At 31.3% G+C, this 68,765-nt stretch overlaps 1 protein-coding gene across 1 annotated transcript; it reads right to left on the bottom strand.

Annotated features, from left to right (window-relative positions):
- Positions 1 to 13,317: 13,317 nt before the first annotated feature.
- LOC117180256 (alpha-tocopherol transfer protein-like) lies at positions 13,318 to 36,689 on the bottom strand. The gene is made up of 8 exons (XM_033372654.1): positions 36,618 to 36,689; positions 34,108 to 34,241; positions 30,695 to 30,860; positions 22,606 to 22,719; positions 17,123 to 17,267; positions 15,995 to 16,105; positions 13,691 to 13,793; positions 13,318 to 13,605 (listed from the first exon to the last, which is right to left on the bottom strand). The coding sequence occupies exons 2-8, from the start codon at positions 34,235 to 34,237 to the stop codon at positions 13,454 to 13,456; spliced, it is 921 nt and encodes a 306-aa protein (XP_033228545.1). The 5' UTR covers positions 34,238 to 34,241; positions 36,618 to 36,689; the 3' UTR covers positions 13,318 to 13,453.
- Positions 36,690 to 68,765: the final 32,076 nt, after the last annotated feature.

Here is a 68,765-nt window from a genome sequence, read left to right as displayed (position 1 = left end):
TCACTTATTATTTCCATTGACGATGGTATGCTTGCCATTTCTTTTGTGAAAGGTCTCGAGAGCGGATAGTAATTCTATTGGTAAGCTTAGGGAAAAAATTCCTATCTGTTCCCTTCTGCATTAATTGTGTTGTATTTCTTATTCACTTTTTGTGTTTAGTTTCTTGTGTTTATTTGTTTCATGTTGTTGCTTCTGAAATTTTCTTTCGTTTTATTAATACATTCATCTGTCTTTCAAGACCATAAGAAGACCGAAGATCACCACTTGAAGTCGCCGATTAGAGTAGCTTATGCCTCAATTGCAATCAATCGATTCGCAATGAGATAGAGGAGCTCCAGCGTGACCCAGGCTGTCTAAGACTGAATGTTCTTACACAAACAGGCAGGCAAACGTGCATGTTTTGTAATGCTGATGTTAATACTCCAAGGCTTTTAATTGAATGTAGAGTTAACGCTTTTATTGTCATGAACATTTTAATTCCAGAAGAAACAAGAGCATGCTTAAATCATTTGGATGAACATGGTTTCATCTTAGGCCCAGTTCTTCCTGGACTACAAGCGATTAATAGACCGCATAGGATTCCGGGACAGCAGTTACTTCTGTTTTTGCAGCAACTTCGTAACGAAGCAAATGTTCATGCGGCTGCGGCGTTTAATAATGAGGATAGTTTCACTGATGAAGAGTTTGAAGCTATTGCTCATGTAACAAAGGAACAATTTAGAGAATTGATTGCATTTTGTGATCCTCTTCCGCAGTTACATGGACATGGTGCCAGATACGTGACGAAAAAATATCTGCTGACTTTCCTTTGCAAAATGCGTCAAGGTTTTTCTGATGAATTTCTGAAAGTGATTTTTCATTATTCGAGTCGGCAAGCTACAAGCACGGACATTTCTACTGTAAGAGAGTCTTTAGTGCAGCGATTTGTGCCTGGTAACACTGGATTTTATGCGATAAGCAGAGAGGAAGTCATTGAAAGACACGTGACATCATTCGCCAGTGAACTTTATAATCCACAACCAGAAATTCCCAGAGTTATTGCTATCAACGATGGAACTTATACTGACATGCAGAAGAGCAGTAACTTTCGCGTACTTCGACAGTCATTCTGCAAAAATAAAGGACGTCACTTGGTAAAACCTGCTCTCATTGTTGCTCCAGATGGATACATACTTGAAATACAAGGATGATATTTTTCTGACTCGCGAAACAGTGACGCACAAATGCTCATTAACGAATTTGAAAGAGATGTGGAAGGTATGAGAGAATTTTTCGACATTGGTGATATATTTATAGAGGACTGTGGATTTACAGATGCCCAACCACTTTTAGAACGCTTGGGAATTGTGTCCAAGATACCACCATTTCTCCAGCAAGGACAGAGTCAATTGGTAACGGAAGAAGCAAGCGAAGTTCGGATAATAACGAAATCTAGATAGATAGTGGAATACAGAAATGGCCACGTAAAGTCCATTTTCAAGTTCTTCGAGAAAACCATTCCTATGGCTCATGTACACAATCTAAGGGACTTCTTTCGTATTGCTGGTACCATAATTAATCGATACTATTCTGCTATCGAGATGCAAGGCGCTACAGCAGAGCTTGCAAGAGAATATATAGCGAGAGCTCGTGAGCCCAATATTGTGCAAGCGCGCGTAGAAGTAGACAATATGCACTACGTAAATGCAAATTGGAATCGCCTGAATGAACTTCAAATACCACAATTTCCTCGCCTTACATTGGAAGAAATACGCGACATAACAATTGGCGTGTATCAAGTAGAACTTGCCCTATCTTACGTTCAAGACAAGCTGCAACGAGAAGAAGATGAGGAGTTTCAATAGATACGCGACTTAATGAACCTGGTTTGATCAGAGTACGAGCATTTTCTCGTTTCCGAAATGCGACAAGGTATCAGCTGTGGATAGCGTTCAATGAGATCCATGACACAGGACCAGACAATAACGAAACGCTTCTCGGTTATTACTGCACATGTAAGCCAGGGGCCAGAACTCTTGGCACTTGCGCACATATTGCAGGCGTTTTATGGTTCCTGGGTTATGCACGTCACCAGCAACACATAAAGTATCCTCAAACTTCCTTGCTACAAAGGATTCTAGACGCTGCTAATAGAGGTGAACAAGCTAACCCGAATCAAAAGCCAGAAATAGTTTAATATTTTGCAAAAGCTAATGGGATGGGTTCTATTCGCTGATCATGGGTGCTTAGCGTTCGGCACTCTTGAGAACAGTACAATGTAATTATCGGAATGTACACACTAGTTACTAATGTTACTTTGGGTACCATGTCTGCCTTTAAACAAGTGATGAATTAGTCAGGTTAAAATCTTGTGCGCTTAGCGTTTGATCGTTTTGAGAAGCGCGCTATATGAGTTAACGTTGTAGGCGAAAATATGACAGACCACGATCTGAACCGTGATTTCTATGTTGACATCACTTTTGTAAAAAAATCAATTGTAATTCGTTTTATTCACTGATCTTGAGTGCGCAGCGCCGCATAGCTCTAAAGCTGTCCATTTTCTTGGATTTTTTTTACTGATATTTCATCCGGCACTTATAATCTTAAAAATTACAAAGTTTGAGCTAAATCCAGCGAAAGCCATTTTCCCATACATTTAGTGCGGGGTCCTTTATAACAAAAGTAGACCTATTTTCAACATGAACTGAAAAAGTTACATTTTCAGTATAAAAAAATTAGCTTTGTACAAAAAAAAGCAAATTTTTATCTAAATAGTAAAATTTATAACCAGACTTGAACTTGCAACAACAACAAAAAAATAAAGTTTTCATAAAGTGGTTCAACTTCAAACCGAGAAATTAGATTTTCTGTAGAAAATATAAATTTCCAAGGAATTTTCATAGTTATTTATTTCAACCAAAAAAACTTAAAACTTAAATAAGAAACCGTTGAATTCAACAAAAATAGATGATTCTTTTTTAAAATAGTTAAATAATTTAATTTCTAACCAAAAATCTTCAACAACAAAGAAGATTCTTTTTCTATTCTAAAAGATAATTTTTCAAATAAAAAGGTTCAATTCCAAACGAAAAATGAAAAAGTTACATTTTGAATTGAAAAAATTAGTTCAAAATTAAAAAAAGTGAGCTTTCAACAAAATAGTAAAATTTTTAGCCAAAATCATGACTTCTTATGAAAATTTTCAAAGTGTAAAAATTATGAAATTTTAACTATAAATCTAATCTTCAAAAGCAGGCCACCGAAAAAAAGAAATATAAATGAAAAATACCAGAAAAATAAATTACTAACAAAAATATGATGTCAGGGTGGCCGCAAACTTCATTTTCAAAATTCCATAACTTTTCCCTGATCAATTTTTCATTTTTCCTAATCATCAATAATCAAAAATAAGAATTTTGATATTGTATCAGTTTTAATATGGAATCTTTTATAAACGGAATAAGAGAATTTTTAATTATAAAGAATAGTATTTCGCAATCTACGACTAAGTTATTGATGAAGAAGTTTATTCAGCAGTAATTTCAACCAAATAGGATTAAAGTTGTTAAACTAAAAAATTGTAACTATCTATACTTTTAATTACTTGAATATATAGTTAAATTTTCTGTGTCCTCTTCAGTATAATATTTCGTTTTTTATGTGACTCATGTCCTATAAAAATATGAAGATTTTTTCAGTTACTGTAATTTTTAAAATAAAATACGTTTCCAATAGGATTGTCATTTTCAATAATTTCTTTTTTTCATTGAAAACTGCAATCAACTTATCCTTTGCTAAAATTGTCATACATTTTTTCAATCATCCTCAATACAATTTTTGATACAATTAAAAAAAACCTTTGTTTTAAAATGATAAATGCACAAAATTGTAAAGAAAAATTTAGAACTGGAAAATGGTAAAGAATAGGAAACGTAAAATTGATAAAGGGAAGAAATATCGAGGTTCACCCCAAAATCGCATTGCTGCTTTTCTGGACGATCCATGCTTGATCCATTATTTATCAGCTTATATGTCCGTTTTTTCAGATTTTTATGGAGGGTGAATACCATGGGTATTTCGATTATTAAAATTTGGGAATTGCTGTACAATGAATCCTGTGAAAAGAAATGTTTTCTCTTGAAAGAGAATTAAAAAGAAAAAAATTGGTTTTCCTTCTATCTTCAAAGACTTTTTACGAAACTCTACAAACCTTTTAAAAATTTGCATATTGAAATAAAAATGTTCACAATTTTATAAACTCTTTCATTTTTTAAATGAAACTTTTATTATTTGTCATTTGTGCACTTAAAAAAATAGCTTTTTCGAAAATCGAACGTTTTCGACATTTTACACTTAGTTAAGTGAAAAATTAATGTTCTGCCATTTTTAACCTAAAATTGATTATTTACGTGTATGCAATTATTGTAAAGTTTTAAATAATTTGAAACTAAATTACGGTGGTGTGCTAAAATATTTAGCTTTTTTAAGAATTCTATGGTTTTTATCATTTTTACATTTTGTTCGATGGTTATTAGAGGATTTTAAAAAGTATTTAACAATTTGGAGATGCTATTACCAAAATTTAAAAAAGTTGCTCCAGTTCCATAATTTGTCCTATTTCTGTTAAATAGTAATGCGAGTTTCTCCTTTTCCTTTTTTTACAAGGTTTTGTTAATTTTTCAAATTCATGAAATGTGAAAAATTAACGAAATGTGAAAAATGTATGTAAAGGTTAATATTACGACTCAAAACAATCATTATTTAAAATAAAAAAACAATTGAATTTATGCAAAGAAGAAAAAAATAAAAAAATATGTATTTTTGAGTGAATTTTCGACCAAAAAGATATGCTCTTCACAAAATTGTAATAGCCGATTTTTTAACCAAATAGATTTTCATTCTAAATTGAAAAGTTGAGCTTAATTGAAAAGACAAATTTTTGGAAAACAGTTACATTTTCAATCATAAAAAATTTTCCAATTAAAAAAATAACTTTTAATAGATTCTTGAATTTTTAACCAAGCAGTTCCATTGTTACCCCAAAAAATTAAATTTCTACCAAATGAGATTCATTTTTAGCCAAGAAAGATTTCTCTATAAAAAGAGAAAAAAAATTCAACGTCACTGATTAATTTTCAATCCAAAAAAGCAAATTTTCACCCCAAAAATATGAAGGTTTAACAAAAAGTTATTTTATGAACAAATAGTGGAATTTTCAAACAAGAAAGATTTTTAAGTTAAAAATCAAAGAAAATATCAATCATGTCATACACTTTTAGATTTTGGACTACATACTTATAAACCTTGAATAGACAAAGTGTTAAAAAACATTTGAGAAATCGAAAATAATATTTTTCACGTTTCGCTCCAAGAGTTAATAACTAATTGGATTTAACAAACACAATTGTTAAAACAAGGTATTATTTTTTGTATCTATCTTTTCTTAGATAATTGCTAGAAAGCCGTTATTTTTCTAAAAAATTTTACTTTGGTCCAGTTTTTTAATTATGGACAAATAGTATATAAATATTAGAGAAAATAATTTTTTGAATATACATTTTTATGAAATAAAACAGGTAATTAAAATACTATTTAAATGATCTATGCGGATAATGTTAGATGTAAATTTTCTTTGAAATGATTACTGACAGGCGTATTGTTAATTATTGATATTTATTATTTGTTCCTAAATAAAGATTCAACGAAAAGCATAATTTAAAAAAACCCGCAACTTTCTAGTATTACTCTAATAGAAGATGGACATAAAGAAAAAGAAAAATTTTTTTTTTAACAATTCTGTTTGTTAACATCCATAAATTATTATCTCACTGAATAAAAATTGGACATAAAATAGAAAATAACAGAGAAAACTGCAACTGGACAGCAATAATAAAGAAAAATATAGTTATAAACAATAATAATCAATCTGAAGAATATAAAAATAATATTTTTTTTGAAGAATTCATTTGAAAATCTAGTAAAAATAGAAAAAATACTTTATGTATTACAATTTTTTATGAACAAACTACAAAAATTATAATTAGCGTTAAAAAATCGCAAATCTCAATTATTCACTCACGAGTTTTTTATGAATCTATATAGCATACTTATGGAGGCAAGTTGAATCTTTTAAAAATAATCATTAATTTGTATTTTATGGCTAATTATGAAGATAAATGTTGGTTATCAACTACATTCACTTAATATTTACGATTTTGAGTAAAAGTGACAAAAACGTCTTTTTTGTTCTGAAAAATATGTGTTCAACCGAAAATACACTAACTAAACGCCGAAGCAGCATTTTTATCAGTAGAAAGTATTAACTTGTTCAATAGATTTTTTACCCTTTTTTTGTAAAAATACACTTGACCACAAAAAATCTAACTTCTGAATCGCTGTGATCCCAGTTTTTATGTTTAAGATCTGTGATTTCAAGTTTGGCGTTTGGACGTAAGAATATCTTAAAAAATATTCTAATCTCAGTCTAAAGGGTATGAACCAGTATAATAAAATTTTATGAAGCGTTGTAGGAAAAGGGTTGATCATTGCATAACTTATCCTCTCGGCGGGATTTACGTAGATAGCATAAAACAAAGTGCCTTGAGTGCCACCTCAGGCTAAAGGTCCTAGGCAATTTATATCTAGAGTTAACCCAGCATCAGAAAGCAGAACAAGGAAGGTGGAATGGATTAGACAGTAGGATTAAAACTTTGAATTAGAGACAAGGAATTCGAATCGAATTCCGGATTCTGGTGCAATAAGCGTTACTAGGTTGTACAAGACGCCATACTTTCTTAAGAATACCTCAGTCTCAATGTTCATCAACCTTGTAGCAAGACTGAACTGAAGATGAGAGAACTTTACTACAACGAATTTCCATTTTAGAGAGTATTCCGGAGACCTCACATAAGCGATGGTAGCCCTCAAGGATTGTCGAAAGGGTGAAAGTTATGAACTCAATTTAGAATAAAATTTTTTTTATTTATATTTTCACTGGGAAATGGGTTATTTATATTTTACATTTTGATAAATTTATTGTTAGTGAAGCAGTTTCATCGTCATTTTTAAAAAGACTCTTTGGAGTATTAGATCAAAAGCTTTGGAAGCTATCAACAAGGACTTCGGCTTTTACCACTTTGGGGTCAGAAAAAGGCTGATCGTATAAGTTTCAATTAGTGTCTGTCGCCCAAAACCTTGCGTCCGCAGCCGTGCTGATGTCAGGGTAGCGTACCCAGACATTCGAGCGCGCTACTATGACATCAGCATGGCTGCGGACGCAAGGTCTCGGGTGACAGAGACTAATTCGACCAGCCTTGTTCTGACCCCAAAGTCCTCAAAACCAAAGACTTTATTGATAGCTTCTGAAGCTTTTGATCTGATACTCCAAATAGTCTTTGAAAAATGAAAATTAAACTGCTTCGTCAATAATGAATCTATGAAAATTAAAAATATAAATGACCCTTCAGTTTTAACGACTTTGGAGTTAGAACAAGAATGATCCCATAAGTCTGAATTTGTGTCCGTCCCCCAAGACCTTGCATCCGCAATCTTATGCGATTAGCCTTTTTCTGACCACAAGGTCATTAAAACCAAAGGGTCATTTATATTTTGCATTTTGATAAATTCATTGTTGATGATGCAGTCTGCTGTGTATTTTTTAAATATTCTTTGGAGTATTAGATCAAAAACTGTAGAAGCTATCAACAAGCCTTTGCTTTTTACGATTTCTGTATAAGAAAAATGCTGATCGTATGAGTTTGCATCAGTGTCTAACGCCCGAGACCTTGCATTCGCAGCCGTGCTGATGTCATGGTAGCGGGTCTTTTGTACCAGGCTCTCGTGATCTTTTTCTGTGACAAAGTTCAACGCGTCATATTGTTTAAAGTAATAATAATTTAGCTCGAGCTCCAACCCTTGCTTTTGGTAAGTTTTTGGCTCTCACAGCCTTTTGGTTTGTACTGAAGCTAGGGAAATATATGGTAAAGTAAATAATAATGTCTTGTGCTAATTTTTCGGAACAGAATTTTTTTTGGTATTTCTTATTCATTTACGTTTAAATAACCGACCAAGGCGAATCGTAGACGCTATAGGTATGTGTCGAATTTTTATGTAGAAGTTTAATCTTTTTGATTAAAAATGCATCTATTTGATTGAAGATTAATGTTCCAGCTTTGGGCTTTTTTATTTAAATATCAACTATTTAATCGGAAATTGATGTTTTTAATATTTAGATTATGAAATGTATGTATTTGATACTCTCAGTAATTAACATTTTTTCAGTTTCAAGTGCAGCTTAGATTCTCTTCATTTCCAACGTTCCGTAGAAGAAAATTATTTTATTTTTGATATTTCTAATTTGAGATTACTTAATTCTGAAAGTTTTCAAGGAATAGTTTTGTTTAAAAGGTTTTTTTTTAATTTCAATTTTGAAGGGTTAAATGACGATGAATTTATTATTTGGCAGTAGAAAAATTTATCTGACTAATACTAATGTTAAATTATAATTTTTTTCTGCAATAAGAAAGTGAACTCTTAGAAATCCGGATCCTTTGAGTGAAATATTTGATTTAGTTTTGAATTGAATTTCATATCGTCAATTTTAACCGGTTTGAATTAGGACTTATTGAAAATTAAAAGGTTTCAATTTGCAACGCTCTTAGTTAGAAGTAATACCATTTCAATGGCTTTGAACTCTAAATGAGCGAATTCTCAAATATCAAATATAAAATTATTCAATTTGAAATCTTTCCAAATTCTCCTGTGTACGGCATTTTAGACTAAGATAATACAGTTTCAAGATTTCTCAATTTACAGTAAAATTCTTTAGTTTTGAATGCTTTCACTTATAAATTATATAGTTTTAACTTTTTTCTAATAAAATTGTCCAATTTATAAACTTCGTATGAAATGTGTCAATTTTGAGTGCTTTCAACTTAAAATTTTCAAATAGTTTGTGTCATCATTTCAAAAGATTTTATTGAGGGATCATAAAAGTTAAGTTGCTGTACATATAATTCGAAATATTGTACGTTTTTCAACAATTTTACTAAAATAAAAGTTTTTGAATTCAAACGCTTTCAATTCGAAATTGTTCAGTACATGTTCAAAAAATGTCAAATGCTTTCAATTCACAATTATTATTGGGATAAAGAAATTGAAGGGTGAGAATAAATTGAGATGTCGGGAAACTAGGAGAGAAAGAAACAGGACACAGGGAAATAGGAAATAATAAGAAAAAACAAGAGACGGTACAAGAAAGTAGGTAAGAAGGAAAGAAGGAAAGAAGAAAAGAAGAAAAGAAGAAAAGAAGAAAAGAAGAAAAGAAGGGAAGAAGGAGAGAAGGAGAGAAGGAGGGAAGGAAAGAAGGAAAGGAAATAAAGAAAGAAGGAAGGGAGGGAATAAGAAAAGAAGGAAGAAAAGAAAAAAGGAAAGGATGAATGAATGGAAGAGGGCAAGAAGGAAAAAATGAGAGAATAGAGGATATGCCACTAAAATGTAGCAGGCTTCGAAAAAAAGGATAGGTAAGTTATGAGAAATTTGGAAAAATGGAATGTAATACTAATGATGGAAACGTAGCTAGATTGAAAGGGATGGTAAAGAGGAAAAGTAGGGTTACCAAGAAGTTCCAAATTGCCGGCTCAAAATTTAAAGAAGGAGAATAAAAAGGCAGAGTAGTTGGAGGACTAGTGATAACGTAATGGCACGAATGAAAAGAGAGAAGGACAAGAGAGAGAAGAAAGAACGAAAAGAAGGTTTAATAGCAGAAGAGGTGGAGGAATAGGGAGGAGAGTGAGGAAAAAATTCATAGACAAGGTACAGAACGGGGAGAAAGAGAAATGATTCTAGAGCTTGAAGAGATGAGATGTTTATTTCAACAAAAATAGAGATGAAATAAGGAATATAAATATATACACTTAGAAATAGAAAACGTAAAAATAACTGATTATGTGATAGTGGACGACAATGTAAGAGAGAAGATTTTAAGAAATTAGAGGTAGGGAATTATTAAGATTCGCATCACCTTCCAATATTAGAGACCATTCGTTACTTATTTAGAGTGGGACGATGGTCGTTGGGGCTAAAGCGTAGACTTTGGACCTACTCCGTCAGGGCAGTCGCGTCGTGGGACCGGTACCTCTAGAGAAGACGGTTTTCTCTAAGTAGATAGATAAACGTTTATTTTTAGGCCTGCTGGCCTTAAAAAATTGATTTTCTTATACTTCCATTTTTTTACAGATTTTTCTCACAGCTATCCTTCACAAATTACCATCCATCCACAGCTTTTAACTAATCCGCTCACTCTTATACCCTAACCTTCCTCTCTGCGCCTCGCCTCGCCTCACACGCGTGTCTCTCTTTCCTCACTATGCCTCGAATTTCTAGTCGCTGCTTCTGCAACTAACGCCTGATACCTAACTACTCTGTACAATATTTACAGTTTTCTTACATCTACTTCCTCCCCTGTTTACAATCCTTTCTTCTCTGTTCCTCTTCCTCATTCCTTCTCTTCTTCTCCATCTTACCCAGCCTTCACCCATGCTACAGCCCTTTTGTTTCCCCTTTCATGCAACAATAACTCTATGCTTATTTCACTCCTTTCCGCCTCCTTAAATTCCTCCAACCAGTGCTCAACTTTTGCATCCCCCTTTCGGCACAATTCACACTTTCTCTTCTCTCTAGAAAGCCTGAACCTATTATAATACTCCATTCATCTCATTCCCGCTATAAGTTCCTGACTTCCTTGCTCTCCCTTATTTCCCCAAAGATTTCGCTCTCGTCATTGGCATAATCCACACACAGTCATTTTTAAACGTTTACTCTCTTATTCTCTCCTCTCCTTCTGCCTTATCTTTCTCCATGGCATTTTTTTTAACCAACTCATATACCTTCCTTCCTCGTGCATCCTTATCACTTCATCTATCTGCAATCCATTCATTCTAAAATACGTTTCCATTTCTACCTCCATCTTTACACCACTATGTCTGTTCTCCTTCTCCCACCAACACTCCCTAAGCAGCTTACTTCCCCCCCCCCTTCCAAAAAATTCTCCTCATATATATACGCTCGACACCCTGTCATAATCCCTAAACTCGTTCTCCCTGACTCCCTTCTGACAATATAGTTCGGCGTATTCCTTGACAACACCAGTATCTACTTCACATACCTCTCCTGTATCCTATTTACCTCATAACTTATCTACCAACCCTACATCTTCACTCCGTAAAATAAGACACTCATCACTAGCGAATGAAACAATTTCATTCTCCTTACAAAATCATCTAAGAGCAACCTCTTGCCTAGTCCCCACACCTGCTTTATCACCACATTTGCCACATTTATCCACACCCCTTCCTTATTTCTCCCACCTCGTTTCCTGAACACCATAACTGGTTTTCTCTAATTACTTAGAAGCTGTTACTCTTGGTGTTTCGGAACTCACCTTAAACTGTATATCCCCCTCCCACCACCAAGTAAGTGTGTGTGGGGTGTGTTAAGGAATAGGAAACAAGGTGCAAGAAAAATGTAATCCCTTAGGGGGCACATTAGAAGCTGGCATTCCATCTATTATTTATTTCAACAAATTTTATAAACAAAATCATAAATTCGTGTTGTTCAAATAGATTTGTTTTTTTTTAACAGAAAGGACAAATATTATCTGGCTTATAGCTTTCTTGTTCGATTATTTGATTCGAGAACAATTAGTGTTATTTGTTTAAGCAAAATTAATTAACAAACGCATAATATTGTCATTTTTTAGTAAAAGAAATAAGTTTTTTTTAATCAACTTCAGATATGTTGAAAATACCTCTTAGTATGATATTTGGTTATAAAAAAACGTAAGTTCTATTTGCTTAAACAAATTAAATAAACGAATTCATTGTTTTTGCTATTTTTCAACCAATTGATTTCGTTTTTTTTTTAGAGAAATAAATTCCTAATGTTTTACCAGTAAATCTATAGTATTATTTTTTATTAATACTAAGCGATTAGTAATAGAAAGACCATTTTGTTTTTTATGAAATCGATTACAATTTTTAGATAAGGACTACCTGTTTTGATACAGTATTAATCTGGAGGACACGTTTATTATTTTCACAATTATTTATAAAAATCAGTCGAAAACGAAACAAATTTATGCCAAGGGAAAAAAAGCAATAACTTGCCACTAGATGAAAGTTTTTATGTTTTTCTTTTTTCGTCTAATTAGTCATGAAATAAAGACTGATATTCAATAATAAAAAATAGAAGATTAGATAGAGAAGTTATATTCATTTCCATTTGTTTAAATGAATTGTTTATATTTTCAACAAATTATGGTTATTGTGAAAAGAAAAAATCTGTATCCAAAGAGAGTCCAGTTTGCAAATACCATTTAAAAAGTCAACAAAATATATGAAACGAATCAATTGCAAATGAATAATTAACAAATTCATGCAGAAGATCATTATTAACAATAACTTCTGTGAAACTTCGAATTTCACTAAACCACTCAAATCGTATTGTTCATTTATACTTGGGAACCGAATAATAAATTGCAAAAAAATGATTTAAATCACACTGATTCAACTAAAAAAACTGTTTTTGTCCATATATTTATTCAAATTTAGTGCAAATCAAGTGACAAGTCGTTTTATTGTTGTGAATTTTAGCATTCGAAGTATTTAGGAAAGGGAAATGGAAAGAAGATGGGCGATAATAGCAAGATTTAGATTTAGAAATGAGGCGAGGCAAAGGATGTGTTGGGAAAGGATGTGCTTGGAAAGGATGTGCTGGGAAAGGATGTGTTGGGAAAGGATATGCTGAGAAAGGATGTGTTGGGAAAGAATGTGTTTTGAAAGTATGTGTTTGGAAACGATCTACTTGGAAAGGATGTGCTAAGAAAGGCTATGTTGGGAAAGGATGTGCTATGCAAGGATATGCTGAGAAAGAATGTGTTAGTAAAGGATGTGTCTGTAAAAGATGTATTTGGAAAGGATGTGTTGGCAAAGAATGTATTTGGAAAGGATCTACTGGGAAAGGATGTTCTGAGAAAGGATTTGTTGGGGAAGGATGTGCTAAGAAAGGATGTGGTGAGAAAAGATGTGTTGGGAAAGGATGTGTTTGGAAAGGATGTATTGGGTAATAATGTGCTGCGAAATGATTTGTTTGGAAAGGATGTGCTGGAAAAGGATGTGTTCGTAAATGACGGTTTGGAAAAGGACGTGTTTGGAAACGATGTGTTGGGAAAGGATTTGCTTGTAATGAATGTGCTGGGAAAGATGTGCTGTGAAAGGTTGTGCCAACAAAGAACGTGTTAGGAAAGCAATAATAGAAGTGAAGATATCGATATAAGAATTACTATCATATTATTTAATGTAAGGATTGAAAATAATTTGTAAATCGCCAACTCTTAACATTAGTCTATCTTCCTGCTATCTTGAAATCGATTGATTTAGTTAGTCCCTAATGTTTATTTTTTACAAATTACAAGAGCTTAATCGACGTCTAACTGTCTGAAAGAACCATAAGTTCCAAAAAGGTTGTCTGGGTTGACTGATGGTCCAGGTCGAAGAGATTCATTCGGGACAAGAGCTTCTTCTTTCTTAAACCAATCTGTCCATTCTATCATACTCTTGTGCCACTTCTCTAAAAAGTAAATAAAATTACAGATATTAGGTGAAGGTTATTAATGGGGAGAAATTACGCTTTCTTAATTTATTGTTATACTCACTTTGAATTTCAGCCATGGAAATTTCGTCACCATCATAATCCGCAGGTAGTATGGATTTTGGTACGTAGTTGTAAAAAGACTCAAGAGATGAATGAACTTTAATCTAAGAAAGAAAAAAATTTAATTATTATTCTATGTTAATTAAATTGACCACAATATAAGTGTGAATAGAATTAAAAGACTTAGTGATATTTTGTATAAGGTTTGTTGCCATAAAATGTATCTGAATTATATTTTTTTGATTGAACTTGGACATTTTCGAAAATTTGGAATCAGATCTTCCTCTGTAATTCAAATTTGATTGTGCTGATTAAATTTACTAACATTTAAATGCAGAGTTGCTATGTTTCAAGGAATTACAGAAAGTTCGTCGTTTTGGCAGGAAAATCAAGATTTTTGATAGAATTTTTTTTGTTAACTCAAAAACCTTTTTTGGCTGAAAATTGAACTCTTCTCTTGAAGATTAATCTTTAAAGATAAAAAATTAATGTAATTATATAAAAATTATTATTTATGAATTAATTATAATTATTTGTTGATTTATTATTATAAAAAGTAAATCGATCAAAGGTATAATTTTATATTTTTTTAGTTTAAAATTCAGTTTGTGGTTTAAAGTTGTATTCTATTATTAAAAAATGATCAATTTATTAACTGAAACACCTTTTTTGGTTGAGAATTGAACTCTTCTCTTTAACGTAATTCTTTAATGATAAAAAAGTAATGTTATTATATGAAACTGTATCCTTTTATTTAAAAACTTATCTTTTTATATAAGAATGTATATACTTTATTGAAAATGTGCATTTTCGGGTATAAAATTCCAATATTTTAGTAGTAAATTTAACTTCTGTAGAAAATTCATCTTATTGGCAATAAAATTACAAATTTTGGATTTTTTTTTCTTTTATTGAATAGAAAATCTGTGTCGATTGAAAAAAATTCATTTTCTGGTCAAACATTCATCATTATAGTTAAAAATTAATTTATTTGGTTGAAAATTATTTTTTTCTAAATAAATTTTAAAAATTTAAATATAATTGATCCATTTTTTCTTCAAAATGTATCGTTTTAGTTCGAAATTTATTTAATTGGATGAAAAATTCTTCCTTAGTGTTAAAAATTTAATAATTTTGGTATAAAATTAATTTTTCGCCCTTAAAATTCGAAAATTCTGGTTCGAGTATTCAACTGTTTTGTAGAAAATTCGTCTTTTTGGCATGAAAGTAGAATATTTTAGATACATATTTTTCTTATTTGAAAGTTTAACTTGTTTCTTACAAATGACTTGTATTTTGTTTACAGAACCTCATATATTCTGCCTAAAAATTCAACTTTATGGTTAAAAGTTAGTATCTTTTGGTGGACATTTTATCTTCTCAATCGAAAATTCGTTTATTTGGTTTAGAATTAAATTTCTAGAATTAAATTTTAGAATTAAAATTCTAGAATTAAATTAAATTTTGTTGAAAATTCGTTACTTTATCTTTAATTTCAATTAATTCTGCTGAAAATTATCTTTTCATTTCAAAATCATATTTTCAGTCTGTAAATTAAACTGTCCTGTAGACATTTTTTTGAAAGGAAGCTCAATATTTTCGATAAACGTTTTTTTTCTTTATTGACTGTAAAACATTTCTTGGTGAAAAATTCAACACTTTTGGTATAAAATTAGTCGCTTTTGGTAGAAAAGTAATATATTTAAATTAAATCGCTATTCGTCGTTTCGTTTTGCGTATTTTGATCAAAATGCGCCTTCTTTGATAAAAAAGTAAAATAATTAGATAAATCTTTATTTTTTGTTTGTTTAAAATTAATTTCTTGCGTTGAAAATTTAATTATTCCGCTTTTATAGAAAATGTTTTTCCCTAGTTGATAATTCAATTTTTATGTTGACGGTTTATAATTTTGGTTCACAATTAATTTCTTAGATTGAAAATTTAACTATTTATATCGTGCCTTTGTTTTTTAAACAAACTATTTTTGTTTTAATTGAAAAATGTAACCATAACTTGAAAATTTATCTTTTCAAGTTGAAAATTCATTTGATTTGATTAAAATTGTTCTTTTTCGTTGAAAATGTATCCTTTTCGTTAGACTGTTTTGGATTTATTTTTTCTCATTTTTGGAAAAAAATATTCCTTCATATATTTTGTTTAAAATTGTTTGGATTTTCAGGTTACGACAGCTGTACATGTAAATGGGGAAGGTATAAACTTGTGATGCAAAAAATCATTCTTATAGTCAAATTTTAAATCTAAAAGATAAAGATGACAAATTTAGATTGATAAAAAAATTGTATACCCTTTCAAAAATTTTTGCTTTTACTGTAGCCTTGAGCACATTGATGAAAAAGTCCATAGAGCTAGGAGCATTGATGAAATGAATTCCTGCTATTTTTGCACCATAGCCTTTCTGAAAAAATGTGTTATAAAAATATAAAATAGGTGCACTTAATATAAGATGTTTGAAAAAATACGTAAATTTTCATTTAGCGTTACAAACTAAAATAGATGTAACCTTAAGGAACTAAAATTTTAAATAATCTCAATTTGAAGCGTTTCAAATTAACATTTTTTAAATATGTAATCTTTAAGAATTAACAATTTCAATTAATGAGTTTTTAATTTCAATTTTTTCTAAAAAAGATCTTCAACTGGGTTACCGGACGGGTGCTTTTCCCTTAAGCTGCTGGACAGATCGAAAGAAGAACCCTTTTTCAGAACTTTATTCATTATTTTGCTGCCATTACAAATTAAAATTTTTCAAAGAATCTGTATTACCATCAAAAAATAACATAAATATTTAACCTCATTTCATACAAGACAGAAATATGAATTAAACATTCTTTAGTTAAATTTTTTCTGAAAAAATCTTCTCCTTCGCTCCGCTGGGAATCGAACAACAGAACTTCCGATTACCAGACGAGTGCTTTCCTCTGAAGTTACTAGAGAGATCGAAAGAAGAAACTTTTTCAGAACTTTATTCATTATTTTGCTGCCGTTACAAATTTAAATTTTTCAAGGAATCTGCATTATCATCAGAGAATAACAGAAATTCTAAACGTTTTTTAAACTAGATGGAGCTATGAATTGAAAAATGTTCAATTAAATTTTGTTTAAAAAAATTCTTCTTTTCTCTACTGAGAAGCGAAATACGGAACTTCCGATTGTCGGTCGGTGCTTTATCCATAAGCTGCTGAAAATTTGATTACGTGGCAGCTGGCAGAATAATGCATGTATTTCTGAAAAAGGATACTTCTGTCGATCTGAATTAAAACAATGTTTAATTGATAGCACTATCTAGTCCGAAAAGACATCAAGAATTTACGTTATTCTCTTATGATAATACAGATTTCTTGTTTAATCTATAAATGAAGAGTGTCAAATTAGATTAATTTGATTTGAAGTAACTAAATTTTATAAAATTTACCGTGACAATCATTTCACTCTTCTTCAGTACGGATGGCGTAAAAGAGAGGAAATGGTTCATTCGCGCTCCTGCAAGGTCAAAAGCGTAAATATCTCCCATACACACATCTACCGTATTTCGCATATCAACCATCATATAAATGTACCTGAAATGAGAAAATACAGATATTACACAATTTAAGCGTTATTTATATGTATACTACCGTCGGAACTTATGCACGCGGTTAGCGCTAGCGACAATAAAAATCACTGCAGTCTTTGTAGCATAATTTATAGGAAAAAAAAGTGACAAACTTTTTTAAAAACTTTTGTCGAGCTTATAAAATTTCGTATCGAATGACCCCTAATTGAAATTTATTGGACCAGCAATACATCTCCTGAGACATCTTTATTTTTCGAGGATATACCTTGCTCATGACCAGTTCTCCTCCCCACAAAAATGGCGAATGGGAGTTGTGATGACGGGAAATATGTGATGGTGATCACTCGAGCCGCCACTCCACTGATAGCGATATTCGTTTTGTATGAGGATTCTCGAAGGTTACGAGCTTTGCTGTATCTCTGTGGTAAAATTATATTAGCCCCGACCAGTCTTGCTAGAAAACTTCGAACCAATCAACACAGAGCTGCTATCGTTATCAGTGGAATGGCGGGCGGCTGAATGGACCACGCTCGAGCCTGCACTCACTTCCAAATTCACCCAGCCGACGATTCTCCTTTGTGTCCGTTGAAGTTTGTTCTGTCCAGAAATTCAACCTCGCTACACCAGCCGGATTTAGAAATGAGAAAGTAATGTACAAATGGAAAGGACTGAATCTCGTCGACCCAAGTTTTGGTCGTTCTCGAGCTGTCGATCTTCTACTCGGAGCCGATGTTTATCATTTGTTTTTGCGACCCGAGCTGCTTTGGCGAAACGAGATGATGTCGCAAATGACAAGTACATGGGATGACAAGATAATTTCCTTGATACAAAGGTTTTTGAATGTGGAGGAAGTGCGTCAAGTCTAACGCCAGACTTCGTTGTATGAAAAGTTCGCAGTCATCTTTGTTTGTCACCAACGAATTTTCGAAGGACGATATTTATTCATGACCGAATACGCTCGACTTAGTCACTACCCGCTACATACCACATCGTGGAATTTGGCAATGGGGAGATCATCAGCGCCGCCTTAGAGTGGTCTTTAATACCTCTAGACATACTTCCACTGGCTATAGTCTTGATAACACGCTTCAAACTGTGCTCAAGCTGCACGGCCATATAGGCTACGTGTTGATTCAGCAGACACGTCAAAGAATTGGTCTTGACGCCGCTGTCTACACGATGTGTCGGAAATGTCTGGTGAATGAACAAGGCATCGACTTGCAACGTATCGTGTGGAGGGCCAGTGAGAATAAACTAGTCGTCCACTACCAACTGTTGACAGTAATTTATGATTAGTCATTCTCGTCTTATCTAGTCCTGAGAACTTTGCAACAATTCCGCACAGATCATGGTTCAGCCTGGCCAGTGGCCGTAACTATTATCTTGCAAGTTGTAGTGGACTGCTCCTGACTGACTTACTTCCTTCGATGACCTTTCGCCTTCCGTCAATGAGCCGGCTCCTGTTGAATCCTTCATCTATTTTTAGACTACAAAGGTTTGTTGCGCGATCAAGATCTTCAAAACTAAACTCTTGGGTCAATGCTCGGATCTTGGAAGCCTCCTCCGCGCCATTGTGATAAGTTCCCCCCACCTATTCTTCACGCCTATTCCGGCTTATCGTATGGAGAGAGAAGCCCACCAGTTTTTTATGGCTGTTGTTCGCATGCAAGCCTCATCATCAGTTGGGCGCCCCACGGTTTACTACGTGGAAGTTTTGAAGTCACATACGCTTACGGGCTACATTATGCTTGGATTCTTGAAGGAAAAAGGAAACTGCGCTCTGACTTTGCGAAATGTGTTATTTTTATTCGCTCTATACCTTTGCCGTCCAACCAAGTCATAACTTCTCGCCCAGCAGCGCGTGTCATTCATAGTCGGCCCTTTTTAAAGACCGGATTGGATTATGCGGGTCCCTTCCAAATACTATCCGCTGAGGGTAGAGGCATTCGTTCAACCAAAGGCTACATGGTCGTGTTAGTGAAATTTGCTACAAAATTTCTGCATCTGGAACTAGTTACTGACATAACAACCGAAAGCTTATTAAGAGCTTTGGCGAGATTCTTCAGTCGTAGATACAAGCCCTTTGAGATGTGGAGTGATAAAGGAACTTATTTCCATCATGGTGATTTCGAGTTATGGAAGGCTTTTAAATCTTCCTAGCTGGATTGGACAGTAAATTATGGATCGCTCGCGACATAGGGAGTAGCATTGCACTTCATCACACCCGGAGCGGCTTACTTTCGAGACCTCTGAAAAGCTCGGGCCAAGTTGGTGAGGACACATCTCAAACGCATTTTGAGAAACCGCATACTCACCTATGAAGAGTTTCCTACATATGAACAGTCGCCTACTTACTGAATTGATGGACGATCCTGACTAACTCGATACCTTGACTCCATGTCACTTTGCCATTGGAGTATAAATTTGAGTACAAAAAATATTGGAGTACAAAGCTCTCCGCGATCAATTTTGGGAGCTTTGGTGTCTCGAGTACCTAGATACACTTCAGCAGAGTACTAAATGGTTTGAGCCTCGAAGGAAGCTCAATGTTGAAGATATGATTGTGGTTGTCGACCCCAGTCTCTTGTCAGTCAGAAAGCGATGTCCTCTTGCTCGAATTCTCAAGACCCATCCAGGCAAGGATGGTCTTGTCCCAGTTGCCACCATCCGAACCTCTACTTGCTGCTACGTTGCCTATGGACGCTTTGCTAAAGCGACCACTTGAAGCTATTTCAGGCAAGTTGGACTCTGAAAATTCGACTTCAATGGCGGGAAGCTAGTTCGTCGTCTACACGTCAGTTCTCTCAGTTACTTTTTATGCTCCGACCAGAACGAACGTACATTGTTCCTTTATGAGTGTAAATTAGGTTTATGTATTGTGAATAAAGTGTGACAAGTGTAATCAAGAGTAATTAAGTGTGATCAAGTGTCATTAAGTGTAAGCATTGTGTTACAGTTCCTGAAAATAAATTATGTTATCTCAAAAGTGCACGGTCGATTGTGTCTTCGATCTCCCGACACACAATATTTTTTAGTTGAAAATTCTCCTTTAAATTATCGCACGGATTAAATACTATAGAATTCTAATCTATATCTATTTCTGAATTTTCTTGAATTATTTTGAAGTATTTTATGTTATTTTGAAAGATTCTAAGAAATTGTCAATACATTTCTGTAATTTAAAAAGATTTTGAAGTATTTCGGGCATTTTTTAAAATTTCATTAAATTTTTAAGAGCTTTCGAAAGTTACAAGAGATTTCAAAATATTCCAAAGGTTTTGAAATATCTCAGGGTATTTATAAAACTTTCGAGGATTCTTTTTTTTAATTTTAATAATGTGAAGGGATTCCCAAAAATTTTCACGATTTAAACATATATTTTTTTAATACCAAGGAATTTTGAAGAGGCTGGCAGAATTTTAAGGGATTTCAAAAGTTTTGAAAGATTTAAGTGTTTTTTTTTAAATTCCAAGATAGTCAAAGGTACTTAAACAATTTTCGGGAAAATTCATAAAACTTGTAAAGAATATGAAATATTTCCACGTATATTTATTAGATTTTAACAATTTGACGCGATTTTGAAAGACTTGAAGGGTTTTATTTAATTTTATTTTTATCCGACCAATGTCCAAAAGCTTGATCAAGTTTCAAGGGGAAAAGATGATTTCAAAGAATTTGAAATAATTTAAAGTATTTTTAATTATACTAAAAAACTGTTAAGAGCTTTAAACACTTGTCCAAGGATTTCAAAATATTTGAAAGTATTTGAAATATTTTAAGGCTTTAAAAAGATGTTTAAGATTTTAAAATAAATTGCAGAAATATATTGGGATTTGGAATATTTGAAATATTTGCGAATATTTCCAAAAAATTCCAACACATGTTAAAGAAATTAAAATTCTCTGAAGGGATGAAATAAATTTTTTAAGGATTCGAAACATTTTAAAATTTCTAAAGGATTTTAAAAAATGTAGGTTATTTTGAAAACATTCAAGAAATGTTTAAGCGCTAAGAAAGTTTTAAGGAATTCCAATATTTTTCAGGATTTTATAAAAAATCATAAAATTTTAGACTTGCTTCAAAAGAATGCAGGAATTTTGTAGAATTTCAAAGATTTCCAAATTGCAAAGTGTAAACAAAGATTTTTAATGTTTTCAAAAATTTTAAGATACTTGAAAATATTCCGAGGTATTTTAAATAATTTCAATAATTTTCAGTGCTTTCAAATTCATGTAAACATTTCAGTGTTTAACACAATTTTTTATGGTAATTTCAAAAGCGTAAACAAATTTCCAAGCATTTTGAATGATCGCTAATTAATTAGAATATCTTAAAGTATTTTAATCAGATTTTAATCAATTGAAGCAATTTTAAATGATTTGACGGATTTCAGGGTATTCTAAAAATTCCAAGGAATTTTTAAAATCATAAAAATCGTCGAAGGATCTCAAGTGATTTTAAAAGAATCTAAATAAAGCTATTCTTAAGAGTAGCAAACATTTTTTAAGAGCTTTACAAAATTTAAAGAAATTTAAGAATATTTTAAAAGAATTTTAATATTTTAGAATAATAAAAAGATTTTGCAGTATTTTCAATTAATTTTAGTAATTGAAAGGAAATTGAAAAGAGTTTGAATATTTTAGGGTATTTTCAAATATTTGAAAAAGTGCACAAGAAATTTGTAATGCTTAAATTGATTTTAAAGGTTATCAAATCATTTGAAACATTTTAGGCATTTAGCAAAATTGTTATGCAGCTGTAAGAACTTTTAGAAGATATTGAACGTTTCCACATAACCTATAAGATGACACTGATGAAGACACTGATAAATTGATTATGGGTTCAAAAATTTGTAGAGATTATACAATACTTTTATGATATCATTTAAAATAATTTTGAATTCATCTAGAATTTGTATTAGTTTACTCTGAATTTCTCTAAACTCATTCGAAAATTACTAAATTCACTTAAATTTTTTATATCCTTTTATTGTTTACAATCAACTTGAACTTTTGTTAACCCTTTTGAATCACTTTTGGTCACTTTTCAGTTCGTATAGGTCACGTTTTTCAAGCAAATTAGCCATTGATATCTCTAAAAGTAATACATAAAAAATTTGTCAATTTGAATTTTAAATTGGTGTGTTTTATTTATAAATAATTCTGTAATAAAAATGATGCAAGATTAGCTTTTTGATTTGATAATACTAATCGTCAGGAAAAATACAAAATTAGTGAGGGGAAAGTAAGGCATTTTTAAATTAAATTTTTGCGGTCCTTCCTCTAATTTATCAAAAATCATAATATTAACGATACTTCTTAATAAAAATTTCTGTAACTTACTTATGATAATCCCAAACATTTATTTCGAAGTCCTCTTTGCTGTCTTGAATCCTGACTTGTGTTATGAAGACTCTATATTTCTCTGGTGTTAATTTTGGCAGGATAGCAAAAGACCTGGTCATTATTATGATTAATCACAAAAGTTAATTATCATTTTAGTTTTTGATTTAACATAGGTAAATCAATTATCTAAAGTGCTTTAATAATTAATATGAACAGCTAATAAATTGAAGCATGAGCTCAAAATGAAATACAGTGAAAACTTTCAATAGCCCTCCCTTCTATAGCCCTTCCGAAAATCAAAGCCGCACCGCAGGTAGTTGTAAAAAGAACTGCGCGGAGTGCGCGGGGTTCGCGGTTGTCACTCAGGCGAGCACTCAGGCGTGATCAAACAGAAGCGGACGGGATATAATGAGTTAGTTCCCACTCACCGTCAGCTCCAAAATCGACGCTATTGTAGAGTTTCACCGTACTATTTTATGCAAGAATATTTCATAAGCAAGTGAACAAAAGTATTTTGCATTTTGCCACTTGACGATGTTATTGTCTCTCGCTCTGGGCGTTTGGCCTTTGTATTTTTCGCATATTCTTGGAAAAACCTTTTCAAACTAAGACTTGAAACATCCACCACTGTAATTTGGTAAATGTGAATTCTGTTTTGATAAAAGAGCTTGTTTAGAGAGTTTAGGCGCACCTAGGTCAACGGATCGACAACTGTACTTTTGTGATCGTGAAATCTCTTTTGTTGAAGCTCTTTCGGCTTTAACGAACATATTCTAATCACGTGTCTCGTGCTTCTAACTTTTTGAATTTTTATCAAAAATTGGCTGGTTACCGAACTTGAACTTCCTTTTTTTTCCCTCAAACTGTGTGTCAAAGTGACAGGGGGTGAGAAGTTTTTACCAAGTTTGTGTGGAAGGTGTGAGTGGAGTGTGAGGGTGGAAGTCCAGGAGGTGAGTACGGCTGTGAGGGGTTCATTGGGAAGATAAAAATTAATTTACATTGTAGTTTGGGGGGGGGGTATGGCTAAATAGGGAAAGTAAGGTAAGGTTTGGAAGGTAGCGGGGTAGTTTTGTGTTCAGAATTTTGGGGCAAGAGTCGTTCTTGTACTGGCAGTGCTAGTAGTGAAGTAGACGGGGAGGAAATATCCAGAATGACACGACGGCCAGTTGTGCGTGGCCCGGTGTCAAGTAGCGCGTCAGGGAGGGGGAAGAATCGGAGCGAAAAAAGAGATCAGGCAGGGGAGAGAGCGTCCAGTGCAAGTGAGCGGGAGGATTTCTTGAAGAGGAAAAGGGAAAGCAAAGAGAGTCCGGAGAAAAGCGCGCCAGAGAATCCCTTTAAAAAAAGCCTACGAATACGTAGGTCACTCTCCTTAGAAATGGAGGGGCAGTCGGAGAAGGAGGCTCTTGGGTTGATAGGTGAGATCAGAGGCTTGAAGGAGGACGTAAGGGGGGCTATGGAGAAGATGGAAAGTATGAGGGAGGACCTGAGGGTAAGAGATGAAAGATGGGAAAATGAATTAAAAGAGTTGAGGGGGAAAGTAGAAGTACTGCAGAGCGAGTTGGTGTCGGTAAGGAAGAAAAAAGAGAATAAAATAAAGAAGATGGAAAAAGATATCAGACCGTGGAAGGAAAGGGCGGCAAAAAGGCTGGAGAAGCTGGAGGGCAGGACGGGAATAACAGCAGTTGACATGGGGGAGGGCGAAGAGCAAGGTATTTGGGAGAAAGTAGAGATCATAATAGAAGAGAAAGTGGGAGAGCGTGGGAATGAAAAGGAGAAGAGAGCGGATAGGGAAAGTATAAAAACAATGGAGTTGAGGATGAAGAGAAGAGAAGAGAGAAGGCAAATAGGAAAAATAATATAGTGATAAGAGGATTAAAGCTCAAGAGCGGGGAAAAAAGGGAGGGGGTGGACGCGCTGCTATTGATCACAGGGTGGGTTAGTGGCAAGGAAGAGAAAGTTAGGATAGAGGGGAGAAAGGAAAATGAAGTGGCGGTCGTAGAATTGGAGAGCTGTTAAGAAAAATGGGGGGGTAATGCGTAAAAAAAATAGGATAAAGGGCAGTAAGGTTTCCCTCGATTGAGATTTGACGAGGAAGGAAAGGGATGTTCAGAGAATGCTAAATGACAGGGCTAGGTAGGAGAGGAGCGAAAGGAGAGCGGTGAAGGTAGGGTATCGGAAAATAAAAATAGATGAAAAAATGTGGGTATGGGAAGAGCAGAAGGAGGTATTAAAGGAAGTGCAGAAAAATTTATTTCGGGGGAAGTATGTGGGTGGGAGTAAAGCAGGGTGGAGGAGTGTTAAAGGTGTTGTACTGGAACGTAGCAGGGGTAAAGAAGAATGATAATGATTTCTGGAGGCATATTCAGGAATTTGATGTAATTGGACTGGTAGAGACGTGGGTAGAGAGAAAACTTACAAGGAGAGTGAGATGAGGGTTTGGTGGTAATAGGGGAGTTGGGAATTTGGTGGTAATTCTGGAGGCATATTCAGGAATTTGATGTGATTGGACTGGTAGAGACGTGGGTAGAGGTTGAAAACTTACAAGGAGAGTGAGATGAGGGTTTGGTGGTAATTGGGGGAGACTTTGATGCGAGAATTAGGCGTGAAGGGGTCCTGTACCAGGAAGGGGAGAGCATCGAAAGAAAATCAAAGGATAAGATAATAAATGAAGAGGGGAAGATTCTAAGAGAATGGATGGAGGATAAAAGGTGGGCTGTGGCGAATGGTATAATAAAAGGGGACGAAGTGGGAGAATACACATATGTGGGTAAGAGGGGTGTATCGGTGATAGACTATGTGATTATGAATATGCAAGGGTGGAGGAGATAGAGAAATTCGCAGTGGAAGGGAGGGTGAACTCAGATCATCAGCCATTAATTTTGTGGATACGGGGGGAGGCTAACGAAGGGCAGGGTGGGGAAAAAAGGTCGTTAGGGGAGAGAGTGTCATGGACGAGAGAGGCGATAGAGAAGTATCAGGAGCAGTTGGGTAAGTAAGCTTTGACGGGGAGTCGGTGAGCGAGATATGGGAGGATCTGCAAGAAAAAGTGAAAGGTTGTGTGCAAAAGAAGGTATTTAGGAAGAAGAAGAAAGAAATGGTGAAACCGTGGTAGGATAGGGAATGTAAGATTATAAAGAGACTGGTGAAAAAGAAGTACAGGATGTGGAAGGAAGGAACGGAGAAAAGGGAGGAGTACGTAGAAATGAGGAAGGCGTTTAGGGCGATGTGTAAAGAGAAAGAGCAGGAAGAAGAAAAAGAGCTGTAGGAGGAGTTGAGAAGTGTTAAGACAGAAGGCGACGTGTGGAAGATAATTAATAGGTTTAGGAAACGTAGAGTGGGGACAAGTGAGAAGATAGGGAGTAACGAATGGAGGAAATTTTTTAAGGATTCATTTCAGGGGTCAGATACACGGAAGAGAGATGAGGGTATTAGAAGAACGAGAAAGGTAGATGGAGAGGAGCTGAACGACGAGGAGATAGAGAAGCAGATCGGGAAATTGAAAAATCCTAAGGCAGTAGGGATGGACGGGGTAGAGAACGAAGCGTGGCTGTTTGGCACACAAGCGTTAAGGCAGAGACTGAAGGGGGTAGTGAAAAAAGTATGGAGGGGGAGGGATTCCCAAGAGGGAGGAGGGAATGGTTGATCGTACCACTGTATAAGAAAGGGGATAGAAAGAGGCAGGAAAATTATAGAGGAATTACGCTCATGAATACTGCTTACAAAATATACGCGATGGTGTTAGCAGATAGGCTGCGCAAGGATGTTGAGGGGAAAGGAATATTGTTGTAGACGCAGGCGGGCTTTAGAGAGAGAATGAGTACTATTGAAAATATTTACGTCTTGCAACACGTGGTGGATAGAGAACTAACCAAAAAGGGTGCCAGAGTGTACGCGTTTTTTGTAGATCTAAAGAGCGCGTTTCCTTCGGAAGATAGAGGGAGGTTGTGGGAGGCAATGGAAGCGAGGGGAGTGAAGAAGGGCCTGATCGAAAGGATAAGGGAGGTCTATTAGGAGACGAAAAATAGATTGAGAGAAGGGGAGGGAATCTCTTAGGGATTCTGGATGGATTGGGTCTTGGGGAAAGGGCGTCCCCTTAGCCCAACGCTTTTTGTAATTTTGATTAAGGATATAGAAAGTAAGCTAGCGGTCGGAGTGGTAGGAGGAGTCAGGGTAGGAGGAGTCAGGATATGGTAACTAGCATATGCAGATGAAATAGTGCTGCTGGCAAGAAGCGAAGAGGCTTTAAAGGAGATGATGAAGAGGTTGAGAAGATATTTGGACAAAATAGGCTAGAGTTAAATGCGGACAAGTCGAAGGTTATGGTGTTCTGGAAGGGAGGTGGAAGAGATAGGGGAGGGGAGTGGAAGTGGAAGGGAAAAACAATACAGGAGGTGAAAGAGTTTCTGTACTTGGGCTTCCTGTTCCGAAGAAATATGGGAGTGGATGGTCATATAAACGAGAGCGTGGGAAGGGAAAATGTGGTGATAAGGCAGGTGTGGGGGCTGGGGGAGAGGTTATTCTCAGATGATTTTGTAGGAAGAATGAAAGTGCTTGATTCGCTAGTGATAAGTGTCTTATTTTACGGATTGGAGGTGTGGGGTTGGAAGGTAAGTGGGCAGGTGACTAGGATACAGAAGAGGTATGTAAAGTGGACACTTAGGTCGGTAAGGAATACGCCGAACTATATTGTCAGGAGGGAGACAGGAAGAAAAGTTTTGGGATTATAACAGGGAGTCTAGCGTGTAAATATAAGGTGAAATTTTTGAAGGAGGGGCAAGTAAATTGTTTAGGGAGTGTTGGTGGAAGACGGAGAACGGACGTAGTGGTGCAAAGATGGAGGTGGAAAGGGAAAGGTATTTTAGAACGAATGGATTGCAGATGGATGAAGTTAGCAGGAGACACGAGGAAGGAAGGTATATGAGTTGGTTCAAAAGGATGGCATGGAGAAAGAGGAGGCGGAAGGAGAGGAGAGGATAAGAGGGTCAAGGTTTAACGGAAACTATGTGTGGATTATGCCAAGGGAGAGAGCGCAATATCTGTGTGAGAAATGAGAGCCAGGAAGTCAGGAACTTATAGCGAGAATGAGGTGCGTGTGCATGAAGAAGTATAATAGGTTCTGGCTTTCTAGATAGAAGGGAATATGTGAATTTTCCGGGAAGGGGGATGCAAAATTGGAGCATTGGTTGGGGGAATGTGAAGAGGTGGAAAGCAGGGGGATAAGCATGGAGCTATTGTTGCATGAAAGGGGGGACAAACGGACAGTAGTTTTAGGTATTTCCCCTCACAAGTTACGCATTTTCCCCCCCTTTCAGGAAGTTTTTGATGCCGGTATCGAAGAATTCCTTGGGCAACTCGGACAGCCATGTGCGCACGAACTCCTCTACCTCGTCGTCGGTGTTGAATCTTTGACCTCCGAGGGCTTCTTTCAGTGGTCCAAACATGTGGTAGTTTCAGGGTGATAAATCTGGCCTGTAGGGGGGGGGAGGTCTTCCAATACCTCCCACCCCAATTCCGATATTGTATCGAGCGTGAGACGCGCGGTATGAGGGCGCGCGTTATCCTGGAGAAGAATCGCCCTTCGTGCTGGAATGCGCCGTAACTCTGCGATATTGAAGGAGTTCGTGGATGATAGACCTTACACTAGCAATACTGATGCCGAGTTCAGCCGAAATGTCTCGAACATTCATCCTACGGTCCTCCAAAATCATTTGTTCTACGGGCGAATGTTGTCTGGTGTCATGCTGGTTCGCGGTCGACGATTATGCGGCTCATTCTCGACTATGCCACACGTATCGCGAGGGACCCAGCTATCACATTCTCAAGCCACGACCTTCAAAACATACATGCGCGCCATCTACAGCGTTTGTTTCGATCAGATTTGAACCACCCTCGTATTAGGTGTAAGCCGCAGAGACAGAGGTTGGTAATGCGAGGCATATCGATAAAAGAGCGAAATGCGTGCGAGGGGAGGCGAAGCGGCGAAGGTTAGGCTATAGAAACGAGCGGATTAGCTATAAGGTGTGGATGGATGGTACTCTGTAAAAAATAGTTGCAAGAAAATTTAAAATAAAAATGGAAGAGTAAGCAAGTCAATTTTTTAAGGCCATCAATCCGAAAAATAAACGTTCATCTATCTATTAATTAAATTAAGTACATTTTAATGAATCTAGGGAGATTCAAGTGAATCAGAAAGGATTCAGAAGAAATTGAAATAATTTAGGATAAATTGAAAATTAATTGTAAAAATGCTTTAATTCAATAAATTCCATTGATATCAGTGAAATTAAAGTGAATTCAATGGAATTCAAGGGAATTCAGAAGTCTAATTAAATTCATAAGGATTTTATGGAATTAAATGAATTTTTTTAAATCAAAGAATTTACATTACATTGTATAAAATGGGAATACAGAGAATTCGGAGCGAATTTAACAGAAATGAATTGAATTGAAGAAGAATATAAAATTTAAAAAAATGATAATAAAATCAAATTCGAGTGAATTAAGAGCAATAATAGAGACATGAGCAAAATTCGACGAAAATTATAATAGTTTAAAATTAATTAAAAAAATTACCTTGAACTGAATATAAAAACGAATAAATATTAAAAGAAAAAAAAATGAGTATAATAAAATGTGATGGAATTAAGAGGAATAAAATGTAATGCGGAGATTTCGATGACATTTATATAAATGCTAGGTAAATTAGAGAAAATTCAAGTAAACTGATTAAAATGAAAAAATATGATCAAATTTTATTCAATTCATTACCTTTGGATTGAAGCAAGAAAAATAAAAATAAGTTCAAAATAATTTGATGAAGTGCCTAAGCATTCAAGGTGAGTTCCAAAGAAGAATAAAAAATAAACCAAATTAGAGGGATTCAAGTAAATTTCAAAGTATTCAAAAGAATCTAAAACAATTCAGGAAAAATTCATAAGCATTCATATAGTATTCTAAATTTATTAAAATGAATGAGAAAAAATTGTGAGAATTCCAAAAACTCCATTGATTTCATTAAAAGGGAAGAAAATTCAGCATTATTTAAGGGAATTCAGCAGGCTCTTAAAAGCTCCTTTAAATTTAAGTGAATTGAAAAAAAATTCGAGTAAATTTCAAGAATTGAAAAAATATTAATAACATTAATAGAATTTAATAACTTTTGGTTGAATTCAAACAAATTAAAAGGAATTTAAAAGAATTTGATGAAATGCGCAAGAATTCTTGTTGATTTTAAAATTGTTCAGTGTTAATCAACAGAAACTAAAACAATTTAATTGGATTGAGTTAAATCGAGTTCTTTTGAAAGAAATAAAGTAAATTAAAAAAAATCAAAAGAATTCAGGATAAAAAACTAAAAATTCACCTTAAATGCCGAACTGTTTCAAATAAATTGCAAAAAAAAATTCTAAATGTTCAGGTTATTCAGTAAAACTTAACTACATTTAGATTAATTTAAGCATGTTCAAGAGAATTCGATGAAATTTATAGAAATCGGAGATCCCTTAAAAAGACTTTAAGGTGAACTTAAAAGTTTTCAGGATGAGTAAAAAAAAATTCGAAGAAAGATCCATCGAACTCAATACATTTTACAGTAAATAAGGAAAAGTCAGGGTGAATTCAAAAGAATTTGAAGGAACTCAATAGAATTTAAAAATCGCGAAAGTTTTTGAATGATAAACAAGTGTATTGTTTGTACATTTTAAAATTCAGGATTTTTCTGTGTAACCTGGTATAAATATTTTAAATTTATTCGTTATGAGAATATTTTATTTGTATCTGAGAATAAATGCTTTGAATATTATTTTAGGGAAAAAATTGAACTACATTTAAATGAAAGAAATTCGAAGAAACGAAAATTTGCAAAAAATTCTGGCAGCAAGAATTCAACACAGAATTTTCGATTATAAACTCGAAGTGCCATCACCTGGCAGAACAAATAATAGTAATGAGTATTAAAATGTATTTTTTTACCTAAGACGGCCTAGATAAATATCTAAACAATTCTTTTTAAATAAAAGAAAATTTATGGAGTATTATTTTGTAAAAAGAAAGTGAATAAAATTGTGACACCTACTAAAATACTCACAAGTAATCAAGAAGTTTAGCGTTGATTATAGAAACCGGATCTCTATTAGTGAAAATTTCAGGTAAATTGGCCTTCAAAGTATAGTGCATATTTACAAGTTCCTTTGCTCGTTCTATACTCAATTTTGAGTTCAGCAGAAGTATTTCCAATTTTTGGTCAGTTATCTCTATGAAATTCACAGGATTTAGTTTTAGAAGGCTGAGAAATAACTACTTATTTGAAAAAATGTATACTACCGCCAGAAATTATCTACACGGCTAGCAATAAACGTACTAAATTAAACCATACTATAGACATTTAAACACTTTGAAGTGATTATATCATATCAGAAGTTTTTGGAAAACCCAACAATTTCTCGTGCTATAATTTAGAAAACTTGATAAAAATCGAAAAACAACTGAAATTTAAAGGACGTGATATTAGGAATATTATTTCTAATTTAAGCCAATAACACTTCAAAAATCTTCACGCGTTTCCAAGATGTAATCACAACTCTTAGGGCGTTTTTGTGTCAGATTTCAGTAGGTAATCACCGTTCTTGGCAAGCCTTGCTCATTACGCCGAATGAAGCCCGACGCAGTTATGCTGAGAATTTGTTTAGTTAAATCTCGCGAACAAATGCAAATTTTTAAAATTTTATTGGCTCAAAATAAAGATAAGACTTTATAGACTGTGCGCTCTGCGTTTCTGATTTTTAAAGTGGCTTTTCTGGGTCACGTAATGAGTTGAAGTCAAGGTACAAAATTCGAGAAAGCCTTGCATTTTTTTAAGCTTCTCACGTGATATATTCTCTTTACTAAGTAAAAAATAGCTGGATGTGTAGATAATTGCAAACTTTAGTTCTTACAAAATCTTTTAAGTGAGAAACCTATTTTTCGCTATTCGAGCTTTTTTCACGGAAACTACTTCATTCGGTTCCCAATTATAAATGAAACATAAAATTTGAGTTAATTAGTGAAATTCTAAGTTTTACAAAAGTTACTATTCAGTGGAAGCTTCTAATGTGTCCCCTAAGGGTTTACATTTTTCTTACACCTTCTTTATTCCTTTACACACCCTCCACACACTTACTTGGTGGTGTAAGGGGGACCTACAGTTTAAGGTGGGTTCCGAACCACCAAGAGCAACAGCCTTAAGTACTTAGAGAAAACCTTTTTCTCTAGAGGTACCGGTCCCACGACTCTCCGGAGATGAACAACTCCCTTGCTAGGCTAGTGTTCACCGCACGGGCCACCGAGACTCTTCCAGAGTCATTGTGAAGTAGACACTCTTTCTATACAGATTGTTTATTTTTACAATAACCGTTATTTGTTGAAAATTCAAACAATTTATTTTCAGCAAATGAAAATAAATATTTAATTCTGTTTTTGTTAAAGCTTATAAAATTTCGCACAAAGTGTTCGATGCATATTTGAAGAAAAGTTGTTCGCTAGTTTTATTTAACAATGAAAATTCATTTTTTTTTTATTCCGAAGATGCCATTTTGTCGAAATTTATCCAATTTAAGCGAAAGTACAAAGAATTAGTAATAAAGCTTGACCTAATATAATTAACTAAAAAAGGACAACATCTGTTAATTATTTAAACAAATTTCAGGAACAAAAGCATACATTCATAATTTTCAAATAGATTTACTTCGTCTTTAAACATAAAGGGCAAAAAATATTTTGCTTATGTCTTTTGTGTGCGATTCTTTGCTTTCAAACAATTAGCATTATTTTTTTTAACAAAATCAAATAAAAAATGCATAATACTGTTATTTATTTATTAAAAGAAATCCGGTTTTGTAATCAGTTCCAGATATGTTAAAAATTTCTCTTGATATGATACTTGTTTATTATAAAAACAATTTATATTCGTTTAAACAAATTAAATAAGCAAATTCATTGTTTTGCCATTTTTCAACCATTGGATTTCGCTTATTTCAAAAATTAAATTCCTAACAATTTGCTGGTAGCTCTCTATAGTTATTTCTTGTCAATACTGAACAATTAATTATTGTCTTAAAAAATGTAAAAAACAAATGTATAATTTCGCACTGTTTAATTAGATACATTTAGTTTCTTTAACACAATCAATTAAATGATTATAACCAAAGGGCCTTTACTGTGATATTTTGCTGTCAGACATCAATTGATAATTTTTAAACAAATTAATCTAAAGCCGTTTTTTAACGAAAACGCAATTTTTTTTATGGATTAGACTACAATTTTTAGGCAAGGTCTCTCTGTTATGATACAGTATTATCCGACAGAAGACGTTAATTATTTTCACAATGATTTCAAATCAGAAATTTATTTTAACAACTAGAATTTTTTTATCACCAAGTATCATATTAAGAGGTATTTTTTACATATATAAAGCGGATATAAAAAATAAAGGAATTTCTTTTACTAAAAAATGATAAAATCATGCACTTGTTAATTAATTTTGTTTAAACAAATAACAATAATTTTCTAAAGGCAAAGAATCGCACAAGAAAGCTATAAGCAAGATATTTATTGTCCTTTCTGTTCAAAAACGAAAAAAATCTATTTTAAATCACAAATTTATGCATTTGTTTATACAATTTGTTAAAATACTTAACAAATGGCCTTTAGTCTTTTATAAGTTATATCGAAATTTGTATCTACAGATTCCCACTTAAGAACGCACATCTGAGGTAGCTGTATATCATTCTTAATAGAAATCTCACTTTTGTTGATTAATTTGTTTATAAAAATGGTGAACATTCTTTTAAATATCTGAGACTGCTGGACATAACTCAAGAGAAGTTTATCCTGAAATTCTATATACTTTTGCATGAATTGGATAAATTTCCACGAAATAGGATCTTCAGAATTTTTTTCACGAATCTTCATTGTTAAATAAAAAAAAAGATAAACGACTTCTTTTAAAATATGCCTGAACGAATTTTTTAGAAATTGCATAAGCTTTAATTTAGAAAAAAAATTTTAAATCGGTCAAAAAGTTCGGGCTAAACGTTAATTTGTCCACCGACACCTCATTTGGCCCAACTGTACAAGGCACGGGCGACACTCGCTGAGTACATAGAAAATTTATATTTATTTTCATTTGTTTAAAAAAATGGTTTATATTTCCAGCAAATTACGGTTATTGTTATGAAAAAAATTTGTGTTGAAGGAGCGTGCAGTTTACAATTACCATTTAAAAAATTAGGAAAATATATCTAACGAATCGATAGCAAATAAATAATGACAAAATTCATGCAGAAAAATGTTATTAACAATAACGTTTGTAAAACTTCTAACTTTACCAAACCGTTCAAACCCTATTTTTCATTTATCTTTGGGAACCGAATAAAATAATTTCTGCGAAAAAAGCTCAATTATCGAAAAATATTCTATCCGAGAAAAAAATTGATTAATGAGATACAAATGTAAAGAGCGAACCTTGAGGAAGATATGGACATGCTATCAGCCACTCCCGTAGTTTTTCACGGAGTTCGACCAATTCCTCACAAGTTCTTCCTAAAGACAGACACCTTTGCTCTGGTGTACATACTTCCGAAAACAATTCCATCCTCCTATATTCATTAAAAAATAAATTAACGCGAGGTGATAATTACATTCACCAAAACATTATTTAAATAAATTATTATTGGTTATACCTATCACCTTATTTATTAATGCTGAGAAGTTTTGATTTTTTAAACATTTTTACTCTTTCTTTCACTATGTAATTATCAAAAGAGTAGTATTCCATTTTTTTGGAAGAACGTATTTTTTTCTTTTGCTAGCGTTTTTAAAATATTAATTTAAACAAAAATATTATATCAGATGCTACTTTAGAAAAGTATAACCACAAAAAATAAAGAAATTGTTTAAAACATAATTCGCTTTGACATTTATTTATTATTCTTTCACAACTAAAATGATAAAACAAAAGTTATTAATTTCAGAAAAGACTGCAACTTTTCAGCATGACTGTAAAATAAGATATTCATAAAAATAATAAATTTCCTAAAATTGATTATATTATGAAAAATATTTATAAATTAATAAAAAATTAGGCTTGCAAAAATGTATTTCTTAATATTTTGTTTGTAAAAATTGATAAAAGAGTACTGGTATCAAAAAAATTACCAGTACCGACATTAAGATTTCTTGGAAAATTTGAAATGATTTCAGTTTTATTTTCGAAAATGCATTAAAAAAAGAAAGACAAAATAAGTCATTTTCAATGATATTTAGAACTTTTGAAATTATTTGAAAATAATTAAAATCTTTTGAAAGTTACAAAAAATTTGAAACAAAGTTTAGATTCTTGTAAATTTCAAAAAGAAACTTAGTTTTTTAAAAGTTTTTAAAGATTTCAAGAAAATAAACAACTTATATTAAGATGCCTGAGAAAATTTGAAATTATCTTTCTTTTCAAAAATTAATTTTTAAACAAAATTCTAAACAACTTCTGAAAATGACGAAAAAAACCTGAAAGGTTTTATGGTAATTTTTTCACAAATTTTTTACTTTCTATCCAATTTTTAATTAGAGTGAAAAATAGTTCATCTAGATTAAGGAAAATAATTGCTTGAACAATTTATTATCATTGCGAATAATGTTATCTTTAAGTAATGCTATATGTTGTTTTTTCCTTATATTTATAAATTTTTGTCCAATAATGGTTTAAACAAATTATTATTGTTTATAGCTATCTTCTTCCATATGAATACTAGAGCGTTGCAGTTTTTTCTAAAAATTTTTACTTTTTGCCCACTTTTCAATGAAAGTTAAGTAATAAGTAATGCAAGTTAACAAGCATACTTATTTGAACTTCTAATTGTTTTTAATAATAATATTCTATTTTCTTAATTAAAGAAATTTGCGTTTTTTCCGCAATTTTCACCTATTTGTCTATTGCTGACTTGGAGGGACCTAATAATTAATTAATTTTTTTTTCTTTGAAGTAAGATAGCTTCTTTGTTTAAATTTTGAAACATCAGGGAAACAGAAAATGGACTTCAAAAATGCAATTTTAGAAAATTCAGGTAAAACTTAAGATTTCAGATTAAAGCAATTGTTTGAATAAAGTAGTTTATTAACCTGCATTAAATATTACCTTACTAAGTGAAAAGGGTACAATAAGAGTTTTAAAAGAACCACAACATTTTAGGACTTACATAAGAGAATATATTTACAAACAAAAATAAGTCGTTCAAACAAATATTTTTGGTAAATTTAATTAACTAGTAACTCACTCCAAGTAAAAAGTAGAAATTTTTTTTGAAAATTAAATAAAAAGCCACAACTTTCTTGCATTATTTAAATTGAACATCAACAATATCAATATATTGTTAACATAATTAATTTTGGTAACTTAAATTAATTACTGCCCTCAGCTTGATTAGAAATTGGACTAGAAATAATTTTTTTAACTACAATTTTCTAGCATTATTCTTAGAGAATATTATTGCCAATAACAATAAATTGTTTAAGCAATTATGTTTGTTAACATTAATCAAGAATTATCTTAATCTACTTGATTGAAACTTGGACGAATAGTGGATTTCTTTTTAATCTCGACTTTCTATCTCCATTCTAAGACCAAATATTTAGAAACAATCATTAATTATGCACACACTTTATTTTAATATAATTATCAGTATAAAGTAGTATTTTCTGTATTAGATACAGTTTTTTTTTTAAAGGAGAAAATTCATAATTAGCGTCAAAAAATCGCAAAACTCGTTTTTTCGAAAAAAATATTTGCACCACCCTATTAAGCATAAACTATGCATGGAAATAGAAAGTTTCATTTTAATTCTGACTCTTATTCACTTATTAAATAGAAAAAAATATTACAATTAAAAGTTAAACTTTATCTACTCCTTTTTTTTGGTGTGCCGCTGAAGGTCAATTTTGCACTTGAGTAGTTATTGAAAACTGAAAGTTCACTTACACACCTTTTTTTTAAATGCGATACACAGTTGAGTATCAAAGTTCCGGTTCAAGTATCAACGAGGTAGTATCTTGGCCGAGTTTCGAACAAGACTGTCCGTTTTAAACCCTAGTTTCTTCTTCTTGTATCAAGTGAGGATTGCACAACACGCGCAGGTGTTAAGCTGGACGCGTACGATTTGGACGAAAAAAAAACTTAAAAAAAGCTAATTAGATTTATAAGACAGTAAATGTAAAGAATTTCTGAAAATAAAACAAAGAATCTAACGAACAAATTTAGACACAAACCATAAAATGTTTCCATTGCAATCTGGAAACAAAATTTTTTTCACTTTTTCCTTAAAAAAAATTTTCTTTCTCTTTGGATAAAAATAAAAAAAAGGAAAGAAAAACGAGACGGGAACCAACTAAATCCCCTTCCTTCTCTTTGTTTTTTCTTTCTTTCGTCTTTTTTATTTTTATTATTATAAAATCACAATAAGAAAACATTTGCAAAAAAGTTTCAACAAAATTTTGGCACTCATACAGCACCCTTATCAAGAAAAAGAAAAATGGAATAAAAAATAAAATGATAATAACATTCTAAGTGACTCTCGGGTGTTGATTTTCAGGTGTCAGGTAAAAATAAAAAAGACGAAAGATAGAAAAAATAAAAAAGAGGGAAAAGGAAGGCTATTTGGTTGCTTACCTTCTCATTTTTCTGTTCCCTTTCTTATTTTTGTCTGAAAAAAAAATAATTTTTCCTTTTCTTTTTAAGGGTAAAAAAAGGGAAAAGTTTCTTTCTTAGATTGCAATGGGAAAATTTCAGGGTGTTTGTGTAAATTTGGTCGTTAGATTCTTGTTTTTATTTTCAGGAATTCTTCATATTAACTGGATTTGATTTTAATCCCATTTAAATTTCTTAAATATTAATAAGATAGCTGTTAAGACTAATTTTTAAAATAGGGTTTTCATTTTTCTATAAATAAGCAAATATTACGAATAAAATGACCATTTTTTCTACTTGACGTTCCCGGTGCTCTTCAATAACAGGAAGATTTTTAAAATCGCCGGAGTTTGACAGAGTAACATTAGTTAAAGACATTTTATTCGAATATTAAATTTTTTTGAAATTTAATGGTTTTTGTTTAAAATAATCGATTTTCCGTGAAACTTAGATCAATCAAATTTTTATATATTTTCTTAAATATAATAATTTCAATACTGAAAATAGCGACGTCCGGTTTAAAAAGCCAGTAAACTTAAAACTATTGAAAAAAGTGTCTCTTCTTCAAAATAAATTTATTTTTTGTTAAAAATAGAAACTTTCGAAATTATTAGTAAAACTAAATATAATAATCTGAAATTAAAATTAAAAAAAAAATATTATTGGAATTATAATGATTTTGAAAAAAAAGTTAAGCTTCTAAGTTTTATTATTTGAAACAAGAACTATTGGGCTTAATTCTAATTTCTCACATAAAACTAGCATAATATTTTTAATAATTAATTATTTATTTTAAATATTTTATTTCATCACGCGAGCAAGGATATTAAAAAGTACAAAATATTCTCAATTATTATAATTTTTGTTTACTAAAAATGGATCGTTTGTAGATTCAATTAATAAAATTTGAAGATTTAAAAATAAAACAACTCCAACTGATAAAAACTCAATTAGGTATTTGAAAACAGTTAACATTTCTAACCTAAAGAATTTGGAATTGCATATTTGAAGACTGAAGAAATTAGAAATTGAATGTATATGAATTTAAAAATTTTTAATAAGAAATTTTTAAGTTTATCCACTGTGACTAAAAATTATTTCTTGACGAAATGATTTTTATTCATTTTAAAATTTAAACATTTACAGTTTTGAACCTTGAAAATTGAACTGTTTCAATTCAAAAGCTTCAGCGCTATAACACATTAAAACGTCCTATTTAAACTGTATACAAGATTTTCAATGATATAATATCTTCTAAATAATAGATTCATAATGGAACATTTTTATTAAATTTTAAATTCAATTAAAAAATTATTACAATGAATTTAGGGAGGTAAATTTAAACCTTGATCGTTACAATTTTACTTGTTCTAATACAGAAATTTAATTTGTAAGAGAAATTGTTATATTTTTTTTGTATAAATAACTGTTGATCAATTATTATTTTGAAAATACTCAAAATTTTTAAAATTCAACCCTGAAAGATTTATTTTGAAAGAAGTTAAAATTTCATTATTCTAAATTTATTTATTCATTCTTCAATTGATAGAATTGAAAATGATGGCTTGGATTTATATTCTCTGGATATAACAGAATCCTTGATCTGTATAATTGATCAAAATTAAACATTTTTTGTTTTGCGGTTTCACAAAAAAATAAGAATAATATTAAAACTTTTTTTTAATTTTTATGTTATACTCACTCTTAAATAAAATTAAGTCGCGTAGTTGAAGAGCAAAAGGTTACAAATTATGCAAGCATTGATTATTTGCATCCGTTTATTTTTAAATGAGTAAACATTATTCTATGTATTAATACCAACTAATTTGAATTCATGATTTTCATGAAAAGTTTGTTTTCTAGATTCAAGTAGTGATTTAAAAAAACAATTTCCATTTTTCAAAAAATTATTAAATCTGAATCTAAAATTATTTTAAAAAATTTTAGCAGCTCAGGAAAGAAATTCGAAGTTATGCACTCCTTAAAAATTAATTGTTTGCAAACATTTCATTGTTTGTGCTTTTTCTTCAAAGATCAACTCATTTTTAAATGAGGATTCTGTTTAAAAGCAGTTGATTAATCAAATCAAATCCTAAAAAATATATTTTTCTGACGACGAAAATATACAAACTCGTATTTCATAGTGTGAACGCAAATTTTTTATTTTTTGCAATTTTTGAAACATTACTTGAAAATTTATTTTTTAAGCGAAGCGATAAATATAACACTAAGTTCATAAAGTTTTAACCAAAAAAGAATTATTTTTAGTTGATAATATTCATTTCGTATTTTTAAAAAGTAGTTTAATTATTGAGTTTTGTATTCATTAATATTCAACTGCCAATTCTTCAAAAGTATAAAATTTTAAGTACTCCTTCAACATTGTTTAATTTTATATTACAGGTTAAGATTAATTATTCAACCAAGCATCGGTTTTAATGATTTTTTAAATATAAAATGTTTTTATAATAAACAAGAATATAATTATTAAATATTTTAAAATAAATAATATGATTAATGATACCTCATTTTATTAATCCATGTTATTTAAATTTAAATTTATTATTATTATGCTTTGAAAGATTATGAGCTTATATAATAATAGATTAAGAATGATATTCAAATTCAATATATGTTATGTTAGGTGCTATTCAATATCAATATTATATTCTTTGATTTATCTGAAAGAGAAACTGAATTAATTGTTACAATTTTTATTTTATTATTGAAAGCTTAATGATAATTAAAATTATTATTATTTTTCGAGGGACTGTTCCTGAATATCGATATGATTAATTAATAATATTAATTAAAAAAAAATTATCTGAGAATATCAATTGGGTATTATAATTAGAGTTAATTTAATGTTTAATAGTTACTACTATTTTATTATATAATAAATAATAATATTTAATTAATTTTTTTAAATTTATCTGCTATACCATCAGAGATTGTACCTTACCGACAGTAGATCAACCCTCCAAACCATGAAGGCAGAAAATCTACACAATATCGATCAAGTTAAGAATCTTCAATAACAGAAAATGCTTAACGTCTTAATAAGACTACATGGAAAATAATATTTTCAAATTAAAATTATTTCTGGAAAAAAAGATCCTACTCCATCTTCACTCCCAATGGAGTGAAGTTGGAGTAGGATCTTTTTTTCAAGAAATAATTTTAATAATTAATTATACAATAAATTAAAAGTTCAAAGACTCCATTCATGTTTAGCATTAAAACACTGTAATAGATTTGAATTTTTAATTGATTAAATCTTGATACTAGAGAATTTCCAATTTTATTTTTTTCATTTAATTTTTTCGTGCAGACAAGAATAAAAAGAAAAAATACAATATATTATATTCTCTAGGATTAAGTTTTAATTGATTATAAAATCGAATCTATTGCATTGTTTTAATTTAAACATAAGTGGAGCCTTTAAACTTTTTACTTCATTGCAAAATTAAATATTATTATTAATTATTTAATGAAATCTTAGTAACTATCAAGCATTTAATTAACTATAAATATAATATCAAATTTTAAATCATAGGTAAAAATATTTTCTAAATTAATGTGGTTAATTTATAGTAGCGATATTTAGGAAAAAATTCCACAAGAAATGTTCCGTGTAATGAAAAATTATTTAATAAATATACTATTCTAAAACTAAAGGCAATAAATTTAAAAATCGTATTAATTGTTCAAACATTTTATGTTTTGAAAAATCATTAAAACCAATGGTAAAAATTCCACAGATTAATTAACAACACACGAACTTTCTGCAAATTTCAACAGTTCAAATTTTAGCAATTAAGTTTTCCATGAAATTCAGCAGTTGAATTATCAACAGATGAACGTTCTACAACATGAACTGTTTCATTTTCAACTATACCCCGGAAAAATAAATAATGCAAGTTAAGTTCAAAGCATAAAATAAAATCTGCAATAACGTATTTTCTTTTTAATCTTTTAATTGCAAGTGATATATCGTTAGAATCGCGAAAAAACGTACATTCCGAATATAATTAATATCTTTAAATTGCTGATCATAAAATTAGAACACTTTTATGCTTGGTATTTTACTCTACATTAGGGAATAGACGCCCCCCGCTGGCAAGCCTCGGGACAGCGCTCTCGCTCAGTCAGCGACGTGAGGGGAAGTCAAGTGAAGATGGTACAAGATTCTTTAGTTCGTACGAAAAGTCTTGAGTCTGGTCAAGCTTCAAGAGGCAAGTCGATGATCTGTCTCTCTCAGCCACACTTAGGTGACCCACAACTTGAAGTGCTCTATCTTCCTCAAGATTGTGAATGAAACGCAAACAATACGCTGTGACTCACGTCAGCTTAGGTATCGAAGAGAATTTCGCAAGTGATTCAAAATCTTCAGTCGTGATTACAATAAGAGTACGTTCACAACTTCTTTTTTGGTTTGCTTCTTCTCTAAAAATCGATTTCTGAAGATACTGGGTTCGTTGAAAGCAAATTTTCGAAGCTCGAGTCCTGCGGGATAGAAATTTTGTGATATCCTCTTTCAAACGCTGTGTCTCTTCAACCGAGCTCGTTCCAGTGAGCAAATCGTCAATATACAAATCTGGACTACCTTTTTGTACCTCGTTAAAGGAGAGCCCGGTGTAGATTTTCGTAGAACCGTTGAAAACTATCGGTACCTTCTTCTAGATGCGTCGGGGTCGTCGAACTTTTCATTAAGTGAAAGTTAAACGACAAATCTTCCACTTACATGGCGTTCAAAAATGGAAAATGGAAAATAGTCGAAAGTGTCCATTGCCCACGTTGCAACCACTTGGGCTGTTTTCTGGTAACAAATGCGTTTATAATTTACGACGGCCTTTATTTCCTGAAAGCTAAGCTTGCCTTTATACAATTAAAGGGGCTTTACAAATTCTGCCTTTAGAAACAAAAATGGACAGTATTCATTTGATCGCAGTCCACCTGCTCGTCTTAGCCGATCCACTCAACTTCCCCTCCCGTCACTGATTGAGTGTGAGCGCTGTGTCGAGCCTGAGCAGCAGATTTTAGTTTATGTGTTGACCCTAGCTAGACAGCGTTATGGAATTTTCCGCAGTATAATTGAAAATGCAACAGTTTATTTTAAAGAAAATTCGTCTGTTGAACATTGAACTGCTGAATTTTGTTGAAATTCTTAACTTTAAAAATTCAAATGTTAAAATTTGTAAAAAAATCGTGTGTTGTTAATTAAATTGTGCAATTTTGCAGACAATTTATGCCTGGAAAATTTAAATATGAAATTTCAACAAAATATATGAATTTTTACCCCATTACCTAGATAAATGTTATACTTTAAAATATAAATTTTCAACCAAAAATGTTAAAAAAATTAATTAAAAATTTTTTTAAACTATTTTTAACCAAAGGGATAAATTTTTAAATAAAATGGGAAATCTTTAACAAAAAATTAATTTCTAACAAAATAGTTTGGCTATGAAGGATAGAATTTGAATTATTCCTTCAAACCGGTTAAATTTCAGATTACAGTTTAAAATTAATTATTTAACTAAGCATGGGTTTTAATAAATTCTTCATATATCAAATGTTATTGTAATGAACACAATTTTTCTATTCATAATTTCCATTTTTTGGCATGATACATTTATTATATATATATATTTTATTTACTATAGTAATTATTATTATAATTTTAAGATTAGGAGTTTACATAATAATGATTAGAGGATGATCTTCAAATTCAATATATTCTATGTGAGGAGCTATTTAATATCAATAATAATATTTCAAATAAATTTTATCATAAACAAATAAAAATTTTCAAAATTTACAAATTTAAATCCATTACAACCTTTAAAAAAAATAAGAATAATTTTAAATTATTAAAAAGAAACAAAAATTTAATTTAAATTAAATTTACAAATATTATGTGGAATTTAACAATTTTAAAGGAATAATTCAAATCGTATAGTTTTCAAGAATTGGAATCTGAAATTCAATAATTTTTTTTTGTTTTTAATTTAAACTTAATTTATTTAACTAAAAACAAATCTTGTTGGTTTGAAATTGATAGCAGAAGCTATCAACAAAATATAGGAGGAAAATACAGATGGGACATACAAAAAATGTTTTTGAGTATTTTAATCGAATTTAGAAAACATGAAAAATGATTTTCAACAAAACCACTTCTTTTTATTTTCCTAATGTTTTCTAAAAGCTTCTACTAAGATATAGAAGACGTATTATAAGGTTTATATGAGTTAAAGCATTTTTTAGATCTTTTTCTTTTAATCCAATTTTTTATCAAAAACAATCCAAGATATCACGAAGGAGAAGAAAGTATATTTCAAGACTTTTCTCGATGTGTAAATTTGTCTGAACTTTTGTGGTACAACTTGTTTTTATGAAGATAATTGCGAAACTTCAATTATATTAAAATATTAATATCTATTTATAAAAAAAGTTATGGGTAGCGCTGGCGAAAGTCCACTTTCGAAAATTAAAAGAAAAGCCTCTAATCGTGATTTAAAATGAAATTTTTCCAAAAATAACTTTTAAATAATTCAAAAATAATATTTCAGAGCAACTCTTTTTTTTTAAAGAATTAAATAAATTTCGGTATTATTTATAATTAAGTATTTAAGACGTCGCTTTAAATATATATTAGAAAAATGTAAGAACATAAATGAGGAATCAATATTCAAGAATGAAAAAAAATTATGAAACAAAAATACTATTTCTTATATATTTAAACTTACCAGTCGTTCAAAATCTTGGTCAGATTCAATTTAAAGGAATTCTAATTCAAAAGTAAATTAAAAAGGTAATTCTAATTCAAAATATTTGAGAAGAATCCGTTTGTCGTCTGAAAAATAATTCAAGCTTAATGTATTCAAATTGAAAATAAAATAAGTCAAAGGTGGCCAGAAGATCTTTTGAAGTAAAAAGCAATGCAGACACTGAAAATAGCAGCGTTTTCTAGTTTTGCATTATCCAAGAGATATTATAATTTATTTTCTCAGATATTTTTAGTCTAGACTTTCACGTAACAATGTAAAAATATGCTAATAGAAACTACATAGAAAAATCCATTTATGGGGTGAAAAGGCAGTAGGGTGACGCTGCGAGGAAATCAAGTATAATGAAAAAAGTGCGGAAATTATGCTAACGCAATAATGTATGCAAAACGAGTCGAGCACTAGTTAACTTTCTGAAATCGATATGCTCCTCTCGCAGCTTTCGTTTTTTCGTGACGACCGACCACTTCTCCCCAGTTTTAAGATTTTAATTAGTCATTATTTTCTCATATTTAAAGTTTTATCCTTGATGTAAATATTCCTATCCAATTATTATAAAGCACATGGCGCCATTTTCGATTAATTCTCGAACCATCTCGAAATTACTCGAAACAATTTGAAACTATTGCTTTTAATCTAATTTGAGTTTTGTTAAAAATCTTCTAAAATCCTGTGAAATAAAATAAACTGTATAATTTTCTGACAAATATAAAATCTGAAATCTTAATTTTTATTTTATATTCAAAATCATTTATATGCTCAAATGATAATTTGGATGAAAATGTTATTCTTCTTTGGCTGAAAAACTTTTTTTGTTTGTTAAAAATTGAACTTTTTTTTGAAAGTTCGTCTTTCTAGTTCGAAAATTTATCTGTTTAGTTTAATAATTTTACTACGCATCTGGTAACAATGAATTTTTTATTGTTAAAGATTCAGCTATTATGTTACAACTTTTTCTTTTTTTGCAGAAATTAAACTTTTTTTCATTTAAGATATTAATCTCTTAGGTTCAAATATCATATATGTTGCCTACGTAATATATTCAATAGATTGAAAAAAAATATAGAAAAGGTTTATATCCTTAAGACAAGCATATTTTGAAAAAATATTTGAGGATCTCTATAAATAATATTAAACGTTTTTTTGTTGGTTGATACGCTTTCTCATGTTATAAGAGTGAAATTCTTTTTCCAAGAAAAAGAAAAGTTTTGATAAATAAGAGAAAAGACGAGACTCTTTATTTGTTATAGCTAAAGTTTTCCTAAATTTTTATTACAAAATTTTTTTAATAAATTGCAATTCTCAAGAGTTCAGAAAAATTGATTAAATTGATTCACCATTTTTTATTGAAGTTTTTGATTAATTTCTTTTTTATTGTTGATACAGCAAATTAAACACTCCATTCAAAATTTCCAAAAACACATATGCGCGTGCGCAACGCGCTTTTGCTCCTTGTCCTATTATTTGAAAGCGTATGGTCCAATTTTCGATTAATTCTCGAACCATCTCGAAATCACTCGAAACAATTTGGAACTATTGTTGTCCGCAATCCCACGTTTATGATTGGATGTAGCTGTTGGTTATTTTTCTCGTTTAAATTAAAGAGTCAGAAAACTTCAGGTTTACGAAAAATGTAGGTTTATCTAAGTAATATATTTAATAAAAACAATATTCAATGGAAGAAAGAATTCTGTTTTTTTTTCTATCTACAAAATATAATGTGTTGATTTTTGAAGATTTCTAAAAAAAAGATTTTTTTTAGAATTTGTAAACGTTTCAAGACAATAAAAAAAATTCTTAAAATTACTCTGAAAATGTAAACTAATTTTTTATTTTAAAAAATTAATTCGAAGAGATTTCAAAGTCAAATTTTTCATGTAGCAAGTTTGAAAGACTGAAAAGTTTTAAAAAATTCAAAATAAATATAAAACATAAAAACATTTATTTTAAAGTAAGAAGAAGCGTACAGTTTTATTATTTGGTCCTTTTTCCGATTAAAATTAAAATTAAAATTTTGCAGTTTATACACGATGAAATATTTTCAATCTTTATAGTTTTTTAAAAGTAGAAAGATTCAACTCAAGAATTTTTGATAATAATTTTCCGAGCCTAAAGAGATTTCGTTTAATTAATATTAAGTGGATAATTAAATAAAACACACTTTTTTCCTAATATTTGAAATAAAAAATCTAGAAATAATGTTAAAAGTTCCATTAAAGCTGTAAAAATAAAAATGTTTTAAAATTATGTTTTATTATTAAGTCAAAAATTCGGATGACTGAATGGAATTTTTTAAACGGAATAACTCTTTAACTGAAATATATCTAATTCTAAACCAAAAATATAAACATTTAACAAATGTGTTTAACTCACAACCAAACAGTTTTAATTCATAACCAAAAAGATTAATTTTTAGCCAAATTGATAAATATGTAATTAAAATACTTGAATTTATAACCAAAAATATAAATTTTAACGGAAGATGCAATAATTAAATTTTTATTTAAAAAAAATTCAAACAAAAATCAAATGAATTTTTAACAAAATAGTTGAACTTTTAAACAAAAAAAAATGACTTGTAACAAAAGAGCTTAGCTGTCAACCAAATAGTTTTAATTCATAACAAAAAAAAAACAGCCTTCAACTAAATTAATGAATCTTCAACTAGAAAAATTTAATTTCTAACTTAAGAGACGCATTTTCAATAAAAAAGATGAATTTTCCAACCTGAAGATTAATTTTGTTCAAAAAAGCCAGGTCAACTTTTTGGTTGAGAATTCTTGAATTTACGCTGACAAATTCTTTGTTTTTTATAGAAAATCAATTCTTTAAATTTATTTTTTTGGTTGCCGATTTAAAATTTTAGTTAAACAATTCATCTCGTTGGTTGGGGATTGAGTTTTTTTATTGAAAATTCTTTTTTTTTTGAAAATTAATATAGATCTGTTGAAAATTCAAGTTTTATGATGAGAGTTCTTGTATTTTGTTGGAAATTTGTTTTTTTCTTATAAGATAAAATTTCTTATCAAAATCTCATCTTTTTTATTTTATGATGCAACTCCGTTGTTTAGAAAATTCGTCATTTTTCTTAAAAGTTCATTAATTTAGTAAACAAAATTAACTATCGACTAAAAGATTCGATTTTATTTCTTTATAATTTTAAATTATATTTTCTAATTAGCAATCACATAAAATTCAATCAGGCACAATTTAAAAATTATTCATAGAATTCCTTTTTATTTTAAATGTTGGTGTATAATCGGAGTTTATAATCAGGGTTGGTATGTTTTTTGCAATTACATTTTTTCCGACCGCCACCTCTTACTTATTTTAAAAAAATGATGAGATTTTAATATATATAATATTTTAATACATCTATGCTGTATCCGATTTTAATAGTGAATTTTTGTATGGTGGAAATCGTCAGAAATTGATTTTTAAGAAACAATTTTTAAGCAAATATTTATATTTTAGAATTATTTAGTTATTTTTTCAAATTTAAAAGAGTATATGTTTTCCCTGAAAAAATAATTTGTCATTTATTAAAAACCAATCATTTTTCGAAAATTGGAAAGAAGCGACGTTCAGAAAAAATCAATTGCAAAAAACATGGTTGAAATTATAATTTATTTTTTGGTGAATTTTAATATTCGAAGTATTCAGAAAAGGGTTAGATGAGAGAGGTAATGGGCCAGAATAGCAAGATTGAGATTTATAAACGATGCAAGAGAAAGGATGTGTTGGGAAAGGATGTGCTTGGAAAGATGTGCTGAGACAGGATGTGTTGAGAATTATATAACTAGTATTATAAAATCCAGATTGTCTTGTGGGAAGATGTGAAATTGTGATCAAAACGAAAACTTGTGAAGGTTCTGTACAAATAATTTGTGAATAAATAACTCTTAACACTTATCTATCTTCCTGCTATTTTTAAATCGATTTATTCCATCAGTCCTTAAAGTTTATTTTCTACAAATTGCGATAAGTTAATCGACGTCCAACTTTCTGAAAGAACCATCCCATTGGGCACAAAATTTGGCGACATCTTTACGACATCGTTACGACATCTTTACGACAACTTTACGACGTCCTATGTCCATGTCTTTAAGGTATCTTTACGATATCGTAAATGAGTCGTATGCTCTGACGATGTTTTTACGATATCGCAAAGACACCGAAACGACATGGATACAGGATGTCGTAAAGTTGTCGTGAAGATGTCGTAATGATATCGCAAAGACGTCGCCAAATTTTGTACCAACTGGGATAAGTTCCAAGAAGGTTGCCTGGGTTGATTGTTGGTCCAGGTCGAAGAGCCTCATTCGTCAAAGCACCTTTTTTGTTCTTAAGCCAATCTGTTTGTTCTATCAGCCTATTTTGCCACTTTTTCTAAAAAGAAGAAAAAAGCCAAGGGAATTAGGTGAAGGTTATAAATGGGGTTAAATTAGATTTCCTAAATTTATTTATAATCTTACTTTGAATTTCACCCCTTCCTATTTTCTGATGCTATTTCAGATTTCCCACGCCCCTTCTTTCTGTTACGATATTTAATATTTTCATATTTTTCCACAGCCATTACTTTTTTTCCAAGGCTATTTCGTATTTTACCACGAAAGGGCGGGGAAGTTGTGATTAGTAATGAAAAAATATAAAAAGCGTAGAAAAACAGGTGAGGGCGTGGGAAATATGAAATAGAATGTAAAATACGAAGGGGCGTAAGACAATATAAAAAAGGTTAAAAGTATGAAGTTTATTTTCTCTTATTATTTCATATTTATTAATTCTGAGGTACAACAAAATCGCTATTTTTGGAAGATTTGTACAGAGAAAGTATTAAAAATATGCATTCCATACTTCCCCAAGCCCTTTCATTTTTTGCGCTCTATTTCATATTTCCCACGCCCCTTCCTTTTGTCCTACACCATTCTGTATTTTCCTACGATTTTTTAATATTTTCTTACGCTCTTTCCTACTTTCCCACACTATTTTATATTTTTCCCCAAATGTGCCACTGTTTAAATACTGAAAAAGGATAGAAAAATATAAAATAGCCTAGGGAAAGCAAGGCCCGTCGGAAAATATGAAATAGCGTAGAAAATGCGAAATAGCGCGGGAAAAAGGGAATGAGTGTGGAAAAATATTAAATAGCGCGAGGAAAAATAAGAGGCGTGTGGATACATGAAACAGCATTGGAAAATAGGAAGGGGCGTGGGAAATAATTAAAAAAGTGTATGAAAATATGAAGCAGAATAGGAAAACAAGGGCGTGAGTAAAATTAAATAGTGTGAAAAAATATATAAAAATCGTTGGGAAACAATAATCGCCTTGAAAGAATATGAAAAAGCGTAGAAAAACGACGAAAAGGCGCGGGAAAATATGAAGTAGTGAAAAAAAAGAAGCGTGGGAAATATGGAATAACATGGGTCTGATCTAAATAGTTAAATGTTTAACGGATTTTTAACCAAGAAGCTTAAAATTTTATACAAAAAATTTTTCAGCAAAATACATGGAACGTTAAATATGAAATGTAAATGTTACATTTTAAGTTCAAAAAAATTAGTTTTGTACAAAAAAACGAATTTTTACACAAATAGTTAAATTTATAACCAGAGTTGAACTTTCAACAAACAAAAAATACATTTTTAACAAAGTGTTTCGACTTTAAACCGAGAAATTGGATTTTCTATAGAAAATATGAATTTCCAACGAATTTTTATATTGTAGATGTCCCAACCAAAAAGATTTAAATTAAAATAAGAAACCGTTATATTCAACAAAAAGTGACGAATTTTTGTTAAAATATTTATATTTTTTAACAAATAATTTCATTTTTAAACAAAAATGCCAACATTATTTTTAATTAAAAAAAGGAATATTTTACAAAACAGTTGAATTTTCCACTCGCTAATATTTATATTCTAATGAAAAGAAGAATTTTCATTGAGATAGTTTAAATTTTGGCGCAGAAGATAAATTTTCCAGGAAAAAAAAAGAAAATGAAAAAAAAACGAACCTTCAACAAAAAAGTTGAATTTGTCATTAAAGATTTTTAATTATCACCTCTAGAAAAAGGAAATCTTAACCGAGAAGATTATTTTTTTATCCTAAACGATAACTTTTTAATTAAAAGGTTCAATGTCAAACCAAACATAAAAAAATTGCTTTTTCAATCAAAAAATTGATTTCAAACAAAAAAAGTGAACTTCCAACAAAATAAAAGAATTTTCAACCAAGATTATGACTTCTTAAAAAAATCGTTAAGTGTCAAAATTATAACATTTTAACTAAAAGTGTAATCTTCAAAAGAAGGTCACCGAAAAAAAGAAATGTAAATGAAAAATTCTGGCAAAATAAATTACTAAGAAAAATATGATATCAGGGTGGCCACTAACTTCATTTTCAAAATTCCCTAACTTTTCCCTGAGAAATTTTTCATTTTTCCTTATTAATATTGAAAAACCAGAATTATGATATTGCAACATTTTCAACATGGACTCTTTTATGAACGAAATAAGAGCATTTTAAGTTAAAATTAAATTTTTTTAAACTTCTTATCCTTTTCTAATAAAATTTTTCTGGCTGATTTCCAGGTATTTTCGAACAGTGCCAAGTTGTTTTTGTTAATTAATTTGACTGTTGAATTGATAAAAATTACTAATTCGCAATCGAAGACTTACTTATTGATAAAAGAGGTTATGTAGTAGTAATTTCAAACAAAAATGATTAAGTTGTTAAACTGAATAATTATTACGATCTATGCTTTTAGTTACTTGAATATATGTAGTTAATTTTTTTCCTCTTTAGTATAATATTTAGTTTTTTGTGTGACTTATGCCCTTTAAAAAAGTAAAGATTTTTTCAGTTCCTCTAATTTTTTTTAATAAATAGCATTTGCAATAGGATTATCATTTTAAATCATTACTTTTTGTCATTAAAAACTGCGATCAATTAATTATTTTCTAAAATTGTCATAAACTTTCTCAATCATCCTCAATAAAATTTTTGATATAATTAAGACAACCCCTTTGTTTTAAAATGATAAATGCACAAAATTGTAAAGACAAATTTAGAACTGGAAAACGATAACGAAAAGGAAACATAAAATTGACAAAGGGAAGAAATATTGAGGGTCACCCCAAAATCGCATTGCTGGTTTTCTGGACTATCCATGCTTGATCCATTATTCATCAGCTTATATGTCCGTTTTTCAGATTTTTATGGAAAGTGGATCCCATGGATATTTTTGTTTAAAAAATTTGGGATTGGAAGTACAATGATTCCCACTGAAAAGAAATGTTGCATAATGAAATTTATTTTATAAATCTTTTATTTAAACTGTGGTGTACTGAAATATTTAGTTTGTTTTTAAGAATTCGATAGTTTTTATACTTTTTTACATTTTGTTCGATGATTATTATAAAAATTTAATAAGTATTTAACAGTTTTCAGATGCTATTACCAAAATTTAAAAAAGTAGTTCTAATTAAATAATTTTTCCTTTTTCTGTTGAATAGTGTTAAATAAGTTTAAGATAATTAAATTATCTCACAAGAGGTTCTATAAATCCATAAGCATCAAAGTCCATCTCCTTTTTTTACCCTCTTTTCACCCTTAAATTTTAAATATTGCCAAAAACCAATGAAATTAAGAATTCTGATTCAAGTTTCTCCTTTTTCGTTTTTTACAAGGTTTCGATAATTTCTTACATTCATAAAGAGAAATTCAAGGAATTAGAAAATAACACTCTTTACAAAAGATTCTCTTTGAATTTATGATGATACTAATTTTAAATATGATCTAAATTATTTATTTGCTTCACCTGTCCAAATTTTCTTAAAACAGAGGAAACAATAATATTATTTTCGGATATTGGGGAATAAATTCTTCTAAATAGAATCACTAATTAATTTTACTTTGAGCCGGTTTTTTAATTATGAATAAATAGTAAATAAATATTAGAAAAAATAATTTTTTAAACGATCTCTTTCTTTTTTACGAATATATTTTTGTAAAATAAAACAGGTAATTAAAATATTCTTTAAATGATCTACGCAGATCATATTAAAAGTACATTTTTTTAAAAATGATTACTGACGGTCTTATTTTTTGATAACGCTATTTATTGTTTGTGCCTGATTAAAGATTCAACGATAAACATAATTTCAAAAACATATAATCTGAACGTTACTTTCTTTCTGGAGTGAGCTGAGTTCGTGGGTCGCACAAACAGAACACTTTCAAACCGCGAACAACCCTCGAACCTCGTTTAATTTTTTGAAGACGCCAGGTAGCTTATCACCTATCGGAGCCTCGGGAAATTCGTGCACTTTTACGTACTAGCAGGTCGGCTAGCTCTTTTTACTTAAGCAGAAGAGGGAAGGATTCAAAAATGGGTTCATGGGATCAAGAGATAATTTTTCCTAAGCACTAAATTCACTAATATTTGAGTAAAAATAAACAAAAGGTGGTTGTCATTCAGCTATTTTTATTCAGCCATTCCGTCTCTTTCTACAACTAACGAACTTAACCTGAAAATAATGTCATGTCTAGTTTCACCGGGAATTAACAATCCTAGTGTGACCTACTGTCTAAGAAAAATAACCCCTTGATTCTTCAAACATCCAAAACTTAGTATAAAAAATTATCCCTTAACAAAACACAAACAAGAGAGGAATTCTTCTCTGCGAACCCTTATATCACAAGATGGACGCCTGAAACACCCGCGTTACCACTCACGCCGACCGGCGTTTATTGCCGAGTGTCCAGACCAATGGTTCTCCTGGAAGACGCCTGCCTCAACTAGGCTATAGTCGGGCTTTGAGTCGGGCGGATTCGAACTGCCGGGTGTCGGAGGTGTCCCGGACGTTCAAATCCACTACGCGGTTTCGAGATTACAACCACGCGGAAAACAGCGAACAGTTTTAAGTCTGCTGGCTTTAACGACATCAGAGCTGCCAGATCGTGGATGAAATTTACCCCCACCATACCTACCGTCTGGGAGCCGCAAAACAGAAGTTGCATGATTACCACTGTGAGTTCGTGTGTAGGCCGAAAATGCACGATTCGACTTCGGTTTTCTGCTGTACGATGATTGCCGATCTGAAAGCTTCGGAAGACTTCGGTGGTCTTCTATTTATATCTCGATCCCCATTTGAAAGAAATGGAAGATATTGGCGAATTTAATGTTTCGCGTGAATCTTCATTTCATGCATGATTCGATTTTGAGGTTATGTTCTTCAAGTGTATATAGTATGAATATTATTATACATATTGTAATTATCAAATATAACATTAATTTTAATTAATAGTTGACTAACTTTAAATAGAAATAGTTAAGCTTTCAACTAAAACAATTAATTTCCTGTAACGAACAAAAATTTGAATAAAATACATAAATTAGAAAAAAATTGGTAAAATTTGTTTTAAAAAAAATATTTAAATTCTTAAATAAAAAAATAAATTTATATCCAAAAGACTGAATTGTATATGAAAAAAGGCATTTTTAATCAAATACATTGCTTTAAATTATCGAAAATCATTGGAAATTCCTTGAAGTGTTTTAGAACATCCTAAAATATTTAAAATCCTTTAAAATCTCTTCAAATTTTTCAAAGCTCTTGAAAATTCCTTGCAATTTTAAAAATACCCTGAAATATTTCAAATCCTTTAAAATCTCATATTAAATTATTGTAATCAATTAAAAAATCTTTGGAACCTTTTTAAATACTCTCAAGTATTTCGAAACCTTCAAAATCTTTTCAAACACCTAGACTCCTTTCAAAGATTTCTAAAGTACCCAGTGGGCACACGCGTTAAAGAACATCTTTAGAACGGCTTAAAAATGTCCTAACTCAGTCCATATAACGTTCCATAAACATACAATGTTACAGACGCTTTAAAGACGTATTTCGAACATGAAACGTTTTCAGAACATTATTTGGGCTTGCTAAGGACAGTTTTTTAAACGTTCAAATGACGCCCTTTGACTTGTACGTCCAAGAAATGTTTTTAGGACGTTCCAATTGCTTTCTAAAATGTTGTGCCCACTGGGTACTTTGGAATTTTTTTAAATAACTCTGCTAAAATTGTTAAAATTCTTTGAAATTACTTGAAATTATAAAAATAAATTGAAAATCACTTGACCTCTTCCAAAACATTCACAAATATTTAAAATCCTTAAAAATCTTTTGAAATTTTTAAAACTCTTGAAATTTCCTTGAAAATTTGAAAATTTCCTGAAATATTTAAAATTATTCAAAATATCATATTAAATTACTGTAATCAATGAAAATTCCTTGGAATCTTTAAAATTCTTTCAAATTTTTCAAATCCTTCAAAATCTTTTGAAATGCCTAGGACTTTTGTTTAGGATTTCTAAGATACTTGGTAATTTTTAAAAATAAGCCTTCTAAACATTTTTTAACTATTTGAAATTCCGTTAAATTATAAAAATAAATGGAAAATTCCTTGACATCTTTTATAACATCGTCAAATATTTAAAATCCTTAAAATCTTTTGAAATCTCTTGAAATTTTGCAAAAACTTCAGATTGAAATTTAAAAAAGAGAACAGTTTCAAAACGTTAAATATTGAAATGTTTATAGATTAGAGTTTTGAAAATGTAATCAATAAAAATTCAAAGCTTTCGAAATTTAATTTTCAAAAATTTTTAACAATTCAATAAGAATAATTTTCAACTCGATGGGATTCAAGTCTTCAAATTCAGAATTGCAAACTTGGAAGTTTATTTATAAAAAATTAATAATCATAAATAAATCGAATGCGTTAAAAATTTAAATGTATGTTTTTCAATTTGAAAATCTCTAAATGAAATTATTTCAGACTGAAATTTAGAAAACAGAAAAATTTTTAAACATAAAAAATTCAACTGTTTGTAGATTAGTTAAACTATTAAATTAAAGTTTGAATAGAAATTACTGGAGTCAAAGTTGAACTATTTCTGAAACGATTTTAGTATACAATTATAAAATTATACATATTTTTAAGGGTATTTTCAAATTTTCAAGGGATTTTCAAGAGATTTCAAAAGATTTAAAAGGATTTGATATATTTTAGGATATTTTAATAGATTTAAAGGAATTTTTTAATGACTTTAATAATTTAGTATGGGATTTTAAAAAGATTTGAAATATTTCATGGCTTTTTCTAAATTTCAAGATATTTTCAAGATCTTAAAAAAATTTCAAGAGATTTAAAAAGATTTGTAAGGATTTGGAATATCTGAAGAAGTTTTAAAAGATGTCAAGGAATTTTCAGTTGATTACAGTAATTTAATATGAGGTTTTAAAGGATTTGATATATTTTAGGATATTTCAATAGATTTAAAGGAATTTTTAAATGATTTTAATCATTTAGTATGAGATTTTAAAGGATTTAAAATATTTCATGTTTTTTTTTAATTTTAAGGTATTTCCAAGAGCTTTAAAAAATTTCAAGAGATTTCAAAAGATTTTTAAGGATTTTAAATATTTGAGGAAGTTTTAAAAGACGCCAAAGAATTTTCAATTGATTACAGCACTTTAATATGAGACTTTAAAGGATTTGAGATATTTTAGGATATTTTAATAGATTTCAAGGAATTTTCAATTGATATCAATTATTTAGAATGGGATTTTAAAGGATTTGAAATATTTTAGGGTATTTTTAAATATTCAATGAATTTTCAAGAGCTTTCAAAAATTTCAAGAGATTTTAAAGGATTTAAGCTTTTTCTAGGATATTTTAAAAGATTCCAAGGAATTTTCAATTAATTTTAACAATTTAAGAGAAAACTAATTGTTTTAGTTGAAAGTTTAACTATTTCTATTCAAAGTTAGTCAACTATTAATTAAAATTAATGTTATATTTGATAATTATAATATGTATAATAATATTCATACTATATACACCTCAAAAACATAATCTCAAAATCGAATCATGCATGAAATGAAGATTCACGCGAAACATTAAATTCGCCAATATCTTCCATTTCTTTCAAATGGGGATCGAGATATAAATAGAAGACCACCGACGTCTTCCGAAGCTTTCAGATCGGCAATCATCGTACAGCAGAAAACCGAAGTCGACTCGTGCATTTTCGGGTTACACACGAACTATGATCGACATATAGAAATGGAACGGTATTTATGTGGGGAGAACGGTTATGGGTTTTAGAGTGAGAAAAAACATATGAGACGTGGACCTATCTCTTTCTAAATAAAGCTGATTGGTCGAGAATATTTTCGTTGGGTGAAGTTTGACGCAGCACAGGACTGCACTTTGTGTCGCGAGTGCCCCAATAATGTGACGTTTATCGAACTTTTCAGAGCTGATTTATTTATAATTTTTTTATTATAATTTTTCATAATTAAATATAAAAAAAGGTGGCAGCCTGTGTAATTTGTGGGCGTTGTCAAGACGTTTATATGGGGATATGTTTTCATACGTAAGTAATGTTATTGAATATAGTAAAATAAAAAATGTTATAACAAAAACAAAACCTCAAAATATGAAGTTGTGTACCCATGCAATACGAATGGTTACTTTTTATGTTATAGACATATTGTCAATTGCTTTATTATGTTATTTTACCCCTAGGTTCCCATTAAAAGATGAGAACAGAATGGAGGCCTGGTGTTCTGCAATGAATTTGCCCATAGAAAGAGTGGCAAAGAATTGGAGACTTTGCAGCGTGCATTTTACCGCAGATTCTTATAAAGAATCCGTAATATCTGTTTACAGTAAACATTTAAAAAAGACGCAGTACCATCCATTATTTATGTATCTAATGAAGAATTTATAATGGTGAGAAATTCACTTCAAAATCCCATTTAATGAATATCATCGAAACGTGCGAAGTTTTTTAGGGATTTAAGAGGAATGTCTACGAAATAAAACTATTGTAATAACTTTCATTTACAACCCACCCTCACCCTCCCCTCAGCGACCCAAATATAACTCAAAAATAAAAAACTACATTTTTATGAATTATTGTTATTTTTTAGCAATGGACGCCGTCTTTTTCAACCTAATAATTACTAATGGACAATTTGAATATTTTCTATGACTTTTTTGACAATTTTTAATTGTTTAAACAAATGTAGATTATTTAAACAATTATTGATTCCCAAAAAATGTAGAAAATAATCGTATTTTCTGATTGAAATGAAATATTTTGTCATTGTTTGGAATAGCAAATTTTTCCAAAACCATTATGAAATTGTTCAAATAATTATTGTTTATTTTTAAAATTTCTAAAACTTGAAGAAGAGGTGACCATTTTTTTAAATTGTTATTCTATGCTACTTTTGTTGAATAATTACATAATTATGATACATATATTCTCATGTTTAACAAATTTCTATTTGTTTAAACAATTTTTATTTTCCTCAGCAGTTATTTTTCGATAACGAATAAAATGAAATAAAATAGAAGACATAAAAATAATTACAATTTTCAAAGCATTTTTGGAGAAGTAATTATTTAATCAAATTATATTTGTTTGAATAATTAAAAAGTGGTAAATGTATTCTTTCTATACACTGCAGAGTCAGAAACATAATTTCATGCGTTCTATTTTATTTCTTTTTTTTAGTTGTCAAAACAAAGCTGCTCGATCAAGTAAAGATTGTTTAAAGAAATAGAGATTCATTAAACATTAAAAGAAATGTATGAAAAATGTGTAATTATTCAACAAAATATAGCATAGAATACTAATTTAAAAACAAAGTTTATATCTCTGGCTCAATTTTTAGAAATGCTGAAAATAGACAATAAATAATTATTTAAATAATTACATAATGTTTTTAGAAAATTTACTGCTCCAAACAGTAATAAACAATTACATTTCAATCAGAAAATACGATTATTTATTACACTTTTGGGGAATAAATGATATATTTTAAGTAATTTACATTTGCTTAAGCAATTGAAAATTGTTTAAAAAGTTATAGTTAATATTAAAATTGTCTATTAGTAATTATTTATTCGATAAAGACGACTACGATTGCTAAAAAGTAACAATAATACGTAAAAATTGATTTGTTTTATTTTTGGTACATTATTGTGGCACTGCGGGGAGGGTGGTGGTAGGTTGAAAATAAAAGTTATTGCTATGGGTTTATTTCGTAGATACTCCTTTTAAATTCTCAAAAAAACTTGGCACGTTTCCATAAACCCCTAGAACGTGATTGCAAAATTTCGAAAATTGAAAATTTCCCCATGTTAATTAAATGGGATTTTAATATTCGAATTTCGAAAACAACAAATTATGAATTTTATTTATCTGCAAATAGAAAATTTTGGGAGGAAGTCTTGCCCTGTTGCTCGAAAAGCGTTTTTGGACGACCCTAATATATATTGTTTTTCTTTTATATAGATTGAATCTGTAAATGAAGAGACAGGACCTTCGAATGTACAGGAAAACGATTGCGAAAAGGAACAGCTTAAAATTAAAAAAGTAACAGATGAAAGAGAAAAAGATAAAGCAACTTTGGAAAATGGCAGTTACAATGAAATTATGTCTGTAGAAAGTTTGGGAGCATCCTCATGTAATAAAAAGTTGGGCATGAAGTAAGTATTTGAGAATATCAGTTTGAATCTTAATTTATTAATATGGCAAAGTTTTATCAAAAATTTTTACATAAGAGAACTTCTGTTGAATTGGATAACCTTAAAAATGATGAATGTGCTACAAAGTTAAAAGACATAAAAACTGCGAGATAGAAAGATGTTTCTCATTCACCCAGTCTCTCCAAAGCGGGTTTTGAAGAAAATTGTGAAGACATTTCGGACGCTAATGACAGATTTAAAGGAGAATAAGTTTTTAACGGAAGAAACAGCTACGAAACTGAAGGTATAATATAGAATTATCGATTTTTTATTTTGTGGCTTTGGGGTCTGTAAATGACGAAGAAGATTTATATTTTTTAATCTCTTCATCATTTACAGACCCCGACGCAACAATACCAAAAATTGATAATTTTACGGAGGGTCGCAAAAAGTTACAAACAAATAATATACAATTTATTGTTTTAAGAGCATATTATAAACACGTCAATGCACTCTTTCGTTTTGGAAAAATAAAACATTAGGTTTAACTAAATACTATTAGTTTAAAAAAAATTTAAACCTTAATTATAACTTTAAACAAAATTTGAGGAAGCTTCAGTGATACTTAGATTTTTTGAAATAATTAATACATAATCCTGAATTTTACACGAAAGAAAGAAATATTTATACTTTCACAAGTTGTATTTTTCATTTTATCTGCATGTATTGCGAATTTGTTTTGGCAATCAATGCGTCCTGTGGCTCAAGAAGTAATGAGACGAATGCTCACCAGGTCGAAGAATAGGACATTTGCAACAGCTCTAAAGTCGTTCTCAACAACGTAACATTTTTATTCGATATTCATATAAAAAGACATGTAGAATGGAATGGAAATAAATATTCAGGTCATGAAGATTTTGAAGGCGCAAACCCTACTGGAAAAGATGAGTCTGAAACGAATGAGGTTGAGCAAAAGGAGGCAACGAATGCGATGGTAGTTATGGCAGTTGAAGTAAATGAAAATGTAAAGATTGCAGTAGTTTACTTTTTTATACATTCCTTAACGGGTGAGCAAAGGGCGGAATTAGTGAAAAAGTGTTTCGTTGAATTAGAATCTGCTGAAATTCAAACTATAGGCTTAACATTTGATGGAACAGCATCGAATATCACAATGGGTGAAGCTCTTGGATCCAAACTTCGTAAAGTTGGCGACTTGCAGCCTTACTTCTATCATCCAAAAAGTAAGAAAAAAATATTTATCATGTTAGATGCATGCCACATAATTAAAATAGTAAGAAACGCAAAAAAAAGTTTGTCATAGACATTTCAATTACTTGAAAGAGAAAATAAAAGTAAAATTAGCAGTTCAAGTTTTCAATGCCAGGGTTGCAAGCGCCCTTCGATATCTAAAAGGAAAATTGCGTCGTCCAGAATTTCAAGACTGCGAGGCAACAGCAAACTTCTGTCAGATTTTAAATGATATTTTGGATCTCTTGAATTCTAAAAAAACCGACTTTGCAAAGACAAATCCAAAATATGTATTGATAAAAATAACATTGATGAGATGCGTTCTAAAGTTTCAGGTTACATCCAATATATATTCAAGCTGAAAATTGGCAATAAATCAGTTTTAGAATCCCCCCTAAAAAACTGTGTTTTTTTGGACTGATAATTACGATGCAAAGTGTCTTGGGTGTTTACGATCAGTAGGTCGCAAGTGGCAATTCCAGCTTTTTTTACTTGCTTACTTATAAATTATCTCAGGATCATTTAGAGCTATTTTTTTCAGCTGTAAGAAGCAAAGATGGCAATAATAATAATCCCAGTACGAAAAAATTTCAAGCGGCATTCAAGAAACTTTTGACACATAAGGAACTAAAGGGATCTGAATTCGCAAATTCGACTATGCAAGATGAAACACTATTTTTGCATGGAAGACACCCTAATATGAAAAAAATGACTGATGGTTTTGACAGAGTTGTTAAAATTGATACAACTGAACCACTGCCTGCTGATATGCTTGCTAAAGACGACTACTACACTGAGGACGTATTTAAGACTGCTAATATGCAGTATAAAAAAAATGTTATAGATTACATTGTTGGATTTATAGTTCGTCAATTTGAACGCATTGTAACTTGTAAAATATGTTTAAAGCAGATCACAGCAACAATATCTCTGTCTCTTTTGCAACAAGAAAAATGTAGAGGAGGTTTAAAGTCCGCTTCTTTCGACGTCATAAGGGTATGCGAAATAGCAGAACAGCAGTTTAGAATGATAAACGTCCTCAAGAAAAAGCGCATTCTAAATTACCTTACGAAAATGACATTTCGCAATATCCCGTCTTATAAACTAGACTCAAACAGTTATCACATGTTTGATCGAAATTTTCTTAGCGATCACCGGACGCTGGTTATGAAGCTTATAATTGTTAAGTACCTCACTCTACGTTTGAAGAAATTAGCTACTGATAAAAACGACGAAGAAATAAGAACAAGGCACCATTTGACAAAGACCATTGTTTTAAAAATTCAGTAGTTTAGAGAACTTCTGAAAAGTTGTTTATATGTTCTATGTTGCATCTGTTTGTATATCTACGTCTATATTTATGTTTCAATTTATTGTTATGTTATGTTCTGTTTTACATTTTTATTTCCCTTAAATAAACCAAGAATGTTATGAAATGAAAAGTATTTCTGAATAATTATGAGTTTTGAACGTTAATTTCTCACTTATGGAAAGAGAATTGCAGGTAATACAAAACATACTATTGCAATAGGTGATGCAAATGAATTTAAACCTAATGTTTTAAACAAATTGTTTAATTTTCAAGCAAATATTCGAATTTGCAACCAGAAAGAATTACTTATGAACAAGATTGAAGAATTGTCAACAAAATAATTAAATTTTAAACCGAATAATTAAATTTTTACAAACAAATAAGTAAAGAGTTAACCGAATATTTGAAAGCAGACTTTTTAATAGTAAATAATGAAATTTTATAAACAAAAATAGTTTAATTTTCTCATTGGGCTCTACTATTTTAGTTCGCATTTAAGTGAAGAAGCGGGAAAAGGTGGGAATAATTAAATAGAATTTTGAGCATTTGTCGACTTAATAATAACAATTTAAATAAAAATTAAAGTTCATTTTTAATAGTTTTAAAATATAAGCCTGGAAGACTGGAAATTTTGTTTAAAAAGTAAATTTAATTTTTCCTTGCGCACTGTTTGATTTCAGACTACATATCATTTTAATGATTAAAAATTTTATGACACTATTTTTCAAATTTTTGACAGTTTTGACATTATTTTTGAAGTCACAAAACATTATTATTGTAGCATTTTCAATCCAATTTCAAGAAGAATTTAAGGTTACCTATTTTTTAATGTAATCTATCTGGAACAGGTTATTTTATATGAATGTTCTTTAAAATTCAATTTATTATAACTACACATTTCTAATGTACTGTTTATCTTTTTTTTTTAATTAATTGTACAGAATATTTAGGCAATGCCCGGGGCCACCAATTCACTTGACAGAGTCCTGAAATAGATAAAGGCAGGTCTACGTCTCATGTGTTTTTCTCTCTCTAGAGCCCATTTTAGTTCTCCCCAAAGCGTTACCGGTCTATTTCTAGATGTCAATGGTTGGTTCTCACTACCGTTTGTTTTTCCTCGAGCCTCCGTGTTTTGTGTCCACCCTGCTGATTGGTTCATCACGCGTGCTAGGGCGACTTCTATTGACTCTCGGTAGGCTGATCCAAAATGGCATCATTCCGGCCTTATGGAAGATGGCCGCCATCCAGCGGTACGTAGTATGGCCGCCTCTCCACCTTGCCGGTGTTTCGTCGTCTAACAGCGTCGCTGCCGCGTGGTACTAGGTATCCACACTGTGCCACTTCAGGGTTGGTTCGGTCTGATATGCAAGGGTCGATCCAGTACCGCTGCTCGCCGTTGGTAGTAGCACTGATGCATCATGTTAACAGTGTCTTGGTTGCAGTACTCCCCTTTGACCGGTGAATATGGCCGCCGTGAAAGTGTCGGTCAGTCGGTGCTGCCGCCTGTGGCCACGCATGGAGACTGCGTGTCACGTGTTCGCCCTCTTGATTTCCGTGAAAGTCAACACCCACGGTCGACCACCCCAGTGTTGACAAGCTGTCAGTTTCTAGTGTGCCCATCCTGACGGATGGCTTTATATTTTCAAGTGTTAGGATTTTTGTATAGAAGTACGATAATTTGGTCTTTGATAACCGGATCAATCAACGGATTCGGACGGTATTGTTAAAGCATTCCATTCACTATCTTCCACCCATAGAATTTTCTAAAGGTCTCTTCTACCTCGGGCTGTCGTTTACGATACCACTTGTCCTCCACCGGCTTCATGGCAGCTACGGGGATTGCTACTTCCTCCTCGTGCATCTGAAAAAGGGCATCAGGCACATGGTGCGTAGCTCCTTTTGGATGTACGACTTTAAAATCTTATTCAAGGAGTTCAAGTTCCCATCGCGCCAATCAACCTGTTTAATTATGAAGGTTGCGTAACCATCGCAACAAACTGTGGTCGATGATCATTGTGAAGTGGAAACACTCTAGATAGTGCCGGAATTTCCTAACCGACAAGATCACTCATCGGTGCCGTCGCAATCTGCTCCTTAACTTAGCGATCGCGCTTTCTTGTTCGGTGCCCCATTCCCATGGGACATTCGTTTTAAGCAGTTTGTTCAGTGGTTCCGCGTCAGTCGTAAAGTCGGGTATAAAAAGACATTGCAACTATGTCATTCCCAAAAACCGTCTCAGTTCCTTAATTCTTCTTGGAACTGGATACCAGAAATAGGGATCGACTTTGTCCGGATGTACCTGCAAACCCTTCTGATTAACGGGAAACCCGGTCAGTCTTCCGAATTTACACTTCTTTGGGTTAATCGTGTGTGCGGCACTCCGTAAACGGTCCATGACTTGAGCTGTCCATTCCCAATGATCCTTAAACGTCTCATTAATAATGACTATGTTAACGATATACGCATAGACGTTAGGTTACATATCTGGCCCTATGAGGGAGTCTACTAGTTGTTGGTATGTCGCAGGGGCTGCTGATAGTCCAAAAGGCATTCTTGTGAATTGAAAGGGCCCCATCTCAGGGACTGTAAACACTGTACACTCTCTGCTATCTTCAGCCATCGGAATCTGGTAGTACCCCCACTTTAATTTAGGGTCGTTATTTACTTCGTAGCGCGAAGTTTCTCAAGCATCATATCCATCTTTTGCAAGGGGTATGCATTCTTTTTGGCGACCTTGTTGAGCCTCACGCTTGTGGCTTAACAATGCCTCCGGCTAACATTCTGTTCACTTCATCTTACATATTTTTTAACACCTTCGGGGACACTCGTTAATATCTCTATTTTATCGGTGGGTGTCCCACGAAGTCTATGCTATGGGTGATTCGGTCGGTGGCCGGAAGTACCTTAGGAGGGGGCCTAATAATGCTGCCAACTACCGTCTTCAGTTATTTTCGCTCCTCAGCTGTAATTTCTGTGAGGCCGCAACACTGCTCTAATGTTGCTGGATTTTCATCCCTCCTCTCCACTTCCAACTCGGTACCTTCCTCGGTATAGTGGTGGCCTGATTCCGAGTAGTCCGCCATATACCAACTTCGCTTGCTCCCATGGTGTACGATTTCGAAGGTGTGGATAAAGTCCATACCCAAGAATACTTGTTCACTCACGCTTGAGACAATATAATTCTTCATCATTCGCGAAACACAATTAATCTCAATTGGGAGATAGCGCGTGGCTTGGACGACCGTATCGTCTGCAGTCATAACTGCCTAATTCAGTGCCGTATGCAGAGTCTCTTGATACCTCTCTGCGATGACCAATCCTATATCTCCTGTAACTGTTCGGGATGCACCGCCATCAATTAGAACAAGGACCTGAGGGGTATTACCCATTTGGGCAGTCGTAAACACTCACAAGCAAGCCCTCTGCCCTTCCTAGGAGGCTCCTTAACTTCTAATCATAGCGGCAACGAAGGGCTTTCATCTGATGATGCTAGCGGAGGCTCATTCGACTTGATCAGGGCCAGCATCACCTGATTCTTTTGCAAGGGCTTCGGTTTTTCTCTGATTCTCGTTCTTGTATTAAAAACGGTGGTATCCTCAACTTCTATCGAGCGCGTTACTGAGGTCTGATTCCCAGGGAGTCATAATGCTACGGCTCAGCGGTCCCGACGCTTGGTTTTCTCAGTCCCACGTCGGTAAGTCCTGAGCCCTACTGTGTCCCTTAGATCTCATTATAGCTCCCTGCTCTTTCCGCGATATCGCGCAGTCTCCGGAAATCATGTAGCCTAATTGCGGCGGTGTTTTTCGGCGCTCGTTTGTTTAAATGGCCCTAGTCCTAATTCCGTGAGGCTTAGTAACAACATTCACGAAACGGAGGTATCCTACACCGCAGGTTGCCACGCTCTCACTAACCAGTGTCGTTGCCCTAGTAGGTGGTATAATACCCCCCCCCCCCCAATCACTTCTGTGAACGGGGGTGTAGGTTGATGATAACGTTCGCCTTTGGAGCTTGGTCACCCCCTATCCATGATCAATGTCGGTGCTCATAGGGAGTAGTTTCCAACATGGTGAACGTTTGGTGGAACCCGATTTGCATATAATATATTATATATTTGCATATTCTGGGTACCAGGGTACCGCCTGGTTACCCCCCTGACGCGTGAAATACCTTCCCATAAGCTCGCGCAGGACCTCGTCTACTTCATTTGTGTTTAAATTAAGTTTCCTTAAAATAGGTCGCAAGACCACTTCAGTTGGGTTATTTGCCCAACATGGTAACTGCGCCACTACTGCGCTAAGATTGACTCTAGATTGCCTATCCTCTACCTCGATCGACCTTTCAGACGTAGCCAGTGAAAATAATCTATTATTCTATAGTAGATTGTGCCGAGAACAACAAAAAACTAAAAGATTGCCTGAAAAAAATTTCCCAAATAGGGGACTTTGGATTTTGAAATAATTTAAATTCTTTGATTTCCGAAAAGTTTCGAAAACACCAATCCAAATACTCTTATTTTTTCTTCTTTTGTTGTCGGAAATTTCAAAAATAATGTTAAATTCTTAATATTACAGGAAAATTGCTCAAGAACCTACGTAAATTCGTTTCATTTTCATATTTACAATTTTTCAGGAATCTTTACATCTTTTCGATATTATTTCATGACTTCGTTACAACATGCATAATTTCACTTAATAAAAATTAGTATAAAGTAGAGAATGACAAAAAACTGAAAAGTACCAGCAATAATACAGGAAAAGATAGTTATAAACAATAATAATCATTCTAAACAATATAAGAATAATAATAATTTGGTTAAAGAATTCATTTGAACATGTAGTTATAAATAGGAAAAAATACTTTATATATTACAATTTGTATTTAACAAACTACAAAAATCATGATTAGTGTTAAAAAATCGCAAATCTCAATTATTTACTTACGGGTTTCTTAGGGTTCTATAAAGCAGACTTATGGGGTCAAGCGGGATATTTCGAAAATAAGAATTAATTTGTATTTTATAGTTAATTATAAAGATAAATGTTGGTTATCAACTAGATTCACCTAATATTTACGATTCTCAGTAAAAGTTACAAAAACGTCTTTTTTTGTTCTGGGAAATATGTGCTCAACCGAAAATACATTCATAATACTTCAAAGTCGTGTTTTTTATCAGTAGGAAGAACGGAATTGTTGAACAGATTTTTTCCATTTTTCTTCTTGGAAAAAAGCTGTTTTACTAAAAGTTCAACTACTCAATCGCTGTGGTCCCAGTTTTAAATTGAAGTTTTGTAAGTCATGGACAATTTATATCTAGAGTTAACCCAGCTTTAGACTAGGACAAGGAGGGTGAAATGGATTAGACACTAGGATTGAAACTTTGCATTAAAGACAAGGAATTCGAATCGAATTCCGAATTCTGATGCAATAAACGTTACTACGTTGTACAAGATTAAAGAACTTCAGTACAATGAATTTCTATTTTAGAGAGTATTCTGGAGACCTCAAAAAAGTGATACGAGCCCTCGAGGATTGTTGAAAGGGTAAACGTTATAAAGTTAATTCCGAATAAAAAATTTTTGATGTAGATTCTCACTGGAAAATGGGTTATTTATATTTTACATTTTAATAAATTCAATGTTGGCGAAGCAGTTTAATTTTTATGTTTGATAAACTCTTTAGAGTATTACTTCAAAAGCTTTGGAAGCTATCAACAAGGACTTTGGTGTTACGACTTTGAGGTTAGATTAAGGCTGAACGTATGAGTTTGAATTAGTATCTGTCGCCCGAAACCTTGCGTCCGCAGCCGTGCTGATCTCAGGGTAGCGTGCTCAGACAACCGAGCGCGATACTATGGCATCGGCATGGCTGCGGACGCAAGGTCCAGGGTGACAGATACTAATTCGACCAGCCTTGTCTGACCTTCAAAGTCGTTAAAATCAAATACTTTTTTGATAGCTTCTAAAGCTTTGGATCTGATACTTTTTTGTAAATTGTTGGCTCTCACTGCCTTTTGGTTTGTACTGAAGTTAGGAAAATATATGGTAGACTAAATAATGTCTTTTTCTAATTTTTTGGAACAGACAATTTGCTTGGTATTTCTTATTCATTAACATTTAGACGACCGACCAGGATGAATCGTGGACGCTGAAGTTATGTGTCGTTTCGGTGACTTTTTGGCCCTAGGACCAAAAAGGCAATATGTGGAGACAGGCTGGCTTTGTATCTATGAAATATCGATCACGGGGTTTTTACAATGTAATTACTAATTTTTTTATTATTTTAATTTAGATTTAGTAATAATTCTGAAATTATTATTATAATATTATATTATTATATTATTATTATTATTATTATTATTATAATACTGGTACGACTAATCGATTTTAATCACGCAAATGTAAGTAGTAATTGTGAATTTTGATAAAAGAACTTTAGATTGATTCAGAGAGATTGCTTCAATCCTAAAATTAGGGGCCGTGCCTAAATTATGTAAAATATTTTGAGTGAGGGGGGATAAATTATTTTTCTATTCTGTTTTACTGGTGGATGGGGTCTGAATCATTTCTTACGTAAGAAAACATTACATCCAAAAATCACTAAAAACCAAATATTAAACAATTTGGTTGCAAATTCAACTATTTGGTAGAAAGTTAAAATATTTTGTTACAACTTGATTTTTTCGTTTTTAAAATTTTGGTCAAAAATTTATTTATTAGCTCGAAAACTTAAATTTTTTGTTAAAAAATAGTTTTTTACCCTTAAAAATTATTTTTTTTAATCTCGCGCTTGACTATTCTAGTTTTTGTGGAAAATTGATATTTTTTTGATAAAAATTTATCTTTTCTGGTACAAAATTAAGCATCCTGGTTTAAACTCAACTAATTGGGTAAAGATTCATGTAATTCTATATATTCGATTTTTTGTGCGAAATTAAATCTGTTTCCTCAAAAATGCATCTATTTGATTGAAGAATTATTTTTCAACTTTGGGCTTCGTTTGATTAAAATATCAACTATTTAATCGAAACTTGATGTTTTTAATATTTATATTATAAAATTTATGTATTTTATACTCTTAGTAATTAACACTTTATTAGTTTTAAATGAAGCTCAGATTCGTTTAATTTCCAACGCTCTGTAAAAGAAATTTTTTTAATTTTTGATATTTCTAATTTGAAATTACTATATTTTAAAAGTTTGTCTAGAATAATTTTGTTTAAAATGTTTATATTTTTTTATATTTCAGTTTTAAAGAGTGTAAATGACGGTGAATTTATTATTTAGTATTAGCAAAATTTATCTAACTAATGCTAATGTTAAATTATAAATTTTTCTGCTATAAGAATTTCAGCTTTTAGAAATTCCGATTTCATTACCTTTGAATTCTAAATTCTTCAATTTTCAAATATAAAATTCAAAATTATTCAATTTTTAAACTTTCCAAATTATCATATATACGAAATTTTTCACTAAGATAATACAGTTTCAAGATTTTTCAATTATCTCTAAAATTCTTTAGTTTTAAATGCTTTAACTTCTAAATAATATAG

This window comes from Belonocnema kinseyi, chromosome 9 (genome assembly GCF_010883055.1).
Source record: "Belonocnema kinseyi isolate 2016_QV_RU_SX_M_011 chromosome 9, B_treatae_v1, whole genome shotgun sequence".
NCBI classification, from domain to species: domain Eukaryota; kingdom Metazoa; phylum Arthropoda; class Insecta; order Hymenoptera; family Cynipidae; genus Belonocnema; species Belonocnema kinseyi.
Note: the sequence above shows the minus strand (reverse complement) of the source record. Positions and strands in the feature narration are given on the sequence as shown.

What these genes read in the sequence shown, in the direction of transcription:
- LOC117180256 (XM_033372654.1), bottom strand. Translation starts at nt 34,237, where the DNA reads ATGGAATTGTTTTCGGAAGTATGTACACCAGAGCAAAGGTGTCTGTCT. An exon ending in ATGTCCATATCTTCCTCAAG is followed by an intron (nt 30,861 to 34,107) that starts GTTCGCTCTTTA and finishes TGAATTTCATAG; the next exon opens with AGATAACTGACCAAAAATTG. An exon ending in AAGCAAAAATTTTTGAAAGG is followed by an intron (nt 13,794 to 15,994) that starts GTATACAATTTT and finishes TTTCTTTCTTAG; the next exon opens with ATTAAAGTTCATTCATCTCT.